This window comes from Notamacropus eugenii, chromosome 7, assembly GCF_028372415.1.
Source record: "Notamacropus eugenii isolate mMacEug1 chromosome 7, mMacEug1.pri_v2, whole genome shotgun sequence".
Lineage (NCBI taxonomy): Eukaryota > Metazoa > Chordata > Mammalia > Diprotodontia > Macropodidae > Notamacropus > Notamacropus eugenii.
The window spans coordinates 6,478,288-6,550,376 of record NC_092878.1 but is presented as its reverse complement, the minus strand read 5'-3'; the positions used below and the strand labels follow the sequence as shown (position 1 = coordinate 6,550,376).

The 72,089-nt window shown below is 40.1% G+C and overlaps 1 pseudogene; it reads right to left on the bottom strand.

Moving 5' to 3' along the window:
• Positions 1-32,606: 32,606 nt before the first annotated feature.
• LOC140513970 (molybdenum cofactor biosynthesis protein 1-like) lies at positions 32,607-53,559 on the bottom strand (annotated as a pseudogene).
• Positions 53,560-72,089: the final 18,530 nt, after the last annotated feature.

Genomic DNA, 72,089 nt, shown 5'->3' with positions numbered 1-72,089 from the left:
GATGCCACCATCACCACCCACCTACTCCACTCTCATGTGGTTCCTATCCACACACAGACCCATAGACCAGGGACCTTCTGGAAAGGCAGCATACTGTGATAGACAGAGAGCTGGAAATGCAGCCAGAAAAAAACTTAGTTTGACTCTTCCTTCAGATATTTACTAACCACATAACCCCAAACCTCTTAACTTTTCTGAGATTCATTTTTTTATCTGTAAAATGGGAATAAAAATTTCACCTACTTGTCAACTTTGGCATGTGGACCAAATGAGATAGTATGTTTAAGCTGTCTTGTAAACCTTAAGGCTTACTGTCAATGTGCACTGTTATTGTAGTCCTGTCAGAGAAGTCATGACCCATGCACATTGGGGAGAGGGAGGAGGAGGAAAAAAGGAATACAGGAAGAGAGGAACAGGATTAGGGAAAGAGGGAAAGGAAGAGGGAAGGGGAAATGAGAGGAGAGGAGGGAGAGGAAGAGGAGAGGAAGAGAGGTATTGTTGTGTTTGTCCTTCATTCTCAAAGAGGACCATGGCATCAAGATGATGACATAACTTGCAGTTGACTTTGATTTGAGTGAGGGAGGGCTGTGCAAGGTTACCAACCTCACTTTCTTCTCCCGAGCCATCAGGGTCCAGTGATCAGATATTCATCAGGATGACTGCAGATGGCCCAGGATGCAAAGTGAGACCCTGGCCCTTTCAGGCTAAGGTCTTATCACATTCTCACTTTGAGTGAGATACACTCATTCAATAAATAGACTTCCTTAAGTAGTTACATCTGGAAAGGTGGGTAGCAGGGGGTCAGATTATGAAGGGCTTTGAAAGCCGAGGAGGTGATAGGGAGCCACTAGAGCTTATTTAATAAGGGGTGTCATGAGTCAGACCTGTTTTAGAAAAATCACTTTGACAACTTAGTGAAATATGGATTGGAGTGGGGAGAGACGTGAGGCAAGCAAACCTACCGCTAGTATCCAGCAAGGTACTGCCATAGCAGGGTGGTGGCAGCATCAGAGCATCAGAGACCTCTTCTCATCAGGAGACAGGGGAAGGTAGAAAGGACAGAATTTGGAAGCTGATTGGATCGGAGGGGTGAGAGAGGGAAAGCGTTGGGGATGCCACGTAGGTTGGTAAACTCCACAGTAACAGGTAAATGAGAAGAGGGGAGAGTCTGTGGGGAATGATGCCCAAGGCACTCCACCACATTCTCCTCTCCTATGACACTGAATCTCTCCACATGCCTGGGGCCGAGTTCTCTCTGAGTGTCCGCTGATTCAGAGCCAAGCTTGATAAAAGAGGGAGACAGGAAGAGAGGACAGAGGGAGGAAGTGGGAGAGAGAAAGGAAAGAAGGAGAGAAGGGGAGAGAGAGATGGAGAAAGAGGAGGAAGAGGAGGGAAAGAGGGAAAGAAGAGGGACAGGATGGGGGAGAGTGGGAGGGACAGATGAAAGGAGGAGAGAGGAAGAGGAAATGGGAGGGAAAGAGAAAAAAAGACAGAGAGACTGGGGAGAACTGTTTTCTTGTACTGCATTTTCTTTCTGGTTTCCATCTTCTCTCCCTTTAGTTGTTCTGATATGTTCACTTTATGTAACATCTGCCTGTCTGTTCGGATTTCAAGGGAATGAAAGATGTCTCACGGGAAGAAGAGTGATTGTGAATGTGTCACCAGGGTGTGGAAGCCCAAGTTTGAGAAGAGCCCTTAATTTCCTGAAAGCCAGCAAAAGGTTCTTGCTTGCAAAGGTACAGCTTAAGTCAAGCATGAACATGGTACTTCCTAGTCCTAAAAACCTCAGCAGTGACTCCTCCCTTGGAATACTAGCAAGAGCAGGCGAAGGGCATGAGCTCCTTTCTGCTTCTCTCTTGTTAGGCCACCAGTTCACAGCATCCAGACCTCTGACCATCCCTACTGATGCTCATTTGCTAGGATCTTAGAATTTCGGTTTCTCCTCCAAAATGGACCCTAATCTATTCTGCCTTCCTCTCAGGGGCTACTGAGTGAGGTATTTGCAGAAGTGCTTTAGGAGCTCTAAAGTAATTCAGGAACATAAGGTGTTATAATAGAAAAGGAAATAGAAATTTGAGATAATTATCTGGAGGTCTCAAGTCATATACATATGTCAGTTCTTTGCCTGCTTTGTGCTTTATTTTTTCAAGTATAAAACTCGAGTTTTGTCTTCAAGCATCCTAATGAGATGAAGGAAAATGCAGGAGAACTAAGGCATATGCTTTTAACTCAGAACAATTTAATTTGGTAAGTATTTTTTGACTCCCTACTACAGTATCAGGCACCGTGCTAGGTGCTAAGAGACAAAGAAAACATGAAACAGGGCTGACTTCAAACCTAGTTTGCTTTTAATTGCCTGTGTATCCTTCCAATGTAATTAAGCATGAGTTCTACCCCATCAAGCACCAAGGCAAAGGCCAGTGCCACATCTGCCGTAGCTTCAGTTCTATTTGTGGGCTACCCTTAGTCTCAGCACTCGAGTCCTCAAAGCCTGCTCCTTTGGAATCAAGTATTAATATTCTGTTAGGTGGGAAAATCAGGGTGATGAAGTGGGAAAGAATCCTGGAGGGAGAGAACCTGTGTGGAGATCCTGTCTTTGCCCCTTACAAGTAATAAGTGTGTAGCCTTGACTAATTTAGCTGACCTATCTTTATGGCCCCAGCAAAATGGCATTTATAAATGTTATTTGTAAAAAAAGAAAAAAAAAAAGACAAAGGACCATATGACCTCTGAGGAAATCTCTGTGATCCTTGGTGATTGAAATCTCTAGGACTTCAGTGAAGCCATCGGTATCATTTTTAAAAAATTAAATTTACAAGATGGCACAAAATAGGAAGGTACTTCAAACTCAATATGTCCAAAATAGAACTCCTTTTCTTTCCCCCAAACCCTCTACTTTTTCTTGGTTTCCCTGCATCCTAGGCCATCTCCAGTTCTCCTGATCAATATCATGCCACTGGACCTAGATGGCTCAGGAGGAAAAAGTGAGGCTGGTGACTTTTCTCAGTCCTCCCTTACTCAAATCCAAGTCATGTCATCATCTCCCTGATGTCATGGTCCTCTTTGAGAATGAATGACAAACCATACCACAACACCTTTTTCCTATCACTATCACCACCATCCTCCCAGTCACCCAGACTGGAAATCTCAGAGTCTTCTGGAGTCTTCACTCACACTCTGTCCACAAATCTAGTTTGTCATTAGATCTTGTTTTTTTGATTTTCACAGTGTCTCTTGTATATATCCCTTTGTCCCTATTCATACAACCTACTTTTATAAAGGCTTTGTAAAGGCTCCCATTACCTCTCCCCTGGACAATTATCATAGTCTTCTAATTGTTTTCCCTGCCTTGTGTCTTTCTCAAATCCAATCTATCCTCCACCAAGATGTCAAAATACTTTCTTTTTCTGAAAAGTGGTCCAATGTCACCCTGATCCCCTCTACTCAATAAACTTTAGTCACTCGCTATTAACTTCTGGATCAAATATAAAATCCTCCGTTTGGCATTTAAAGAACTTCACAACCTTTCCTCCTCTTACCTTTCCAGTCTTACCCTTTACTTCCCTCCACATACTTTACACTCTGGCTTTTGTTGTTTGGTCATTTTTCAGTCATGTCTGACTCTTCATGACCCCATTTGGGGTTTTCTTGGAAAAGACATTGGAATGGTTTGCCATTTCCTTCTGCAGCTTATTTTACAGATGAGGAATTGGGGCAAACAGAGGTTGAGTGACTTGCCCAAGGTCCAGACCCAGCACTCTATCCTCTGTACCACATAGCTGCCCCTAAGCTCTAGCTACACTGGCCTATTTGCTATCCCCGATGCACTACTCTTATGACTTCTTGCATTTGCAGTGGTTGTCTTCCATGCTTGGAATGATCTCCCTCCTCATTTCCAGTTCCTGTCTTCCCTCCATCCCTTCAAGACTCAGTTCAACTCCCATACTCTGCAAGAGACATTTCCCAGTTCCTCCCACTCCCACTACTAAGGTCTGACCTCTGAGATGATGTTTACTTTTTACTTTATGTATGGTGTATGTCCATAGTTATTTACATCTTGTATCTCCATTAAAATACTAATTGGGGACTGTCTTTTCCCCTTTATTTGTATCCCCATGCTTAGCACATTGCTTGACATATAGTACATGCTTAATATAAAAGCCTGTTGACTGAAGATATCACAATGAATGACAAAATTAGCATCCAAAAATTGGAATCACCAGGCTAGAATGATGGATTAAATCTAAGATTAAATTTAATAGGGAGAAGTATAGTCTTACGTGGGGTTCAAAAAATTGACCACATGCACAAGTTGAGGGGATGCTGGGGGGAGCGATACTTACTTCAATAAACAGCAGTACTTCCAAGGATACAGAGTGATTTAGTGAACTCCAAGTAGAACATGTCAATAGTAAGACATGTTGGCTCTTGGATTCAAATCCAACTAGCTCTGGATTTTAAGAGGGCCACTGGCCAAGTGCAACTCTTAGAATGAGAAGTCCGGAATGGAACACAATTTGCTAAATGTGATCTGACCAGAAAGTCAGTCAACTGAGGTGCCTATTATATGCCAGACATTGTGCTAAACACTGGTGATGCAAGGAGAGGCAAAAAATAGTCCCTGTCTCCAAGGGGCATCCAGTCTAATGAGGGAGACAATGTGCAAACATCTATGTACCAGATACATCCAGGATAAATTGGAGATAACCAACAGTGCCCTTGGAATCACTGCCTCCCTTGATTTGGATATTATACAACTATTAATTATTAATGCAGTCTAAGATTAAAGTAGCTTTTATTCTTAAAAAGTAGCTATATCCTATAATCACTAGCAAATTTTGTTTGATTGCAGCCAATTAAAATCTCTTTGACTCCCCATTAAATGCTCTTAAGCCAGGTTTCCCCCATCTAGTACCTGTGCATTTGTTGGTTTGTCTGTTTCTGGAACCTTTTAAAAGGGCCAAGGCAAGATGCCAACTATTGAACTGCCTTAATTAGGATAAGATATAGAGGTCATCCGGTAATGGAATCCCAGCTTCTAGAGTTCACAAGAACTTCAGAGACAATCTGGGCATTTTACATTTGAGGAAACTGAGGCCAGGAGAGGTTAAATGACTTTCTGAAGGCCACATAGGTTGGAAAGAGCAGAGCTAAAGTTAAAACCCAAATCGGTGCTTTTAATTTGGGGGGTTTTTGGCATATATTAGAAGAAAGCTCAGACTATGGAGATAAAAGCGGTTGAGCTCCAGTTTGTAAACTGGCGACTTTTCTATTAAAAAAATGAATATTTGGTCATAGTGACAGTTCACTTTCATATAATACTTCTAAAGCGTATGAATTGTCCACCTAAATTATTTCAACTAACCTCCTCCTCAATACAATGACAGAAGTGCTATTATTATCCCCATTTCAGAACTGGATGTGAAGTAAGGAAAACCTGGGTTGGAATCCTGCCTGCGATGCTAGCTGTGTGACCCTGGGCAAGTCACTTGACCTCTGTCTGCCTCAGTTTTCTCGACTATAGATGAGGATAATAACAGCACCTACTTCCAGGGTTGCCATGAGGATCAAATGGGATATTATTCCTAAAGTTCTTAGCATAGTGCTGGAATATAGTATGTACTTAATAAACGTTTATTTCCTTCCTTCCTATTTACCTCAGTTTACTCATCTGTAAAATGGAGATAACAGTATCCATCTCCCAGGGTTGTGAGGATCAATTGGAATAACATATGTAAAGAGCTCTGTAAACCTTAAAGGACCATATGAATACTAATTCCTGTTGTGGTTGTTGTAGTGTCTGAGTTAGGATTTGAATGTAGGTCATCTTGAATGCTAGCCCTACACACTCCCCAATAGACAGGTTATGGGTTTTCTCAACTGTAAAATGGAGGGAATGTTAGGGCCAGATTAGATGACTTGAAGTGTCCCTTCTATCTTTCTCAGTAATTTTTGCTGTAAGGAAGGGCCATATCTGATACTATAAGTGGCTTCCTTATATCAAAAGCTATTGCGCAACCTGACTTTATTATAGAATTTAGAACTAGAGGGAGCCTTAGGGTCCAGTCAATGAACCGGCATGTCTATATTAAACATCTACTAAGTGCTAGGTACAGGAGATACACAGACAAAAATGAAATAATCTCTGCCCTCAGGGAGCTCACACTCTATCAGACCAATGAGTTCAAAATCCCATTTTGCAAATAATGAATTACCCGTGTAACTCTTCAGTGTTTCCCTTAACAACCTGAAGTCCGGAGAAGTGAAGTGATTTTCTTCAGATCACACACATAGTCCACAACAAAACTACTATTCAAATCATAAACTCAGAGATGAGAAGGATCCTAAAGACTTCACCTAACCATCAAATCCCACAAAGATCCAATCTACCAGTCTCTGAGGAACTGCTTCTCTGGTAGCAGAAATAGACCAACAGACTGCTGGATCAGGCCAACTGGATATAAGAGCTAGCCCATTTTCCCCCACCCTCATCCCTGCCAAAAAAAAAAAAAATTCATATGGGGAAACGGAGACCTCGAGAAATTAAATGATTTATCTAAGGCTATACAGGAAATGAGCAACAGAATCAGGATTTGAACCCAAGACTTTTAACTCCAAGTGCAGCACTCCCCACCCCCCTACATGACGCTGCTTTATTTCAGGACTCCCTATCCCTGATAGTCCAAGAGTCCATGTAACTGGTGCCGCAGGTCAGTTTCTAGTAAGGGTTCTGATCATAAGAGGAATGGCAGCTGCACAGTTCCAGATCACTGGAAAGAAAAAAGCTCTAATATTTAAAGTTTAAAAATTAAGATGAACGCACAGCCTCTGGTTACTTGTTGATCAAGTCCAGAGTTATTTTTAAAAAGCAAATCAGCCAGCTGTGTCCAACAGTAGCATATTCGTCTTCTCTCCTTCATCATGCTGTCACCCCACCATGATCTAGTGTGAACTAAAAGCAATAAATTAGGAGGCGTTACTGCTGTTATCGGTTCTGGTCTGTGTGCGTTTGTGTGTGTGCAAATGTGTGCATGCCCACAGTTTGCTTTGTCTGTTTCATATTGTACATAATGGTGTCTGTGGGGGGGGTTTTGTGGGTCACAGTTTACTACAAGAATGATTTTTTTACTTTGGGGATGTTGGAGTGAAGAAGGATAGCTAGTTTACCTTCCTGGTCTGGGAGACTACTCTCTCCTCCCAACCATCTTGCTCTGGTTAAGGCTGAGGTTCTAAGTTTGCCACCGACCTTACACTAAGATCCCACCTGGACTCGACATAGTTGGGAGGGGAAGAGGTAGATATGTGTAGCACCCTTATACATTGGTTTTGCCCGAGACATGCTGTTGGTCAGCCTCCCCTCAATGCCACCGTCTGAGAACTTAAACTCGGCGAGAATTGGGGTTATCTCACTTTTGTACTTGTAACCCTAGAAGGTGGCACATGGAAGGAAAATGAAAGGAAGAGAAGGGAAAGCAAGGGTAGGGAAGGCAATGGAAGGGAGAAGGAAGCACTGTGCTAAGTGCTTAACAAATGTTATCTTATCTGATCTCATTTAATAAGAGTGTTCATAGTAGACACCTAATAAGTGGATTCATAGCTAATGAGGTCCAACAGATGTGTATATACAGATGTATACACATATATTTCATTGAATAGCAAAACAAAATAAATGACAATTTGAGTACGTTTTCTCACAAGTGAATATACCTCTAGTGTGGAAGAAGAGGTATAAACAGAGAACAGATGTGGCCAGGGAACATGCATGGCCTGCAAAATTCATACCTGTGGTGCTTCTACTTGTTCTTCTGTAGAGGTGGTCGTGTTCTTTGGTGATGCCATTATTGGAGTTCTTTTGTTGGTTTGTGCTCTTTGCCATGCTGTTTTCAGTTGGTGTGTGTGTGTGTGTGTGTGTGTGTGTGTGTGTGTGTGTCTGTGTGTCTGTGTCTGTGTCTGTGTCTGTGTCTGTGTCTGTGTGTATGTCTGTGTCTGTGTGTATGTCTGTGTCTGTGTGTGTCTGTGTCTGTGTGTATGTCTGTGTGTGTTTGTGTGTGTGTGTCTGTGTCTGTGTCTGTGTCTGTGTGTATGTCTGTGTGTGTTTGTGTGTGTGTGTCTGTGTCTGTGTCTGTGTGTATGTCTGTGTGTGTTTGTGTGTGTGTGTCTGTGTCTGTGTCTATGTGTATGTCTGTGTGTGTTTGTGTGTGTGTGTCTGTGTGTGTGTCTGTGTCTGTGTGTATGTCTGTGTGTGTTTGTGTGTGTGTGTCTGTGTCTGTGTGTATGTCTGTGTGTGTTTGTGTGTCTGTGTGTCTGTGTCTGTGTCTGTGTCTGTGTGTATGTCTGTGTGTGTTTGTGTGTGTGTGTGTCTGTGTCTGTGTATATGTCTGTGTGTGTGTGTCTGTGTCTGTGTGTATGTCTGTGTGTGTTTGTGTGTGTGTCTGTGTCTGTGTGTAGGTCTGTGTGTAGGTCTGTGTGTGTGTGTGTGTGTGTGTGTGTGTATGTGTTGAGGGTTTTAGCTGAACTCTTCCCTGTTTCCTCTGGACATTTCAACTGAGCTTCTGCTGCTCTCTGTTGAGCATCTTTTGGTCTTTAGGTAATGAAGCTTTTTTCTCCTATAGAGGAAGGGGTCCATGAACTCTTTCTCTCATAGCCCTAGAGGCTGTATCAGTCCTTCTATGATATAGACCCCAACCACCTAGATGGAGAAATTCTAGGAATTTAAGTTTGTCTTTTTAGACCCTCTTGCTTTCATGCCATCTGGTATTCCTGAACCTGGTCTTGTACCTCATTTAATGTTGGAAAAAATTCCTTTCTGTTGTCATCATGCCAGTTGTGATCAATGTAAATCTAACCCTAAAGCTAAGACTGAAAGGGGTTAGGTGGAGCTGAAGATCTTAGTCTTATTTCCATGCTAGTAACAAAGTAATTCCTTCCCTCTTGACATAACAAAACACCACAACACACTGAAGTGTGAACAAATGTGTTTGTCAAGTAGCCCTCGGTGCTGGCTTTGCTGACTATCCCTAGGCTAGCCCAGAGAAACAGAGAAAGAACACTAGTGTTAGTGTCAGACAACAAGGTTGTAGTCCTGTGTACTTACTAGCTGGGTAATCCTTTCTGAGCTTCTGTTTCCTTAAATAGCAAGGACTTGCTGTGTTTCAGTCAACAGTCAGTAAGTACTTATTTAGCACCTGAATCCAATGACCAGATATTCATCAGGATGGCTGGAGATGACGCAGGATGAGGCAATTGGGGTTAAGTGACTTGCCCAAGGTCTCCAGCTAGTGAGTGTCAAGTGTCTGAGGTGAGATTTGAACTCAGATCCTCCTGACTTCTGTACTGGTGCTCTATCCACTGCACCACCTAGCTGCCCCAGGAAGGTACTAGAATAATTGGGAAAGGCTTCCTATTGAAGCTAGGACTTCAGCTGAGACTTGCAGGAGTCAGGGAAGCCAGGAGATGAGGCGGAAAAGAATTCTAGGCATTGGGGAAAGCCAGGGAAAATTCCTGAAGGAAAGAATATAAAGGAAATCAGAAGTACTGGATTGCAGGGTACATAGGGGGGACAGGGAGAGGGGGAAGTAAAGGAAGATTGGGAAAAAAACCATTTTTAAAAATGTGAAGTAATATGCAAATATTTGCTTTTTTTAGGAGTGCCAACTCAAAAAAGGGAGGTTTAGAAGTCTCCATACCCCAACGCCCAGCCATCTTTTTGCGATATGAATTCTGAGGTTATCACACTCGTTTAGGACATTATCACTTGGTTACTTAATAATGTTCTCGTAAGCCTTGTTTCCTTCATGTGGGGATACATACAAATACATGCAACCTCTTACAATGAAATTTGTTGAAATTTCCACCAGCAAAGAATTCTCCTGTGCTGAGCAACATTATAAATTACTGTCTCTAAACCGGAGACCAGTGTTCCTATAAAGTGGGCCGAAAGGAATCATGGATGTCATAAAGCTCTGTCACCACCAGAAACATGGCATCAGATGGCTTCACAGTTACAGCCTATGCAAGTCCAGACTCCTTCTGGACATTTTTAGCTGAATTAGCAAGGGGTGTTCTAAACTCCTAACATCTGTGAGTCAGTAGAGATGATTCACTTTACAACTGCTTCAGACTTCCTTGGCAAGGACAAAGAGGCGTAACTTAGGCCAGTGCTAAGTGGGACAGTTCCAGGTGCTGTCAGTCCTGGGACTGGCAGGGAAGCAGGGAACCTCCCAGTTTCTAGATAATCCATACCCGCAAGAGATGCATCCTGCAAGTTGAGAATAGGGGCTTTAGTGTTGCCCTTGTCCTTGCAGACCAGAGAGGTGGCTAAAAACACGCTCCTCCCTCCATCACCCAAAAGGACCTGGAAACAACCAGAATATTGCAAAAGACAGAAAGGACTGAAGAACTGGGAGTCCTGGCAGTAATGGAATTACCTGTTTGAATGATCTTTGGAAATTCTCTTGGAGCCTCAGTTTCTTTATCTATCAAATAAGCAAAATCCTAACAACTCTCACTGCCTCGAAGGATTGTTACAAAGATCTGAGGATTCTACTTTTCAATGTGAAATCCCATATAAGTGTGAGGATTTTCTTTTAAGAGGCTGTGTGGTGGTAGAAGATTAGAATGAGTTCTCCTGACTGACACTTTCCTTTGATGACCTAAGGCTGGAAAGATAACAGAAGTGAGGTTATGCATGAATGCCCAGCTGAGGAAACTAAACTTTGTTTTGTAGGTAATAGGGAGCCACTGGAGATTTTTGAGTGGAGGATTAATATAGTGACAGCTGTATATTAAGAATATTAACAAAAAGATGAAAATAATATAATGCAGTGGAAAAAGAACCAAAGCTAGAGCCCTGAGCTGTGTCACAGAACCTGATTTAACCTCTCTGCACTTCTGTAAAATGAGAAAAATGGAATAGATGCCCTCTGAGGTTTACATCTATGATCCTATAAGCTTCTACCATCCTCAAGGCCAACATCAGCACCAACACTATTGTACTGATAATATTGAGGAAACTTATGTGGGTCCTAGAATTCTCTTGAGACACCATTTCAAGGATGCCTTTTAGGCTGGCAAAATAGGCCTGATCGATTTCTGGTACTCAGTATTATCAACAATCAGTAAATGTCTCAAACCATTGTTAATGTCTATAAGGTGGTGCAGATAAGGAACTGAGGCTAATAGGGCTAAATGACTTGCCCAGGTTCATACAACACCTGAATTCAAATCCAGCCTCAGACGCTTACTGGCTGTACGAACCTGGGCAAGTCACTTAACCCTGTTTGCCTCAGTTCCTAGTCTGTAAAATGAGCTGAAGAAGGAAATACCCAGTATCTTTGACAAGAAAACCCCAAATGGGGTCACGAAGAGTTGGACGCAACTGAAACCACTCAACAATACAAATAAATTAGACAGTGAGGGTAGTCAAGTACAGTTATTCCCTGGCCTACTACAATTCCCAAAGGGGAATATGCAAAGCCAGAGGAGAGAAGTTCCAGTACCAGAAATTAACACTTGCTGATTCTAAAATGGCATTGAGGTATCACCTGGTGCTCACAGGGTTTAAGCACCTAGCCATTTGCTCTCCTTTCTAACATTTCCTCTGAATAATCCTGGACTTCAAATGGCAAGGAGTCTGGGTACAAGGGTTTAAAAAAAAAATAACCTCCATACTGAATGGTTTGTAAGTTCTCAAAGTAGATAAAGTTGCTAAGAAGCTAGAGTTTGTTTTCAGTGCCCTATACTCACCTCCTTTGGAATACCTGGCCCCTCTCCTGTTTTCCTTCTCCTGGAATAAACTGTCCCATGCTCCCAAACTAGGCCTTTTTCTTCCCTCACCCTCATTGGCTTAGTGCCCTGTTTTCTGCTAACCATCCAACTACTTGACATTCAAAGATCGTTTTAACCAAATGCAATTTAAGCTTTAATGGTAGAATTTCAAGAACTGTTAGAAATGTATGCGGAAGACATGTGGGAGCAGGAAGGTCATTCTAGCACCCCTTAAATCAGACCTTAAAATCAGACCTCTTTGTGAAGTCAGCTTTATCCATAACGTGCTAGAAATTCTGATATATACACACACCCCCTAACCAAATCCGTATTCATCCTCATTCAGTAAATGTTGTTACACAGGAATGGTCTGAACTCCTTAAAGATGGCTTTAAAGCATGTGTGTGACAGCAGATTAAAATTTAGCACTTCTTTTTGGAAGTGTCATCTTTCCTTCCATTCAGTCAGTCTTTGGTCTGGGAAATAATGTTGGCAGTTAGCTAAGTTTTATAACTATGCCTGTGGGAGAAGATGTCCTCTTCCTCTCTCATTGACTCCTTGGCTCACTCCCCGTGTCTTTGCTTGAAACATTCTCCCCTCTCCACGTTTCCAACTCCTCTTACCAATCCCCCCCACCTCATTTGCAGCAGATGACCTCATGTCTGTTTTCACTTAGCTCCCCACTTCCACCTCTCTGTGCCTCTATATTTAACCTTTCTTTTTTTGCCTAAATCTGAGACAACCTATCCTTGCCCCACTTCAAATATCCTATTTGGATGACTCATAATATAATAACAGTAATAATTGTCATTTAGATCATACTTCAAGGTTTGCAAAGCACTGTGCAGGTGTCATCTCATCTGATCTTCCCAATAGTCCTATAAGTTATCTACTATTATTATGCCTATTTTATAGATAGGGAAACCGAGATACAGAGAGATTAAGTGACTTGGTCAGAGTCACACAGCTCTTAAGTGTCTAGGGCAAGATTTGAGCTCAGCTTCCTAGCTTTAAGTCTACCATTCTCTCCACTGTACCCCCTAGCTGCTTCAAAGGAGGTTAAATTTTATGCGTATCCTTCTCCCAATACTTTTACTCTCCTCCAACCGGCTCCTTTCTTTCTACCTTTCCATATGAGGCAGACATGAATACTGGTGACTGCCCTTCATTCTCAAAGACCAAAATGACATTGCTGCGTAGGGGATCAAGGTACAATATGTTGACTGCCTCTGATCAGACCAACATGAGCTAGGAAGGCTACAAATAGTCCATATGAACATTTGGAATGGAGATGTCTCTAAATCTGCATATGTCAGGTTTCTTTTGAGCTGCTTCAATTGTGCTTCCCTCACAGAGCACAGCACCTTCTGTGATGCAGATACACCAAGTTGGGCAGTCCTGAACCAGTGTCCCCCATGTCTCACAGTGGATTCCAAAGTTATTCAGAGAGACCTTGAGAGTGCCCTTTTATGGCTTCTTCTGATCTCTATGTGAGCACTTGCCTTTGGTGAGTTCTCCATAAAATAGTCTTTCAGGCAAATGTATATTTGGCATTCAAACAATGTGGCCAGCCGTAGACTCCTTTCCTTTTATTTTTTGATATAAGGAAGACAAGAATATACATATAAGTAGAAGACAGAATTATGCAACTCTTTTTATACTTGTTTTCTCTAACAAGGAAAGGGTCATCAGTCTGGAAAGGATCCAATGGAAGTGGTTAATAGAGAACTGCAAACTAAGATGGGGAAGAGGCAAGAGAGACCTTACTTGCCCTAAGTGGATTCATGTGACCCGTCCTGGAGGAGCTAAAACCAAAGATGCCACAAAAACGTGTAAATGTGATATATAAATATATAAATGTGGTAGCTAAGCCATTGTTACTAATCTTTGAGCAGTGAGGATGAGCAGGAGAGATGCCTCGATACTGAAGATGAGCAATTGTCTTAATTTTAAAAAAAAATAAAAGGAAGAAAATTGGTGCTAAAACTGATGAGCTTGGCATACATTTCTGGCAAAATTTTAAAATAGATTATTAAAGGAATAGCTTCTGAACCTTGTAAGGGGGAAAAAAGAGGTGATAATTAAAAGCCGACATAGGTTCCTTCAGAACAAATCCAGTCCAAACCAATCTCCTTCCTTTTTGGCAATGTAATACTGTGGACAGTCTAGTTAGGTATCAGCAAGGAATCTGACAAATCCTCTCAAGCTATCATTGTGGACAACATGAGGGAAATACAGGATGGATGAAATGGTTTGGTTGGTTCAGAATTGGCTCAATCAATCAGCATTTTTTAAGTACCTACTTTGGTAGTAGGTCCCAAACAAACCTATGCTCCAAATTAATGAAGCAACCTGAAGGGAAGTCTCCTGTGCAGTGCTATTAGAGCTCTCTCCTTGGTACTATTCAACTCAACATTTTTGTCAACAAATCATGACCTGCACAGTCCTCCCTCACTCAAAACAAAGTCAAGTGCAAGTCATGTCATTATTTCTCCAATGGCATGGTCTTCTTCAGCAATGAAGGACGAACACACACACACACACACACACACACACACACACACACACACACACACTGACTCTACAAAGACAAAGATGGCATGCTTATCCAATCTGTGCATGACATGAAGCTAAGAGGAATACCTAAAGCAGCTGATGGGAGAAATAGAATCTAAAAAGAGGCTACCAAGTCGAAACGTAATATGAGTAAATATAGAATCCTGCACATAAATTTTTTTCAAAAATCAACTGTTTAAGTTCAAGATAAGAAAGAATATTTCTAGGTGGCAGTTTATGTGAAAAAATGCAAGGTGTTCTCATGGATATAAAAATCAATACGAATCAGCAGTATTATTTGGCAATAAGAAGAGCTAACGGGAATGAGTTACTCGTGGGCATAATAAGTTCCCCTTCTCTAGAAGTCTAAGCAGAGGATGAACAAAATCTCAAGCAAAGGGTCAATAGTAAGAACATCATGGACAAGATTTAGAGAGTTAGACTCATTGAACTTTCAGGATTCTTGAAATTCTGAGATTAGATGATTCTATAATCCTATGGGGAGAAAGGTTAGACTCATGATTTCACTGCTAGAGGGAACTCCCAAGTGAGGAAACCCATTCACCAAAGTATGCTGGCACCTTTTTTGCAACTCTTACTTTAAGAAGTTGCCTAGAACACTAAGAATTTAAATGACTTGCCTAGGGTCACACAGAAAATATGTGTCAGAGGTAGGATTAGAACTCAGATCGGAAGGCCAGCTCTTTTTACTATGGCACTCTGCCTTATAATTCTCTATGTCTCTTAATTCAATAAAAAATTATGTTAGTAGACTTCTTTAAAAACCATTGACAGATGCTGAGTTTTTTAATAACTAGAACTCCTAAATACAAACATTTTCCTTAAAAACATATCATGTTTGGAGCAGTAAGAAGTAGAAACCACTAAACATTTGAGCAGAAGAATGACATGATAAGTATGAATGACACATAAGGAAAAATAATTTCCAGAGTTATTCAGAATGAATTGAGGGAAAGAGAGATTGGTGTCAGGGAACTGAGTTACTAGACTGTTATAGTAATCCAAAGTAAGATGATGAAGGTCTGAACCAAGTTGCCAATAGAGGGAAAAGAGAGGAAGGACTGAATGAGTTAGATGTCAAGGAAGCATCAACAGGACCTCGTTACTTGGCTGTCTGAATATAGCGGATGAAGGAAAGGGATGAGTCAGAAATAACTCCAAGGTTTAATGCTTGGGTTATTGGTAGAAAATCAGTTCCATTGACAGAGCCAATGAAGTTTAGAAGGGTAACTCATTTTAATGGAAAATATTCAATGTGGTTTTGAACGTGTTGAGTTTGAGATGACAGTGGGACATCTGAGTGGAAATAGCTGACATGCAATTCTACTCTGTAACCAGAGGGTGGTTGAGAAAATAGAGCTGAATATATAGATTTAGGAACTGTGAGAATATTAATGATAGTTGAAGCCATGAACAGCCAGAAGGTGAGTTCAAGTAACTACAGATCAGTCAATATAACAATATTGCTTCGGAAAATACTAAAAGAAATCTCCCATATCCACTGTCCCAATCATACCTATTCTTCAAGACTCTTTATAATGAAACCTCCTTTACAAAGATTTCTCCTCATCATTCCCCTTTGGATATAATTTTTCTCTAAATCACCACGCTCGCAGTCACCTCCTCTTATGAAATTTATCATACTCTGCCTTGTACTTCTTTATTTTTGCATATACTTTTATCCTCATCTCTACCTCCAAGCTTTCCTGTCTTCCAGCTGCTACAAGAAACATCAACCTGTCTTCCTTAATCTTATCATATCAAGTTAGATATTCATAAACACAGTGCCTGCAAATAGTAGGCACTATATAAATGTTTATTCCCCTCCCTTCTCCCTTCCTTAATCTTAGTGCCTTCCCTCAGAGATTATCTCCTATTTACCATTCCCACCATTAGACTATGAGTTTCTTAAGAGCAGGGGTTGTTATCTCCCTTTCTGGAGAGGATCCCTAATGCTTAGGATAGTGCTTAATAAATGATTGTTAATTGATTGATTGATTGAATCACTGGTAGGTTGTAAGTTTTTTTAAAACATAATGACCATGCTTTATTTAATTATGTATCCCTTGCAGTAGGAACTATAGTGTCTTGCACATAGCAAGCAGATTGCAAATTTTTTTTTAACTGACTATTGGTTAAAATCTATAGCTAACTAGCAGCCATCTAAAAGAATTTAGATATATGTACTAGAGGACATCTAAATGGGCTTTATGATGAGTTTTTTGTCCAGATCAATTGAATTTCCTTGTTTAATAGCACAATCATTTTTGTAAATAAACTAAAAAAAAAAAAAGCTGTAGATGTGATTTCAGCAAGCCACTCAGTCGTCTTTGTCATTGGCAAGCTAGAATAGTAAACTTCATTGATGTACGTTACTAACTTGTCAGGTGGAAGGGCAGCCACTTCAAGGTTTACATCCAAAAGTTAGGTATCAATGACAGGCATCGATCTAGGGCATTGTATTGAGTAGTATGTAGTAGAGATTAGGCTGAAGATTTATTCCATTCAGTGTTCTTGCTGATAATCTGGGTAAAGTAATCAAGGAGAAACATCCTTATCAAACTGGCAGGTGATTTAAAAACATAGAGGTTGTAGGGTACAGTAGATAGAGTACTGGGTTTAGAATCAGAAAGATCTAAGTTCAGATCCTGTCTCTGAACACTTACTAGCTATGGCATTCCAACTAGCATTTATTAAATATCTACTGGAATGCCAATCACTATACTAAGGGCTGTAAAGTCACTTAACCTCTATGTTCCTCGGGTAGCTCTGTGTAGGGCGTATGTGTGTGTGTGCATGTATGTGCGTATATGTATATTTATAGATATGTGAAAATTGTAGATGGGTTAAGATTTTCACTGGTAGAGGAAGTTTCCACACAAGGAGCTCCCCCCACCAACAGATTGGAAATATTCAAGATCTGGAAATTTTGTGATTCTCTGCTTAAAAAAAAAAAAGAGTCCCTTAGAAGATCCTCAATCTTTACATTTCATTCTTTGTTTCTATTAGGAATCTCTTTTGGGGCTACTAGGAAGCTATATGTCATTTTACATATGTTAATATTTAGAGAACATATAGTGCTGTTTTCCACTCTTACAAGATTTAAGAAATCTAACTGATCGCTTATGGACTTAAAAAAAAGGTGAGAATGGGAAAGTGGGGTGAAGGAAGATCCTATGAGTTATGTATGCCAGATGAAAGAAATTTCTCAAACATTTCCTCTCTCATCTGTCCAAGAAAAGTTCAATTATTCTGAACTTTTGGCTCATGCAATATGCATAAGCCTTGATGTTTTGGTGGAAGGAGATCCCACTGCACCTGGAGATCCCCAGCTGAGGAAATTGCAGCTCCTTCCTGGGTATTAAATTGGGTGGGGGTTCTTATAATCTGAAGGTAGGGATAAAATCCAAAAAGGTCTGGATAAGTTGAAAAAATGTTTCTGTGAAAAACAGTATGAAATTCAGAAAAGATAGGTCCCTGATTATAAAGAGAGTTGGAGTGGCAGAGGGAATTTACCCCTCTCAGATCCAGGAAGGATGGACTCAATCAGGACAAATAAAAAGGAGGGGGAGAGGGTCAAAACAAAATAAAAAACACTAGTCATATCTGACCAAAAACTGAATGAATCAGCAATGAGATCCCCATGGTGAAACAAAAATGATCCTCAGATTTATTAAAAGCAGTAGTATGACATAGAAAAGTGGAGAAGAAATCATTGTAAGGATTCTGAATAAAGAAGTGTTATATATAGTTTTGTCATCATGCTTAAAAAAAGAATATGAAAAAATGGAAAATACCCCACAAAGATAATTATAATTATCAAATATGGATCCTAGGAATTATTTTGCCTAAAGCACAGAAGAGTAAGGAGATTCAATAATGTCTTCAAGTTTAAAAAGTTGAGTTGAACATGCCAGCAATGAGGTGCCATTATGGAAAAATAATGAAGAATCCTTATATTTACTAAAAGGAAAACCATGCTAGTCATGAAAGAAGCTGCCATCGAAGATTATAGGGTTTCTATCTGTCAATATTCAAGAAGAAAATAGGCAAAGATTTGGTTGAGATGGGTTAGCCACCAAGGGTGGGGAACTTGCAGCCTCAAGGCCACATGTAACCTTCTAGATCCTTGGGTACAGCCTTTTGACTGAGTTCAAGTCTTACAGAACAAGTCCTTTTATTAAGGGGACTTGTTCTGTGAAGTTTGAATTCAAAGAGTCACACTTGAAAACCTAGAGGACTACATGTGGCCTCGCAGGTTCCCCACCCCTAGAACTTTAGCTATTCAATGGCAAAGAATTCCCCAAAATTTTTTGAGATGAGAAAACACAGAGAACAAGAGCTAGATGAAACATAGATACAGAAAGATGGATATAAAAGCGGAAGTCCAGACTGGTTTTTGTCCTGAGGCAATGTTCAGTGGTATTATTTGTATGAGGATAACCCTTCATAATAGTAGTTTCACCCCTGCTCATGGACCCTACGTAAAAAAGTGAAAGCAAATAAAGATAGAGCCTCGATCTGTAATTTTATAAATGTAAGGAACTCTCAAGTGAGGAAATCCCTCCTACCAAGACAGATTGTCACCTTCCCTGAAAGTTATAGTGTTAAAGAATTGCCAAAAGCCCTGAGAGATTAAATGACTTGCCTGGGGGGGTCATACAGTCAGTATGTGCCAAAGGAATGATGGGAACCTAGTCTTCCTAGTGCAAGGCAGTTCTCCATCCACTCCATCATGTTTTCTTTCTATGCAACTAAATGTAGCATTTTAACTACCCTTCGGTTCATTCACATTCCATGTACGGTGATGAAATTGAACAATCCCTTGGAATAAATCATAATGGCAGGAGTGATCTGGTGGAGAGAATTCCCACTATATTTGGGGTCCCCAGCTGAGGAGATCATAGATCCTTGCCTGGCTATTAAATTAGGTGAAGTTGTTTATATTCCAGAAGGCTGTAGTAGAATCTAAAATGATCCGGATAAATTGGAAAATGCTTCCATAAGGACAAAATGAAATTATGCTTTGAAAAGGGACAATGAACATGAGACGGGTTTCCATCTAACTTATTTTAGGGTGGTGTGATACCACACCTTTCCCTCCAAAAAGAAAGTACCACTTAGCTGTACCATGCTCCTTCACTTTCTCTCCCAGGGAAACAAGGTACTAATCAAACTAGTTCCCTTTCTTCTCTCCTTTCAAATTTGGGACAATAAGGGGGAGAGGCATGGCTAACCTTAGAGAAATGACATCCCTGAGTCACGTAAAAAGAGTACAATTAGAAAGAGCTATAAACGTATCCTATATTCTTCTTGTGTCTAAACTAGAGATGTAAAATTTTGATTACATGAAAAATTTTGTGTTTCAGGGGGATATTTTGGGAGGCGGGGAAAGGAGATGAGGAGTAAAGGAGAAATTTAGAGGTAAAATCACAATACATAGAATATTTTTTTTTGCATACTTTACAGAGCTAAAGCTTCCTTGTTGGTTTAAAAGAATAAAAATTGTCATGCTAATTTGATTTCCTCAAATCATCGTATTAAGTTTATTAAATTTAAAAGGATAATTTTTACACACTAATTACTGATTTGCCAACTGAATTTATTCTTAATGTTAATTTTTAAAGTTTTATGGTAGCTTAATGTATTCCATGAATTATTCAATCAGCAGTATAAAAACATAGTTATGAACTGCCGGACTTTAAGAAATCTGGCACCTCTTCATTTTTGCTGGTTTGTGAAAAGATAGGCCAGACCTTGAGAACAGAGGGTATCAGCAAAGTGCTAGTAAAATGCCAAGAGGGATCCACCATTCCCTAAGTGTACCTGCTCCCTACATCCTTGAAGAATGCAGCCCTACCTTGACTTTTTGTATTAGACTATTCAGAGCAGAAACAGACTTTAGAGGTCATGTATTCCAAACTTATTTTACAGACAAGGTAACTGAAGCTAAAGAGACTTACTGACTTGTTCCCAAGGTCAAAGAGGTAAGAAATGGCAGGGATGGGAACTGAACTGGATTACCCATAAATCCTTCAGAGAAGATCCAACCAATATGTGTTGGGTACCTTCCTCTGTCTCAATGTTTCCTGGGTACCAGTGAAGCCCCTAGGCTATGTGTTATCATTCAGTCTTGTCAAATGAGTAGGCTATCTGCTCTTTCAGGAAAATAATTTTGATCATCCCCTAGTGTACAGTGGGCAAGAAGGAGATGTAGAGTCAGAGAATCTGAGTTCTAATCCTGGATCTCCTACTTCCCGTGTGTATGTAAGTTCTAAGCATCTAAACATCTAAGCATCTCTTGCCCTAATATGAAATGGAGGGAGAATAGGCAGGGGACCAGGTGATACTGAGTCTCTGGTGAATATCATCACTTGAGGCCATGATAAATTATTAAGTAGTATGGTCTCCATGGTGCCAAGTAGTCCAGAAAAAAAGATTTTCAGAAAAGGAGGTATGGGGTACAGGCAATGAGAGTGGAGAGGAGAAATTCCCCAAACTCCTTGAAAATACATTCTCCTGTGTCTAATAAAGGCCTCATTTCTAAACTATATCGAGAACTGAGTCAAATTTATAAGAATACAAGTCATTCCCCAATCGATAAATGGTCAAAAGATCTGAATAGGCAGTTTCCAGATGAAGAAATCTATATCAGATGAAGAAAGCTATCTACAGTCATATAAAACATAAAAATACTCAATCACTATTAATTAGAGAAATGCAAATTAAAATAACTCTGAATCATCACCTCACACCTATCAGAATGGCTAACATGACAAAATAATATGACAAAAAATGATAAATGTTGGAGAAGATGTGGGAAAACTAGAATATTTAATGCATTGTTGGTAGAGCTATGAACTGATCCAACCATTCTGGAGGGCAATTTGGAACTATTCCCAAAAGGCTGTAAAACTGTGCATGCCCTTTGGTCCAGCAATACCACTACTAGGTCTATATTCCAAAGACATCATAAAAAAGGGGGAAAGGACCCACATGTACAAGACTATTTATAGCAGCTCTTGCTGTAGTGGCAAAGAATGGGAAATTGAGGGGATGCCCATCAATTGGGGAATGACTGTACAGGTGATGGTATATGAATGTGATGAAATACTGTTGTTCTATAAGAAATGATGAGCAGGTAGATTTCAGAAAGACTTACATGAACTGATGCTGAGAGAAGTGAGCAGAACCAGGTGAACACCATACACAGTAAAAGCAACATTGTTCTATGACCAACTTTGACAGACTTAGCTCTTCTCAGCAATGCAGTGATTTAAGACAATTCCAAAAGACTCACGATGGAAAATGCTATCCACCTCCAAAGAAAGAACTAGGGAGTCTGAATGCAGATTGAAATATTTTCTCTTCTTTTTCTTTCTCATGGTTTTTCCCTTTTGCTCTGATTCTTTCTTCTGTCACAACATGACTAATGTAGAAATATGTTTAATAAGATTGTACATGTATAGCCAATACCAGATTGAATGCCATCTGGGTTGGGGGGGAGTGAAGGGAGAGAGAAAAATTTGGAACTCAAAATCCTATGAAAGTGAATATTGAAAACTATCTTTACATGTAATTTTAAAAAATACTATTAAGTGGGGAAAAAAAACCACCTTCTCCCACGTTGAACTTTGTCTAATCTGGTTCATTTTCTGAGCTAGCGCTATCCACAGTTTCCATTGCTTCTGAGGCTTCTCACCTGCTTTGGATTCCTCTGTCTTCAGCATGTGAGAGTTATTAGTCTATATTTGGAAATGCTCGTGCCAAGTCAAGAAATAAACTATCATGCGAAAGGGTAGGGGAGCTTGTGCAACTGAGGCAAGTGTAGGTTTTCAGAAGTCTGTGAAGAGGTTAAAAATGGAGCAAGGGGAGTGAGAGTCTGTGACCTACAAAGGTCTTTCCTCCATGTTTCAGGGGGGACGTGCTCGGCAAAATCCCAGCCTGCATTTCTCGACAAAATGCCTGAGAATTTTGTCTGCTCTAAAAGACTGGAAATCACCTTTCTAACATTTAGCAAATGTTTGTTATTAAACACCTACTATGTGTAGGGCAGAAGCAGCCAGATGGCCCAAGCCTGGAGTCAGGATGCCCTGAGTGCGAATGCAGCTTCAGACACTAATTAGCAGTGTGACTGTAGGTGAATCATTTGACCTCTGCTTGCCTTACTCCACCGGAGAAGAAAATGGCAACACACTCTAGCAATTTTGTCAAGAAAACCCCATGGACAATATGGTCCACGGGGTTATGAAGACCCGGGCAGGACTGAACGACCAAACAACAGATTCATAAGACTCTTTGCCAGGCAAAGAGTGAGGCAGATAGAAGAGTGAAAAACGAACAGCTAACATTTATACATTTCTTTAAGATTTACAATGGCTTTACATATTTAACATTTGAAAGGGAAGAGGAGTGGTAGCCACTTTTAGGGAATCGTAGGGCATTTTATGGTCCATATATGTCATATTTGCCTCCCTCACGTGAAGAAAACCCAGTTCTGGAATCTTGTGAGTAGCAGACTAAGTTCTGTACTATGTCAAGTAATGGTTCCCACATATATAATGAATGTATCAACTTCTTCCTGGCCCGGGTTCACTTTTACCTCAAGGGATTATCTTTGCCAGATTCGAGAACAGAGATATTTATATTATTCTCTCTCTACTTATAGACTCCCTTGTTTACGAAAACTTGTGCTTGTCCAGAGTTCTGATTTCCATATGCCTCCACTGTGTCACACCTCACACTCTATCTAAATAGGATTATATCTTTGATCCCTCTGAAGAAACCCAAACGTTCCCTTAATCTCTACCTGTACAATGATCAATCACTCCAGGCAAGGATTTAGCAGTGGCTGACTTTTCTTTTACATAAATGGGAATAAAATGATAGGATAGTAAGCAGTGGCAGGGGTCGGGGAGGAGGAAGAAGGACAGTTCATTGGAAAGGAATCATCTGGAGGCTCACACTTTTGCTATAGAGAAAAAATCAGCTTCTCCTCATTGTAATTCCTCTTCATTTCTGGAAAGGAGGAGAGTCAAAACTTAGATAAGTTTAACAGTTAATGAGGAGATTCCGTCACCAAGAATGGAAATTTAGGGATAGGAAGATGTCCTAAAGTGGTGCTTGCATTGTCTCAGCAACCATCACTCTCAAGTCTCAGGAGACTCTCTGGCACCTCATTACTCTGGTTGCTTTATCCAGCAACAGCAGCCCATCAAAAATCTCAGGAGCAGGAGATGGGACAAGGCATCTGGAGATCGGATCAGAATCAGTGTTTGACCCTGGCTCCCTATATTGTATAAGATGAAGAGTAAATTATCTTCTTCAGACTTTTCTCTCCCACAATTCTCCAACACACACAGTCGGCAAAAGCCAAGTTCAAAAAGCATCACCAACTGGTGAGCTCCAGAATTATATCAATTTGAGCCTCTTGTTTCCATAGCAATGCTATCTGGGATGGAAGACGGGAGTCTTACTACAACTCTGTGAGACTGGTGTTGTTATTATCCTATTTTATAAGTGAGACATTAAGTGACTTCCTTGGGGCCACATAACTCAATTGTACCTGAGGCAAAATTTGAATTCAAGTCTTCCTGGCTAGAAGTGTTCTCTCAATAGCAGGATTCCTGTCCTTAAGCAGCTTAAAATCTAACGTGAACAAATATATGCAAATAAATAAAATGCCAGGTGACCTGTGATAAGAGCTAAGGAGAAGTCTCGGCAAAACACTATATCCAAATTATTTTTTGTTTTTGTTTTTTGGGGCAGGAGGAATGATTGTAGGGGTTTGGGAGAGGAGGCTCATGAGCTGGACCTTAAGGAAAGAGAAAGAGTCCAACAGGAAAGATATGGAGACTGTGTCCTGGCATGGCATGATGTCCATAGCAGATGTACAAAGGAAGGGGCAGTAAGATGAGATCAAGGAAAAGCCAATTTGGCTGGATGTAGAGTGTGGGAAGAGAGAGGGAAACTGAGGGTGGAATGGGAGCCAGGTCAGTCAAATTGTAGATGCCTTTAAGTGCTGCCTTAAAGAGGTGATATTTTATTCTGGAGGCAGATATTTTATTCTGAGGGACCGCTGAAGTTTTTGACCACATAAGTGACTTGGAAATCAGGAAAAATTCTTTTAGCAGCTATGTGGGAGAGACAAAAGACGGAGGGATCTGAACAACTCTCTTAGGTGAGGGGAAATGAAGGTTTGGACTAGGCGAGGGTATTGGAACTGAGTACAGAGAAGGCAGTAGATAAAAGGCAATGGAATACAGTAGAATGAAGAAGATGTCTGGAAATCAACTGATTCCCTCTGTTGAGGTCTAGGGGTGTTGGGAACCCCAAAATTCAAGAGCAAAAGACACGGCTCCTGCCTCTAATGAATTTCTTTCATACAAAGACAGGATTTATTAGAACACCAGTCAAGGTGAGTGAGATTTTAATAATCTGCCATACTGGCCTTATTTTAAGAATTTGAGCATTTATAATGCTTGTATTGACAAGCAGGTCAGATTGAATCTGAGCCTTGCCCAGACACTTAAGGAATCGGAGCAATTTAGTGGGGGATAAAAAATATATATGCAGAAAGACTGTTGGAAGCATCCAGGAGTAGCCAGGTTGTCTGAGGTGACTAGGAGGTAACAGAGAAAGGCTGGGAAGGGCCAGGTGACCTAGGCCATGTGGGAAAGTCCAGGGCTTTTCCATTTAGGGGTTCAGATCCCATCCCCATCACTTCCAATGCAAGAGTGAAGAAGGTAAAACAGTCTTTCTTAAACCTGAGGCTTCCAAAGGCAAAGCCAGTCGTCTTGAAAGAGAATTGTCCCTAATTTACACTTATCTGGGATGGTAATCAAGATAGGGCAGCACGGTGGTGCAGTGGGTGGAGATCTGGGCTTTGGAGTCAGGAAGACCTAAGTTCAAATCTGACCTCAGACACTTACTAGCTGTGTGACCCTGGACAAGTCACTTAGCCCTGTTTGCCTCAGTTTTCTCATCTGTAAAACAAGCTGGAGAAGAAAACAGCAAACTCAAATGGTGTCATGAAGAGTCAGACACTGCTGAACAACATTAATCAAGACAGATTACGAAGACATACCAAGAATTCATGAAAGTCAGTGGACCTAGGTTCGAATTCTGCCATTGTGAGACCTTGTGTAGGACTCACTTAATTTCTCTGGGCCTCAGTTTCTTTATCTGTAAAATGAGATGACTGGTCTATAAAACCTCTGAAGGTGCCCACCAGCTCTGAGTCTTAGAGATCAGAGATGTTATACAGGTAGAATGAACAGGGCTTCCATTAAGGCCGATATGAGCTCCACATTTTATGGATTGAATTTTATATCTGAAAATACATAGACTATGAGAAAACTGATGAACTGATGTAGAATAAAGTAAAAGAACAGGGGAAACAGTATGCACAAGGGTGGCAATAAGGCACTGGAACAGAGCCCTAAAACCAAGTCCAAGGCTACATCATTGACGGGCTTTCTTGGCCCTAAGAGGAAATGAGAAGATGAATCTTCTTCCTTTCCCTGAAGAGGTCGGACCTATGAGTGCAAAATGTTATGTAAAATGTCAGACTTGGTCATTGTTTCTCTTGCTTTTATTTAATTGTTTTTCTGTTATAAAGGAAGACAACTGAGGGGAGTATACCTGGAAATGTTGGTTTGCTTGTTTGTTTTAAGTCAACTAGAGATCTTTAATTTCAAATTTTAAATCAATATGTAGAAAAATCTCAAAATAATTGACTTTACCTAGGCCATTGGGCAAGGGAAAGGAGGGAAGTCCATCCCCATTCAAGCTTTAGGGTCATCCTCATCATCCTCACTGTTTTATAAATATTCTCTTATCCTTGCTTCAACCCTGTGAAATAGATACTATTATCATTCTCATTTTACAAATAGGGAAACTAAGTCAGAGGCTAAATGTCTTGTCCAGTGCCATACAGCTAGTAAATATCTGAGACTAGGCTTGACTTAGGTTTTCCTGAGTTCAGGTCCAAGGTTTAGCCACTGGGCCACGTCTTCAGAGAGCTCCGTGAACACCCCCAGAGGAAGTCTTTCTCCAGTACAGTAGTCTTTATCCTTGTGAATATTCTAAGGTCCTTTTTTTACTGCTTCTTGAAGGACTTCTTTGTTTTACAATAAACTCTCAAACAACAATGCTCCCTTTGCCATTATTTTAATGAAGAGTCTCCCTGTCACTGTTCTTTCTTTGTTTTCTTTCTAGTTCTTTCTGAAGACAATAGCCTGGACTTGAACAGCTCTTCCATAATAACAACTTATACATCGCACTTTACAAAGGGCTCTGCTTCTGTTATCTCATTTAACAACAAGGAGTATCATTCAAAGGAGTATCATTATCTCCATTATATAGCTGGGAGACTTGAGCTTGGAGAAGTTACCTGACTTAGCCAAAGTCCAACCTAAAATCCAAGTCTGCTGACTCTAAATCTAAACCTCTTTCCGCATATTTATTTTTTATGTTCTCCTATGGAGTTTTTGGAATTAAACCACAGTATTATTTAAAAGCAAATTTAGGCCCTTGGATGTATGCCCAATTAGAATAATATTTGGATAGTTAACCATTATTCAAAATTCAGCAAATATGCATAAAGATTCTTCTATGTGCAGTGCCCTATGCTAAGTTCTGTGAGAAAAACAAAGATAAATACAACATGGTTCCTGTAATGGGATCACAGTTTTAGAACTGAAAGGGACCTTAGAGGTCATAGAAAGTATAAGTGACTTGCCCAGGAACACATAGTTAATAAGTAACTGAGGTTAGATTTGAACCCAAGTCTATTCTGACTCCAAATCTAGTTCTATATTCACTGTACTACCTGGCTGTCCTTAGGGAACTTAAAATTTAATGAGGAAGAAGATAAGACATAGATAGATAGTAGATAGTTTGTTTTCAGTTGTGTTCAATTCTCTGTGACCCCTTTTGGGGTTTTCTTAGCAAAGATACTGAAGTGTTTTGTCATTTCCTTCTCCAACTCATTTCACACATAAGGAAACTGAGGCAAATAGGATTAAGTTGATGAGGTTTAGGGGCTCTGGGGACCCCAAAATACCAACACACTGGGTCCTGCTCGAATGAATTCGACTCAAGACTTCTTAAAGCCAAAGAAAACAAAGTTTATTAAAGATTCGCCATCTTGGGTTGGCTCTTAAGGAGTCCAAGCATTTGTAATGCTTGTATTCACAAGTGGGTCAGATAGAATCTCAAGCTAGACAGAGTCTGAGCTGGATTGAATCTGAGCACCTTCATAGAGACAAGATGGAACTTAAATACAGAAAAGACTATAGGAGGGATCTGGGGGTGGCCTGGTAATCTAGGGTGATGGGAGGGGGGATTTAGGGAGGGTCTTGAGGAAAAGTCCAAGGAAGGGATGACTGGTCAAGGGTTGGAAACAGCTGGAGGCAATCAGAAGGTATCAGGCAATGGAGGGCTTGGGTGGGAAGCAAGTGGGGCAATCCAGAGGTCTAGATAGGGGCGGTATGAGAATGACTGGTACCCTGTGGTGAATACAGATAGACTCTAGGGAAGCATCTTGATGGGAGTAGTCAGCAACCTGGGGAATGGGGTTTTGATGGGATCAAGGGTGGGGAATGCAACAGAGACCAGAGCACAGTAATAATGAAAAGCCCATGGGCTTCCTGAGACTGCCAGAACAAATGGGAAGATTAGATTTGAGTAAGAAAGGCCAGATTAAATGGGAAGAGTCAAGGGGAGCTCAAGGAGACTCCCAGAGTCTGAACCCCATGAAAGTGACTTGCTCAGAATCACAGAGCTGGTAAGTATCTGAGACTATATTTGAACTCAGGTCTTCCTGACTCCAGCTCTATCCACTGTGCTACCCAGATGCCCAAATAGATAGTAGGTAGGTAGATGGATATATGGATGGCTATAATGAACTTTACAATTCTATAAGGGTAAGTGAAAGCAGGTGATACTTCTATCTGAGGCAATCAGAGAAGGTTTCATGGAGGAGGCAGCATGAGGTTAGGTATGATACCAACAGCTAAAACTGGGGGAGGGAAAGAGATGTTGTCCCAAGGACAAGGAATCAGGAAGCTTTCATGGTAAGTGTTGGTCAGCAAAGCAAATATTTCCCAGAATGAAATTAGGAGAGGTGATTAGATCACAGTTCATTAGGAAAATTGCATGATATTTTTACTGCTGTTTCTTTTACCAGATGCTTGTCTTTTAAATATTATTCTTCTTGGTAGAAACAGCATGCTATAGTATAAAGGATAGAGTGCTGGGTTTGGAGTAAGAATTCTTGGATTCAACTTCCATTTCTAACATCATTGTATGGTCATGGGCAAATCATTTAACATGCATTAACCTCAATTTGTCTATGAACCTCAAGCTTCTCAGCTGTCCAATAGGGATAATAATATTTGTGTGATCTATTTCATACATTATAATACTTGCATGACCTACTTCTGAAGATTACTCAAGTTAGAAATACTCTTTGTGTAAGCAGACCAACCTTCCATTCCTGGGGTTCTTCTCAGTATTCCAGATGAGTCTATGTGGCAGCTGGTTAAGGAACAACCACGATATCAGAAGAATTAAAATTCTAGGTGACCCAAAGGGTCATAGAAAAATGCATGATGCATGTAAGTAGTATCAACAATATATTTTATGACTCTTAGAGTTAGACATGCTGTAAATTAAATGGGATCACAGGAGTTAGATCTGGAAAGGACTTCAGGGATCTTCTAGTTCAACTCCTTTTATCACCGAAAAGATCTGGTGCTAGGTAAGAAACAGAGTGGTAAATCAGTAGAATAGATTAGGTATACAATACACACTAGGAAATGGCCAAAATAATCTACTGTTTGATAAACCCAGAGATTAAAGCTTCAGGGGCAAGAACTCAATATTTGTCAAAATTTGCTGAGAAAACTGCACTTTGGCAGAAACTAGGCATAGATCAACATCTCACACCATGTGCCATATGTGATTTAGACATAAAGGGTGATACCATAAGTAAATTAGGGAAACATAGAAAAATGTACCTGTCATACCTATGGATAAGAGAAGAGTTTATGACCAAACAAGAGATTGAGAAATAAAAGAGATAATTTTGATTATATGAAATTTAAAAAAACTTTTGCACAAACAAAACGAATACAAACAAAATTGGAGGAAAAACAGGAAATGAGTAAAAATTTACAGCAAATTTCTCTGTAAAAGGACACCCTTTTCAAATATATAGGGAACTGAGCCATATTTATAAAAATAAGAACAATTTCTCAGTTGATAAGCAGTCAAAAGATAAAAAAGGCAGTTTTCAGAAGTCAAAAGTATTAATAATCACATGAAAAAACTGCTCTAAATCACTACTGCTTGGAGAAATAAAAATTAAAACAACTCTGAGACACCACCTTATGCCTCTCAGATTAGCTGATATGATGGGAAAAAAATGACAAATGTTGGAGGGAATGTGGAAAATTGGGACACTAAGGCACTGTTGGTGGAGTTGTGAACTAATTCAAACATCCTGGAGAGCAATTTGGAACTACTCTCAAAGGACTGTAAAACTGTACATACCCTTTCACCCAGCAATACCATTACTTGGTCTATAACCAAAAGAGAGCAAAGAAGAGGGGAAAGGACCAATTTGTGCAAAAATATTTAAACAGATCTTTTTGTGGTGGCAAAGAATTAGAAATTGAGGAAATGCCCATCAATTGAGAAATGACTGAACAAGTTGTGATATATGACTGTGATGGAATACTGTTATGCTATAAAAAATTATGAGCAGAAAAACCTGGGAAGATTTATGTGAACTGAAGGAAAATAAAGTGAGTCAAACCAGGAGAACATTGTACATAGTGACAGCAGTATTGTGAGGATGATCAACTGGGAAAGATGTAGCGACTCTGATCAAGACAATTCCAAAGGACCCATGATGAAAAATGTTATCCATCTCCAGAGATATAACTGATGAACTCTGAATGCAGATTGAAGAATATTTCTTTTTACTATCTTTATTTTCATTGTTTTATTTTGTTTGTGTTTTCTTTTGCAACATGGCTAGTATGGAAATGTTTTACATGACCTCATATGTATAATTGAAATTAAATTTCTTGCCTTCTCAAGGATGAGGGAGGGGTGTGAGAGGAGAGAATTTGGAACTCAAAATTTTTAAAAATGATTGCTAATTCTTTACATGTAATTGGAAAATATCAAACCAAATAAATAAAAATAATTTTTAAAAAGACATACATAGAAACTGAGACCCTACGGATATTGTCCAAGGTTGCCTAATAGCAAAGCCAGATTTTAAGCCTTAGTCTTCTGATTCCAGTTCCAGTGTACGTCATGTAGGTATATTACTGGAAGAGGAGATAGTTAATTCATGTCATGAAGGAGAGGATAACCAATGGGTAGTCTGAGTTCTTCACTGGCATCTACAAAATCTTGAAACACCCAGAGGAGGATCTCTTGTTTATTGAGTAGAGCATCTATGGAGGAATTATAGGGAGACATGCACAAGAATTCTACAGGATAAGATATGGAATAGATGTATTCTGTGCCAGTAAAGGAAGTAGCCATAAGGATGAAATCCACTAAAGAAATGGAAGTATTTTCTACAGGGTTTCAAATATTTGACAACCACTCTGCTCTGCCAAGAGTATATTCTTCCTGGTTTCCAAGATCTTGTTAACTACTGATCTTGTTATCCTGAAGTTTATGATTCCTTTTCCCCGAGTATTTGTTCTTTCATCTATAAACACTGCAATACGCAGGGCTTCATCGATTCTTCCTCGCAGATTCCATTACTTGGTCCTAATCAGAGTCTGCAATAGACTTGCTTAAAGGATGTCTGCCACAACGACAACTTGATGGGCTTAGTCATTTTAAACTTCCTGTCATGATGCATTTTGAATTATTAGCAATAACATTCCAGAAGATTGTACTGCTCTTACAGTAGGCTCAGTCATATTTTTCCCCAATCTTCAGATATTCCTGTAAACGTAGCCATTGATATTTTCTTTAGTTTTTTGTATACCATTGCTTATTATCTTCAGTGACGTAAGCATTTTAAGTGGGCAGTCCTCTCTGATGCTACTGACGTAACAAATGCAATAGAATGAATCTAGAATAGACTCTAGATCTTGGAGGTCAGGTCGGTCATCTACTCCAAAACTCTTCTTTGTGTGGAAGAGGAAACTGGGGTCCAGAGAGGTGAAATGATTTGCCCCAAATTATGTAGGTATTATGATTATTATATGCCATGTAACACAGGTAGTTTCATAACCAGGGTTACCTACATGGTTCACAATCAAGTCTTCAAGTCCAAATTCAGTGTTCTTTCTTTTCCTTCACTCTGAGAACTTCCTGATGGAGAATCTGAGAATGACATAGGTACTGTTGCTGCAGCTGCTTCTCCTCCTCCTCCTCCTCCTCCTCCTCCTCCATCTTCTTCATCTTCTTCTCTTTTTCTTTTTCTCCTTTCCCTTCTTCTTTTTCTTTTCCTTCTCCTTTTTCTTCTTCTCCTCCTCCTTCTCCTTCTTCTCCTTTTCCTTCTCCTCCTCCTCCTCCTCTTCCTTCTTCTTCTTCTTCCTCTTCCCCTTCTCCTGCTTCTGCTTCTCCTTCTCCTTCTCCTTCTTCTTCTTCCTCTTCTTCCTCTTCTTCTTCTTCTTCTTCTTCTTCTTCTTCTTCTTCTTCTTCTTCTTCTTCTTCTTCTTCTTCTTCTGTCAATAGCATTAATAAACTCTTTTATCCAGGGCCACTGCTTTAATTTGTATATGATTCAGACGTTTGGCTCCCCACTGGGGCCTCAGAGCATTATTTCAAGGTCAAATGATACATATCATTATGTAAAATATGTGAAAGTATTTTGAAAAGTGTTGAATGTTCTACAAAGGTAAAGCATTGTTATTATGGAATCTCAGCATCCCCAGTTATAACACATGAGTTCTAAGCCCATTTCTGCCTCTTACTAGCTGTGTTGGCCCCCCACCTCCCCATCCCAGCTGGTTACTCTCCCTCTCTTGGGCCTCAGTTTTCTCATCTGTAAAATGAAGGTTTTGGACTAGATGGTCCCTGATACCCCTTCTGGCTTTGAGTCCCTGACTAGATATTTTTTGGTTCTGGATAATGTGAATGATGAAAAGGAACAGTGATACAGACAAGGATGAAATGCCCTCTCACCTAAACTCTGATACAAAGTCTGATAAAGACTTAAAAAGGGAAGGGACATTATTCGTCTGTCAGAGCTAGGGCTTAGATTGTTTGGAATATTAACTTCAGTTGAAGTCCCCCTGCCAGGCCCCTGTTTTGATAAGCAATTTGATGTCTCCCAAGACAGTGTCCCTGATGACTGCTTTGTACATGTCATAGAGGGTGAGGGCAGCTATCGTAGCAGAAGTAAGAGTCTCTGTTTCCATACCTATGGGATCCCAGACCTGACATGATGCCTGGATCGCTACAGCATGGTGGACAGCATCCACCTGTAGCTTTAGTTGGATATGGATCAGAGCCACGTGATGGAACAGTGGGATCAGCTGGCTGGTCAATTTGAGTGCCAACTGGGCCATAGCCAAGGTATCACCTTTCCATAGCTGGTTCTGGTGAAAAAGGTTGAAGGCCTCAGGCCCCAGGAAGATCACATCTGAGGCCACAGACACCTACTCTGTGGTTGACTTTCTACCCACATCAACCATGGTGGCCTGCCCCCTGAGTCCAGGTGGGTCAGCTGGTCTGAATGGGGAGAGATCCTGGGAAGCTGGGGGAAGTGGTGTCTCTATGTTAAGGCACTTAACGCTGGAGTAAGGATCTTGTGGGTGAGAGTTGTAGAATCTCCAGGGAGAACCTGCCTCTAGCCTCAGTTCGTTAGAAGAAGGACCTGTGGAACTTGAATGACATAGTTTCCTAATGCTTCTCCTCCCACCTATGAAAAATTTTTAATATCTGCAGACCATTTCTTTCATCATCATTGTCATCATCACTCACACTTATATAGCACTTTAAAAGCACTTTGCTCACCTTGCAACATAAATAGTGCATATATTATTATTTCCCTTATACAGATGAAGAAACTAAGGCACAGAGCTGAGAGTGTCAGAGCTAGAATTCAAACTCAGATCTTTCCACAGACATGGATATGTTTAGTATTCCTAGTAGTATTTGGAACTGCATGTTTAATATGATCTTGTTTGGGAATTACAGTTGTGGGGTCTTCTTTTATTTCCCCCTCATAATAACTTGGAAATAATTCTGTAATGTAGGAAGATGGTCTCACAATTTTTATAAGGGAAAAGGAAAAAAATTAAAATTTAGCTTATATAGACAAATTAGTTATAATATGTAAAAAGTAACATCCCGTTAGAGGTGACTGTAAGCAATTTCCTTGCCTGGTAGTCCTTACTTCCCTGCTAAAGTTGGGTGAGTGGTTTTGCCATCATCGTCATCACAGTAATTGTAATAAGCAATTACATAGCACTTTGAGGTTTGCAAAGTACTTTATAAATGTTATTTCATTTTATCTTTATAATATTCCTGGGAGGTAGATACTATATTATACCCAATTTTTTTTTCATTTTTTTTTTTTATTTAGCTTTTAACATTCATTTTCACAAAATTTTGGGTTCCAAATTTTCTCCCCTTTTATCCCCCCCCCCTCCCCAAACACCAAGCATTCTAATTGCCCCTATGACCAATCTGCTCTCTCTTCTATCATCCCTCTCTGCCCTTGTCTCCGTCTTCTCTTTTGTCCTGTAGGGCCAGATAGCTTTCTATACCCCTTTACCTGTATTTCTTATTTCCTAGTGGTAAGAACATTACAGTTGATCCTAAAACTTTGAGTTCCAACTTCTTTAGCTCCCTCCCTCTCCACCCCTTCCCTTTGGAAGGCAAGCAATTCAATATAGGCCAAATCTGTGTAGTTTTGCAAATGACTTCCATAATAGTTGTGTTGTATAGGACTAACTATATTTCCCTCCATCCTATCCTGTCCCCCATTACTTCTATTCTCTTTTGATCCTATCCCTCCCCATGAGTGTTGACCTCAAATTGCACTCTCCTCCCCATGCCCTCCCTTCTATCATCCCCCCCACCCTGCTTGTCCCCTTATCCCCCACTTTCCTGTATTGTAAGATAGGTTTTCATACCAAAATGAGTAGGCATTTTATTCTTTCCTTTAGTGGAATGTGATGAGAGTAGACTTCATGTTTTTCTCTCACTTCCCCTCTTTATCCCTCCACTAATGAGTCTTTTGCTTGCCTCTTTTATGAGAGATAATTTGCCCCATTCAATTCTCCCTTTCTCCTCCCAATATCTTTCTCTCTCACTGCTTGATTTCATTTTTTTTTAAGATATGATCCCATCCTCTTCAATTCACTCTGTGCACTCTGTCTCTATGTGTGTGTGCGTGTGTGCATGTGTGTGTGTGTAATCCCACCCAGTACCCAGATACTGAAATGTTTCAAGAGTTACAAATATTGTCTTTCCATGTAGGAATGTAAACAGTTCAACTTTAGTAAGTCCCTTATGACTTCTCTTTGCTGTTCACCTTTTCATGGTTCTCTTCATTCTTGTGTTTGGAAGTCAAATTTTCTTTTCAGCTCTGGTCTTTTCATCAAGAATGCTTGAAAATCCTCTATTTCATTGAAAGACCAATTTTTTCCCCTGAAGTATTATACTCAGTTTTGCTGGGTAGGTGATTCTTGGTTTTAGTCCTAGTTCCTTTGACTTCTGGAATATCCTATTCCATGCCCTTCGATCCCTTAATGTAGAAGCTGCTAGATCTTGTGTTATCCTGATTGTATTTCCACAATACTTGAATTGTTTCTTTCTAGCTGCTTGCAATATTTTCTCTTTCACCTGGGAGTTCTGGAATTTGGCCACAATGTTCCTAGGAGTTTCTCTTTTTGGATCTCTTTCATGCGGTGTTCTGTGGATTCCTTGAATATTTATTTTGCCCTCTGGTTCTAGAATCTCAGGGCAGTTTTCATTGATAATTTCATGAAAGATGATGTCTAGGCTCTTCTTTTGATCATGGCTTTCAGGTAGTCCCATCATTTTTAAATTGTCTCTCCTGGATCTATTTTCAAGGTCAGTTATTTTTCCAATGAGATATTTCACATTATCTTCCATTTTTCCATTCCTCTGGCTTTGTTCTGTGATTTCTTGCTTTCTCATAAAGTCCTTAGCCTCCATCTGTGCCATTCTAATTTTGAAAGAACTATTTTCTTCAGTGAGCTTTTGAATCTCCTTTTCCATTTGGCTAATTCTGCTTTTGAAAGCATTCTTCTCCTCATTGGCTTTTTGAACCTCTTTTGCCAATTGAGTTAGGCTAGTTTTCAAGGTGTTATTTTCTTCAACATTTTTTTGGGTCTCCTTTAGCAGGGAGCTGATTTGCTGTTCATGCTTTGACTTCATGTCTCTCATTTCTCTTCCCAGCTTTTCCTCCACCTCTCTAACTTGATTTTCAAAATTCTTTTTGAGCTTTTCCATGGCCGGAGCCCATTGAGTGGGCTGGGACACAGAAGCCTTGATTTCTGTGTCTTTGCCTGATGGTAAGCATTGTTCTTCCTCATCAGAAAGGAAGGGAGGAAATGCCTGTTCACCAAGAAAGTAACCTTCTATAGTCTTATTTCTTTTCCCTTTTCTGGGCATTTTCCCAGCCAGTGACTTGACCTCTGAATATTTTCCTCACACCCATCTCACCTCCTGATCCTCCCAGCCAGTGTTTGGGGTCTGAGATTCAAATGCTGCTTCCAGCCTCAGGGCTTTGGGCGGGGGCAGGGCTGCTATTCAGTGTGAGATTAAATTCAGATGCTCAGGTGAGGGCAGGGCTGCCTCTCAGGCTCAGTTCCCTCAGGGAGTTTATGCACAGACCTTCAACAATGGATCCAGGCTCCTGCCTGCTTGGAGAGCCCTGGTCTGCCGCTGCCCCTCAGCTTCTGTCTCCTGAGGGGGCCCGAGCCATGGGGGCACCCCACTCCCCCCTCGACCCGCCAAAGGGACTCTCTCACCGACCCCCGTCACCTGTGGGTGGAGGTACTTGTGCGGCCGCTGGAGATCCCGTCCCTGAAGCCCGCTCGGATCTGTTCCTCTCGGTGCCGCGGCCACGGCAGGGCTGTACTCAGCTCCCAGTCCCGGCGCCCAGTCCGCAGCATGAAGGACCTTTTATGAGAGGTTTGCAGGTCTCTCCGGAACAGAAATCTCCCTCGCTCCAAGGTTCTGTGGCCTCTGGGTGCAGAATTCGCCGTGAGTTACTTCTTTGTAGTTGTTCTATGGGTTGTGGGTTCGGAGCTATGTCTTATACCCAATTTACATATAAGAAAACTGAGGCTGAGAAGGTCAGTGACTTGCCCAGGGTCACACAGCTAGTAAGTGTCTGATGCTGAATTTGAATTCAGGCCTTCCTTTCTCCGAGTCCAGCATTCTACCCATTATGCTACCAAGCGGCCTATACCACAAAATGTTGACTTAATAGGAGATCAATTAAGTTCAATGTTTTTGTTTATTTAGACCTGCAGTTTCATCAGTGTAAGAAGCCATATAGGTGCCTACTTTTACCAATACAGATTGGCAGCTGTTTGGCTACTTATATAATCTTAGAGAGCTGCTTGGTGTACTTAGGGGGCATCCAATCACAGACAAAGAGTTGTAAAGTGATCAAAGGTTGAAGCTCATCTGATTCAACTCATTCATTTTACACATGAGGAAACTGAGACGTTGTACGATCTTCCTAATGTCACACAAGGTGGGAGATTTGGGCTTTGTCCAGGGTCAAGTAACTAAAATATGTCAGAAGCAAAACTTGAATCCAATCCATCTTGACTGGGGGGCTGACTCACCATTTTTTCTGCACTATTTCTCTATGACCTATACAAATGATTCAATTACAGCACTATATTTCTTTTTAAAAAATAAGATTTCTGTTCTGAACTTAACTATGTAAGATGTATTTGTCACGTTATGCAACACAGAGCAAAAAAATTAGATTGCCCATGTAGCCACAAATATGTGCCCACGTTGGGTTCATTTTTTCTCTCCAAGCTTGCAACAAATCCAGTGTGCATTTTCAACACTATCCTCTTTGCCTATTTCCTACTGACCTTCCTTCTGTTCTCTTTCTACTATTTTAATGTGTTTCAATGACCCTATTTTCTCACTTTTACCTTTATTTTATTTTTTGATTTTGGTAACCCTACCAAATTCTCTTCTCCTTCCTTCCCAAATCCTTATATTAAATATGCATGGTCATATGCCAGGAGTTGGACCCATAATGCATCACTGGTCAGATTGCTTAAATCTTTAGTAATCATTTTTCATTATAATGTCGTTATTGTAAATAACAATGTTTCCTGGGTTCTGCTCACTTCACTCTGTATCAGTTAACACGAGTCTTCCCAACTTTCACTTTCGTAATTTCTTAAAGCCCAATTAAATTCCATTTACTACGTAGTCCAAATGTATTCAATTGTTCCCCAGTGGTGCTACTACACTTCAATGATTTTATAGTTTGAATGAAGAGAAATGGAAGTGCTCACCTTGCCATGCAGAAATAGTTCTTCCTTCAATTTCCTTGTGAATCTTAGGATCTCGATACAAGGGGAAGTCAGGTTCCATCTTCCTTCCCACCCCAAAGCCCTTACGTGTGTTCTGACTCCTTTCTGTCTCAAACAATTTAAATAAGTAAGGTGTCCAAAGAATGACTGTAATATCAGCACTCCTGTTGAACGTGTAACACAAGGTGGTTGACTTTGCCCTAGCACAGCAAGGACATGCAAAAATGTATACAGTGGTGTTTATATTTCACATGCACACACACTCATCCTTTTGTTTCCAAATGGAAATGTGCCTGGTTAGCAGGGCAGGATAAGGTTGATTAACTGCATTTCAGGTTGGAAGAGGCATCGATTTTGTATGGCTGGGATTTTTTACAGCCTTAAACTACCAGGACACTGAGTTTAAAAAGAGAAAGTCCATCAAGTCACTGGGCAGGGATATGCTGGTGTCAGTTTGAGCCGATTGTTAAGTTTTTAGTGTGAGTATTTATACCTTGCCAAATCAGGCTCAGATTTTTTGCTTTCCTTATTGTCTAGACCTAAGAAAGTGGTAAAAATATTAATAATGCATATAAATCCTAAAAGCCTGTCATGTGTACATATTTCTCCCCCCAGAGGAGTGTTGTTAAACATTTACCAGCACATCCTTGGGCCTAGCCCATGTCAGCTAGGAAACTGACACCAATTATATAGGGCAATCAGGGTCCAGGGCCAGCCTGCTTTTAGGTAAAGCCTCTCCATTTGGTGGGTAAGAGGAAAAAATTGTATAGGAAAGTGCTGGCCCTTCTATCAGAAAATGTGATAAGCTCCATGGGCCTAATCCCTATAGAGCTGAATGTATATTACTGTCAATGTCCATTCTATTCACAGTTCTTTGAGAAAGATAGAAACATATTGGTCAGGCTCTAAATCAAAGTCAACCAGAGGAAGCCTAGAAGCCAAGAAGGCCCAGAATCCTTTTTTCCTCTTTTTTTGAAACTGATGATGTGTGTTCCCTATAGGCATTTTACATTTGAGTTACGCTGGACTGCTCAGCCTTTCTGTGTACAAGAATTGTAACAATAGATACCATAACAGAAATCTCAACTAGATCTTAATCTATAAAGGGGTCTTAGAGGGGATCCCAGCTCGAAAGTACAAATAACCTTTACAATATCCCTGAAAAGTGGTCACCTGGAAACTACTGGTGACAGGTGACTCACCATCTCCTGAGGTGACCTGTTCTACTTTGGCACAGACCTACTTATTTGGATGTTTCTTGAGCCTGCATCTATTATTTCTTCCCACTGTTCCTTATTCTTTATCTGAAGCCAAGTAGAGTAAAACAGTTCTCTTTTTTCCACATAACAACCCTTCAAGTAGAGGAGATCAGCTAGATCAGACCCGTAAAACAGGGAGCAGCTTAATGAAGGAATTCCCTCTACCAATGCAGGTGAGCATCTTTTCTGCATCTTATAGTCTTTTTAAAAAAATTATTTATTTAGTGTTTTATTTTTCCCCAATTAGATGTAAAAGTTTTGAACATGCTTTTTAAGGTTTTGAGTTCTAAATTCTCTCCCTCTCTTCCCTCCCACATTGAGAAAGCAACTTGATATAAGTTCTACATGTATAGTCATGAAAAACATATTTCCATATTAGCCATGTTGTAAATGAAAACATAGACCCCCCCAAAAAAAGAACCCCAAGAAAAAGAAAGAAAGTTCCAAAAGAATGCTTCAATCTGTATTTGGTTACCATCCATTCTTTCTTTGAGGATGGATAGCATTTTTCATCAGGAGTACTTCAGGGTTGTCTTGGATTGTTGTGTTTCTGAGAAGAACTAAGTCATTCCTGGTTGATCATCTGACAGCATTGCTGTTACCATGTACAACAGAAGTTCCCAAACTTATGCAGTCTATCATCCCCTTTTCAAAAAAAAAAAAAAATTACTCAGTATCCCCCTGGAAATCTACTTTCTTTAAATTTGCATCAATTCAAAAAATATATACTTTTTAATGACATCTTAAATTTAATAGTTTATTGTAAATGTGGGGAGGTTTTCTGCACTGAAAGTTTGATGAGGCAATATTGTGTCATGTAACCATATAGTATCATATGGTAAACAAGTCATTCCATGTACATGTTCCTGCTGGACTCCCCTACAATGCATGACACATGCTTGCCTTCCAACTGTGGTTTGCTAAAACCTGTCAGTGGACTTGACCATTGATCAAGTATAACGTGTATTTTGTGTGTTTATTTGGGAAATAATTTTAACACTGACTTTAACTCTGTGACACAGCAGATGAAACATATGTGAATGGTCCTTCAAAATTTTCTTCTCTTCTTTCCTTATTCTTCCACAACTCCCTTATTTTTATTCAATGCCCCCAATTGTGCCTGAGGCTACTACCACATCACTGGATCATTACAGAGCCCCTCCAAGGGGCAGTATCACACACTTTGGGAACTTATGGTATACAATGCTCTCCTGGGTCTGCTCATTTCATTTTGCATCAGTTCATGTAAGTCTTTGCTTGTTTTTCTGAGAGCAATCTGCTTACCAGTTCTTATAGCACAATAGTAAGTAGTCCATCACAATCATATACCACAACTTGTTCAGGCATCCTCCAGTTGATGGGTATCCCCTCAGTTTCAACTCTTTGCACTCAGAGAAGAAGTGCTATAAATATTTTTGTACATATGGGTCCTTTTCCTTTTTGGTTTTTTATCTCTTTTGGGATAGAGATTGCTAAGTCAAAGGGTATGCAGAGTGTTTGTAGCACTTTGGGCTTAGTTCAAAATTTGCTCCATATAATGGTTGAATCAGTTCACAACTCCGCTAACTGTGTATTAGTGTCTTAATTTTCCCACATCCCCTTCAACATTTGTCATTTTCCTTTTTTGCTCTATGAGCCAATCTATGAATTTTATAGTTTTAAGAGAGTTGAAGCACAAAGAGATTAAGTAATTAACCCAAGGTCATACAGCCAATATGTGTCTCAGGAAGAATTTGGACTTAATTCTTCTGGGCTCCAAGGCTGACTCTCCATCCATTATGTTACACTTCAAATATCTGAATTACTCAATTAAAAAATATTTATTAAATGCCTGATATATGCCAGGAACTCTGCTGGACAATGGATATAAAAATACAAATAATACAATACCTACTTGTACAGAAAGCATATGGAGAAGATTTCTTTAAGTCTTTGTTTTTCAGAATAAATATGCCTACTGCCTTCCATTGAACAGTTTTTAGAAATCATTTTGGCAGATGCCAGAAATAAATACATAATATGCCTTAGCATTTTACTCACCATTAAAAAAATCAGTCTAAAAGTTTATAATTATCCCAGTTTTAGAGGGGTTAAGAAAAGTTCCCTGAGGAAAACATTCATAGAGAACACGCTCAAAAACAGGGGCACAAACATACCTTGTTTTCCCTGAATTTTAATTCTCCCATCCCCCAGGTTTTCACATGTCAGTCTGGCACATTAACCATCATTTAAACATTCAAGCCTCCTCAGGGGTTAAACAAATCAGAAGTCAGTTTCTCATTATCTACCACCAAAAAAAAAAATTGCTTTTCATGATGGAGACCTTCCAAAGCGCACATACTTTTTTTTTGTTTTGTTTTGTTTGAGGGATGTACAGAATTTAATTTCCTGACACTTAAAATCATTTGACTGAGAACAGCAGGCTAGAAAGAACAGGAACAGGGGTAACATAATATGAAACAAGGGAGTGAAAGAGTTTCTCACTGAAAAGGTTTAATTCTGAAAAAGTAACTTGTGGGAGGGGGATGTTAGTTACATAAAGGCAGAATTATTACCGTGTCCAAGCTTTCACTATTTGGCACAAAGAGGGCGATTTGTAGCTGGGTGCCTGTCTTGCATTCGGAGGTGAAGGCACTTGACTTGCTTAGCAATTACTAAGTCATCCCTCCTCCCAAGAGTTGGGGCGGGGGGAGCATGTGAGCGCATGGAAAATAAATTCACCTTTGTCTTAGTCATGATTACTTTTTGATCCCATTAAACTAAAAGCTGCCTTGAGACCAATCTAGTTTTTTAAAGGAATGTCATTGACGGTGTTGAAATGCATTGAATGAGCAAAGTTTGTGCTGACATGCAATAAGGGAAGGAAAACAAACCCCTGATTATACTGACAAGTGACCCTGTTTTTGATATGAAGGACCGTGACAATCCTGCCTGAGCCTGGATAAACCACCCAGTTGTTTTAGAGAAAGGTTTATAGGGGACTCCTCAATTCATTTGCTGAAATGGCATTTTGTTTCTTTATTTTCACTTGGGAATCTCACTTGGGTCTTCCTTTGGAAGACAGGGATATCTTAATCCAAATCGGAAGTGAAATTCTTTCATTCTTTCTACATAATAATGTGATGGGTTTAACTATTGGATTTGGAGACTACTTTGGCTAGGAGGACTTCCCATAGCTATGAATTAGCATCACAAAGGCAACTAATAGAAAAAAAGGAGTAGATTTTATGTCTCTTTAGAAGGGAGAATAACCCAATCTTGATTCCTGGAAAGTGAGCGCTGAACCAGGAACTCTGTACAAATGAAAAGATATAACTGGGAAAGGGCAACTGGCTTTAATTCTGGGTGCCAAAAGCTAGAGGCCAACTTTCACTGTCCCAGAGCTCTCTTCCTTTAGCAGTTGAAAGTCTACACCTTCATCCCCTCCCTCCACCCCACATTAATGATCAGTCCTTCAGAACTATAGAAGGATCACGGTGTCTTGGGGCATCCCAGAGTCAAACTCCAGGTGATCTCTTTCTCCACCAGCCTCATTCCTCTCTCTACTTATCATTCATCCCTCTACACCTCAGGTACAAAAGTTCCTAGTTATAACTCAGGAGACACACAGCCTGTCTGAAGCTCTTTGCTTGCTGACAGACTCTGCTCCCATCATACTTATTCATCTAACAGATGAACAGTATTGTGGCATGTAATACAACATGTGGAGTGCATTTGCACTACTAAGTCTCATGATTGAGGGCAGATGTTACATGCCCTTAGCTTCCTCTTTGGGGAATTCTTATGCCATCCAATGGCATGTCTAGTAGCATGCTTCACAACATAAAGTTGGTCGGAGAAGGATCTTCGGGGAATTCCTACATCCTCTCTGTTTATAAGACATGAGCAGCCCAGCCAAATGGTGCTGACAGCAGGATACATTTTATCCTATGGTTATTCTGGGGTGTTGCCCTCATCTGGCTTTTTATGTGAGTTATTTTGGGGTGGTAGTATCTATTAAATCAGTCCGAGTGCACATGGGTGCAAAGTATATATTTCATAAAGCAAAGTAAGTACCACCATAACACCATATTTCTGTTGGGGGGGGAAGGAGGGAGCTTCTGGACTTCAAGTGCCTCTCAAAGTTTTCAAATAAGCCAAACATGTCAAAGCAACACTAAGATGATCAAATGGGATAACATATATTTAATGTGCTTTGCAAACATTAGTATTTGAAAAAATAACTTTTTTAAAATTATCATAGGTTTTTCCTCCATGGAACAATTGTTTATTGCATAAAATAATTTTTTTTAAAAAAAGACTATAAAATGATTGAGGAGGCAGCATAATATACTAGAAAGACCACTGAACTGGGAATCAGGAGACTGTGTTCCCAACCTGACTACCATTATTCATTATGTCAGCTTAGGAAAATTTCCATATCTGTCAAAGAGGGAGTTGTAGATTAAAAAGTCATTTAAACCCTTGCAAGTTCTAAGATGTTCCTATGTGAATTATTTCACTTCTTTGGACCTCAATTTATTTATCTGTAAAAGATCACTAGGTGATCTCTAAGCACCTTATAAACCCATTCATTCAATGGGCATTTAGTGAAAAGCTATTACAGGCAAAGCACTGGGGAAAAGACTACAGTAAAGCAATGACTGATTCAAACACAGGTTGGCCTAATCCAACCCTAGCATTGCTACCCAAGACACAGGTTATGCCGGTATCCCTATGGGCAGAACGGAGGCTGTCTTTTTCATGCTGACAGCATTACCAAAGCAAGGTCCAGCCTTGGAAAACCAGTCTCACGACGATGATGCAGAATTGGGCTTATGAGCGACCATTGAGCAAACTGGCATCTTTGTTGCATCTTCAAGTCCCAGCTGAAATTGAAAGTCTTTCCCCACTACCCTTAACGCCAGCGTCTTCCCTCTGAGATGACTTCCATTTTACATTGTCTATATAGTGTAGACACAAAGTTGTTTGCGTGTTTTTGTCTTTCTTTGTATCCCCAGAACTTAATACGGTGCCTGGCACATACCAAGTACTTAATCATTGCTTGTTGACTGACTGATGGCATTTTCATAGTGGGAATTTGGCAGCTGCAATAGAATCAGGGTAGAATCTTGGCTCTACCACAGACTATCTATGTGACTTTGGACAAATGCTTAACCAAATGAGGCCTCGGTTTTGTCAACTATAAAATGAGAGCACTGAACTAGAATGTGTCTAAAGTCCCTTTAAGCTCTAGATCTATGATACTATGATCTTATATTGTTACTGTTTAGTCATTTTCAGTCCAACTCTTCATGATCCCATTTGGGATTTTCTCGGCAAAGATACTGGAGTGGTTTGCCATTTCTTTCTCCAGCTCATTTTATAGTGAGGAAACTGAGGTAAACAGGGATAAAAGACTTGCCCAAGGTCAAACAGTTAGTAAGTGCCTGAGGCCAGATTTAAACTCAGGCATGTGTGCCACCTAGTAACTGGGTTCAAATCCTAACTATGCCTTACTATCTGGGAGACTTCTGGTAAGTCTCACTACTCTGGGCTACCATTTCCTTATTTATTGTTTTTGTTGTGTTTGTCCTTCACTCTCAAAGAGGACCATGACATCAAGATGTTGACATGACTTGCAGTTGACTTTGACTTGAGTGAGAGAGAGCTGTGCAAGGTCACCAGCCTCACTTTCTTCTCTAGAGCCATCTGGGTCCAGTGGCCTGATATTCAGCAGGATGACTGGAGATGACTCAGGATACAAATTCCCTTATTTATAAACCAAGAGGGATGAACTAGACAATTTCTAAGGTTCCTTTTAGCTTGGAATCTGTGATCTTAGGAGCTTAAGAATAGGTAGAAGAATAGTAGGATGTTCTGGCAGACTAGTAGGTAGATATTTTGGGAGAGGCAGGGCCTTTTGGCATTTTAAATCACACTGATCAAGCAGCTGTCCCCTCCACCAACATACAGTCCCAGCCTTGTCTCCTCTATGTCTGTAACACTTGCTCTTATCCCCTTAGGGACTGAACACATGATGTCGACCAACCACTCTAGGCAGCTCCTCTTCATTGGGTTTCCTATATAGTAACAACCAGCAGAATCATATGCCTTCTTTAATCCACAAACATTCCACACCAGAGACAAACATCTCCTGCAGCTACCTAAAAGAGAATGTTATGGCTGCCATCCAACCCACATGGACTTGCAGTCTTCAGGCAATGTGGTCCAAATGGCAATGTGGATACTAGAGTCAGAGGCCAGGGACACCTGTGTTCAAATCCTATTTCAAATGATAATTAAGTAACCTTGGACAAGTCATTTGAGGTTTAAGTTTCTTCATCTATAAACCAGGAATGATTTTAGTTCCCTATATTTTCCCCTCCTCCGCACTGGATTGTAACAAATGAAATAATAGGTGTGGTGGACTTTTTTTTTTTTATAAAGGAATATTTACTTTGAAAGTATAATAAGAACAAACATATACACATTTTCCCCACACCTGAAAGGGGAGGGGCATAATTCCCCCATACCACGTTAGTCTCTGTGGAGGGGAAGTGGATTAGGTTCATAATTCCTACAGAGATTGCAAAGTCCGCAGTTCATTTCTCAGAGCCATAGGACCTAGGGAAGGAGAAGATGAGGCCCTTCCTTTCCCGTGGTGTCTCTCCTACGAATAGAATCTTTTGCCCCTGGACACTGCCGGAAATTAACATAATGTGTTTTGAAAACTATCACTGCATACACAAGGGTTTATTATCATTGCAGATAAAACATCTCTGTCACCAGCAGTGAGTATGTATGCTAGGCATTGGTGATTTCATTCCAAGTGGAGAAGAGGAGAAGATTCTTGTTAGCAGGAGAAAGTACAGACTCTTTTATGTTTGGGTTATTTGGAGTGACTGACACCTGTTGATTTTTTAAATTTATTCTTCATAAGATCATAGATTTAAAGCTAGAAGGGACCTTGGAGGTACCTGAGTCCAGTTCCCTCTTTTTTGCAGATAAGGAAGTAGAGACCTAGAGAGATTTATTTCCTTCTCAGGGTTACTCAGCTTAGTGCCAGGTCTTTCTGACTTCAAGTCTAGAATTCTCTCCATAATGCCAACATAGATATCTGACAACTAGGAATGAAATCAATGTTCCTTGTTGAGCCTAGAAACATCCCCATTTTACAGAAGAAACTGATTTGTCAATATTCACACTGGTAGTAGATGTTAAAGGTGGAATTAGAATCTAGGCATCTACTTCCCCGCCCCCATTCTATCTATTACCGCACCATTCCTCTCCAGTGGGAGGATAGCTATGTTTTCCCACTATGCATAGAGCTGGTAATGGCATTCTGTAACAAAACAGTGGGGTCCACGGAGTACATTGGGATTCATAAATGAGAAGGGATGCTGAGAAAAAGATCATCACAATACATTCCTTTGCTTCTGTGGCCTTCAGTAGACTTGATTTTTGTTTTAAAAAAGTCCTATTAGATTTACTCAAGATACTCCAATCATAAACAGACTTACACTTCCCCTTAACAACATAACTAATGTGTATGAATCTTTTATACAATTTTCCTTGTCAAATGATGTTTGACAATAATCAGATGATAATGAAATGTATAATTAATAACAAAAATGCCAACATCTGTTAGCTTGTTAATACAAGCTGATTTCAGTGTACTATTTTGAATGTGTCATCATTAAACTTAATTTATATTAAAATCCGTTAAATACAATCTGCTTTCATTAGCTGTTAATTAAGGCTGGCACATGACACCAAGGAGGAAGTTTTTTCTCTTTCCCCTCTCTCTCCTCCTCCCTTATTTCCCTCCATCCCCCCAAAACTAACGTTTTCCCCCCAAATGTCTTTAAAACCTGCTTCTGCAGCTCAAATGTTCCATCAGCAGATGGATCAGGTTTGCTGAATGGTCTGCTTGCTCTCAGCTGTGAGCAATTAGCCTGTTGAGCCTGAAGAAGTCTAACTGTGTGTCTGGAATGGGCCCCAGCCCCCTGGCACCATCCTCTGTCCAGTGGTCTTGTTACTAGCTACTTCCTCCTGCACTGTCCCGCCATGATGCCATCAGGAGCCAGTGAGGCCCTCCCAGTAACAATGGATGTGAAGAAGCATTGGAGTTCATTTTCCAAGCAATACAGATGCAACTTTTAAACCCACCAGACTACTTTCCAGCTCAGTCCAAGGTCAGAGGCAGATTTCCTTAAAGGGATGATTGACTAGTGACCAGATGTCCTCCCCAAACGAGAAATATTTGTAATTTTCCCCCACATACATTCTAAGTGGAGAAGTATTGGTCACAGGGGATAAGTTATTGTGTAGTGAAAAACAAGCCAGGAACTGAGATGAGATTCCCATGCAAAAGTCATCACACCATCTGCAGGGAAAGACCTACATATGGGTCTAACTCTTAAGACTTCCTAGAAAGGGAAACCTATAAAGGAAAGCCTTTGGGCTTTTAAGATGCAAATTACAGTTATTCTGTAGAAGTCTGAAATCCTCTGGGGATTGCCAATGGCCAACTGAAAGCAGCTAATTCCCACCATGACCCTTTGAAATCATTTGGCTTCCTGTGAAGATCTCAAAGAAATCTCATCCTAGTCTGTCCTCCCTGATGAAATCAGGCAGGTGGAGTCCACTGGTGGTCTCTCTCCTGATAGCTCTCCTGTGGACAGGAGTGCAAGGCCATCAGCAAAGACTGGAGGGAAATGGCTCATGATGCAAGCCACCACGCGGCTAATATGGCAAACACTAAGAATATTGCGATAATAATTATTTCATCAGTTGGGACAGGGGCTCTGATTAATTTCCCCTCCCCTACTCAAGCATTAAGCAAAAGGGCCTACTATGTGCTAGATGCTGTGCTGGATGCTGGTGATAGAAAGAGACTGGAGGAGACAACCTATGTATAGAAGTGTCGCAAAATGTGTCTCTTTTAATAATTAAATCTCTTCCTGTTTGGTATCCAGTGAGGGGGCATTCATCACCAAATCAGCCATAATCAAAAACAGGAAGAGTAGCTTTGCTCGTAGTCTCTTCAATATAGTGTGTGTGTGTGTTTTTCAAAAATTTGGAAGGAAAGCACTAGAAATTGGGGGTGGGGAATCATAAAAGGTTCCATGTAAAGCATAATGCTTCAGCTGTCTTGGAGGACACTAGGGGTTCCAAGAAGCAGAGATGAAAGGGAGTGCATTTCAGTCATGAGGCCTCATCACACCAGTTTGGCACTGGACTTGAGTATGGTAATAAGGTTGAAAAGGCGAATGAGAGACAGACTGTAAGGAATCTCAAATGCCAAACAAAGGAATTTAATTTGGTCCTTGGGAGAATAGGGAGGTTTAGGTTAAAGCCCATAAGGTGTGTGTTTTCAATATACTTTTGTATCAGCAGGCCCGATGCATCATTCTTTTCCCCTCCTTTTTCTGTTATGAGCTGAAGGTTGGCACATTGGATCGTCTGACTCCCACTTATTGTAGTCAATTGTAGAAGTGCTGATAGAGCATGTATGTTATTAAATAATGCACTTCACAAGTCAGATTTCACTAGTCACAAAAACATCCTAATTATCTGCTCCCAGGGGAACATGATATTAACATTAAATATGGCCACAAGCTGGTCAGGAAGAAAACCTGAAAATTATGTCTTCCTCTTTTTTTAATTAATGGAAAGATGACTTTAAAAACTAGCACACACTTACACAATGCTTTAGATCCAGAGGCCTCACAGTGGCTTATAACTTGTTCTTCTTAGCCGTAGAGCTCAAATTTCATGAAGAGGTTGGCACCAGAAATACTTTTGGGTTCTTTTTGGAGGAAAGTCAAAGGGTTCAGGTCTCGGACGACTTCCACTTTCCTGTATGGCAGTCTCTGGCCCAGAGAGGTCCCCGTAGCTACCTCTTTCTTCTCTGTTCCCTTCTCATGGGACTAGACTTAATTTCTGGATCAACAAAAAGTAACTTTAGAGGCAGCAGAGTGTTGTCCCTGGAAGTAGGGAGATATATAAGTCATCAGCTCTGGTTTAAGCCCTCAACACCCATCCCTTGAACAGATTATTAGACTCTGCTAACTCCCTGCCTCAAGTCTTTCCCTGCTCCAGTCCATTTTCCACTCAGCTGCCAAAGTGCCAAAGTATTCATAAAATACAGACCTGTGTTCAGTCATTTTTCAATCCTGTCCAGCTCTTTGGTTCCATGCCTCTGCTCCCTCCTTAGTAAGCTGCAGTGGATCCCTATTATCTCTGGGATCAAAGGTAAAATCTTCTCTTTGGTTTTCAAAGTCCTTAGCCATGTTGCTCCTCACACGCTACCTTTCAGGTCTTCTTACACTTTCTTCCCTCCAGATGCTCTTCTGTAAAGCGACACTGGCTGCCTTGCCATCTCTCCCATGACATGCCATCTCCTACTTCTGCATTGTCACTCTCCGCCCCATATTGGTAATTCTCTCCCTCCCCATTTCTGCCTTCTGGCTTCTCTGGATTCCTCCAAGACTTAGCTCCAATTCCACCTCTGTCAGAGGCCTTTCCTGATCCCCAGCCCTTTCCTCCAAGTCCCTTTCTTATGAGATCACTTTCTATTACTCTGTAGAGATAGATCTTCTCTCTACATAGTTACTTACATGTTCTGTACTCTAGTACAGAACCGCCTTTTAGGGTGGAGACTACGTTTGGGCCTTTGTGTCCCCAGTGCTAAGCACTGTGCCCTGCACACAGGAAGAGCTTAATAAATGCTTGCCAACTGGCTGACCTAGGTTCTACCCCCACTCCTTAGCCCATACTGGTAAGACCTTGGCTAAGTTGCTTCTGATTGCCTTAGGCAACTCTCTAGGACTGAGATATTGTCCTAGGTGGTTAGGATCCGCTTCAATGGAGGAAGTTCCCCCAAAACAACAAAATCTTAGAAACTTTCTATCTTTGCATATGAAGGATGCAGGACCATAGGCAATATCTTGTATATCATTGTTTACATGTCTCCTCCATTATGATGGAAATTCCTTTCGTACAGAGACTCTTTTGGCTATTTTTCTATCCTAAGTACTTAATAGAGGGCCTGGCATATAGTAAGCGTTTTATATATGTATGCATATGTATGTATATATGTACACACACACACATATATATGTATATACATTTGTGTCCTAAGTACTTAACAGAAGATCTGGCATATGGTAAGCATTTATACATGTGTGTATATATGTATATGTGCATGTATGTAGATATACACATATATACCTACACACACAAACATATACACACACACACACAGTAAGCAACAAATGCTTGTTGACTACCAGACAGTGAGAAATATGAGTCATTTACAGAGAGGCATCTGGCTCTAAGCATTTTTCACAAACACTGGCTTATGGGTCAGGGGACCTGGCTCCAATTCCTCACTCTTCCACTCACTATTCACTGTGGGACTTTGAACAGAGGGATTAGGAATATTATTGTGCTGTAAGGGACAAAGTCAGAGAAGTCTAGGAGGAGCTCTGTGACCTGAAGCAGTGAAATGAACTGCACCAGGATGTTGGTATGATGATAGCTGGATGGTGCCTTAAATCAGCACCACCTGAGTTCAAATCCAACCTCAAATACTTCCTAGCTGTATGACCCTGGGCAAGTCACTTCACGTCTACCTGCCTCAGTTTCCTCAATTAAAATAATAATGGTATGTACCTCACAACATTGCTGAGAGGATCAGCACTTAGCACAGAGCCTGGCACATAGCAGGTGGTTAATAAATGGAGAAATAGGTATAGGTATAAATGATATAGATATAAATAGGGATGGATATGGATATAGATGTACGTATAGGTATCAGTATCAATGTAGATATAGATGACGTACCTACAGTAGCTAGGTGGCACAGTGGATAGAGTGAGAGACGTGGAGTCAGGAAAACCTGAGTTCAAATCTGGCCTCAGACACTTGCCAGCTGTGCAAAACTGATCAAGTCATCTAACTCTGGTTTGCCTCAGTTTCCTTATCCATAAAATGAGCTTTAGAGGGAAATGGCAAACTACTTAGGTATCTTTGCCCCTAGATGGGGTCATAAAGAGCCGGACATGACTTGTTACAACAAGGTACAAGAAAAGCAGCTTAGAGTAGTGGGGCGGGGGGAGTTGGCAATATGCTTATCTAAGCCCAGCACTCTATCTCCTGTGCTATGTGGTATCCCTTCAAAGCCCCAAAGAAACAAATAAAAACCTTCAGAGATATACCAGCTGGATTGTGTTTCCTTGTTTCTTTAGAGACTGTTGGCCAGCTTTAGTGTCTGAGAACAGTGTGTAAATGTGAAAGAATAAGACTATGTGTCTTTGAGGTCTGCCTTCTTAATAACTGAAATGAAATGAATGGATATTGTCATGTCTCTATCTATATCCATATTGTTTAGTCGTGTCCAACTCTGTGATCCCATTTGGAGTTTCCTTGGCAAAGATACTAGAATGGTTTCCTATTTCCTACTCCAGCTTATTTTTCAGATGAGGAAACTGAGGCAAACAGGGTAAAGCGATTTGCCCAGGGCCAAGCGGTTACTGTCTGAGGTCAAATTTGAACTAAGGTCTTCCTTACTCCAGTCACAGCAATCTATACACTTAAGTCACCTAGGTGCCTCTACTATATTGATACTAATATATAGTGGTGGAGGCACCTAGGTGGACCTTGGGCAAGTCACTTAACCCCAGTTGTCTCATCCTGGCTCATCTCCAGTCATCCTGATGAATATCTGGTCTCTGAATTCAGGTGGCTCTGGAGGAGAAGTGAGGCTGGTGCCCTGCACAGCCCTCCCTCACTCAAAACAAAGTCAAGTGCAAGTCATGTCATTATTTCTCTGAAGGCATGGTCTTCTTCAGCAACAAAGGACAAACACATACTAATATCTATTTCATTATCCATGTTCACATCTACCTCATCTACATTGAGATTGTCACATGAAATTTAACAAATAGGTTCTTTGAGGCTCTGTTCTAGTTTTCTGGGTAACTTCAGGCAAGTCATTTTGTTTCTCATACGTGTATTTGTACATGCTGGATCTATGGCAGTCAGTAAGAAATAGATTTGTTTGAGACCACAATACCCACCTAAAAATGAAAGCTGATTGATGCACCATTGAAAGATAATTCCATTTTTAATTAAGCCATGAAGACCCATTTTCACACACGGAACAAATCAGAAATGAAAGCACCATGAGGAATGAAAAATTCTTCCCTTACATGCTTTTTCTTGGGTTTTCACACTGGTAAAGAAGAAAATCAGACTTCCTCAGCAAAGTCTGAAATATTCCATGGGAGTAAAATAGTTTGAAATATCTGTGAGAAACCTATCTCAGCTTTGGCATTCGATTCCATTCTAAATCTCAGGAGCTGTGTGTACACCGATCCATATTCATACCTCAGACCATTACAAACATTTGTCTGGATGTGATTTCAAAGGCAGCTAGGAGGTCAAACTTTAGAAAAGGAGCTGAAGGAAATGACTGCCTGTGTGCGTCAGACTGGATTTACGTAGCCATTCACCAAGCAAACATGCCCCCTTTGGCGAAACATGTCACTAGCTGAAAAATTTATCACTGTCTCCCATCTTCCACACAAGAAGACCGTGATAAACAAACTGCTTTAAAAAGAGCGATTTGGGGAGATTAAAAAAAAAAGATCTGTCTTTGATTTTCATCAAGATTGCAGCTGTAACCAAAAATAATCACGCAGAATGTAGTTAATTGCACAGTAACTGACACAACACTCTAAGCCCCTAAATTCCCAGGTGAGAGCTTGTCTCATCACTGCTGATTCAATGACAAGCTCATCTTCAGCTTGTGATGGGTTATACGAAGACCAGACAAAGCAACATTTGGTTGGCGTGTCCTCTGTCACAGAAATCTTGCAATTGCAATTTCCTAGGAGAGCAATATTTTGAACATATTGTATACTTTACCATGTATTGGATTTTTAACAACCAAGATATACACCTTTATAAGTAGTGGCTATTAACACAATTTAATAGTGTGTCGACAAGTACCAATGTGTACATAAAAGCAGAATGGTTCAGTTTGTTTTAATACAGCAAACCAATGCTGCCATGGTCCTGTCAAGTGCTATTGAGAAGTAACAGGATTACATGATTGGAATAGTATTCAGTGAAGGTCTTCATTCTCTGGGCTAACACTGAGATAAAATGCTCCATGGTTCCTGGACAGCAAACCTACGAAATGTGTAGTGTGTATATGCTAATACATGAAAGATCTGGAATTTTGTCACTGTTGATAATTTCTGGTGACATATTTCTCTACCTACATAGATTGCAGCCCTTTCTGGGTGTCAGAAGAGTTGCTTAAAATTTCAGGAGGATTAGTGGCTTGCACAGGCTCACAAACTAACATATATAAATGGCAGGATTTGAAACTGTCTTTCTGATTATGTACTCACCTCTCTATCCACCATGTCACACTGGTTTTTACCAATAAACAGACACATGTACATATTTAGATATTCAAAGACAAGCACATATCCATTCATATGTGTTTAATCCAGCAACAGATTTTTACAATAACTAACAGATATACTGTGCAGATTTTATCTACAGCCAGACTGGCTAATTACAGATGGAATTTCATCCAAACATTTGGATATCTTGAAATCTCCTCAATGGAATTTTCTGAAATCAGAATTACGCTTAAGTATGCCCCAGTGTGTGTAAAGAGAATTAGCATTGACAGATATCCTAGCACTGAAACTAATTGCACATCAGACACACGTACTCTAAACTATACTACACATTGCAAGACCGTAGCAGTTTATCCTATGGAATAACTCAGAAAATGCAGCACTGAAAATGGAGTCTAAAGGTAGAGAGATTCAGTTTTCCAATCCAGGCTAATTCCTTTGTCACCAAACTAATAGTTTGCAAAATATTAGTAGTTGGCACTAAACAGATACCCTAAGTTAATGAGATTTTTGATAGGGTTTTAGAGATTATCTATTTCAATTCCTTCATTTGATGGGTAAGGGAAAAGGGCTAGAGAGGTTTAGTAATCTGTACAAGATCATATAATTAGAAGTTCTAGTTGCTAATTGGTGAAACATATCTTAGCAGAACCAGAATTAGAACCCAGTTCTTTTGAATTCAGATGCTCGGCTCTTTCTACTAAATCACACAGCCTGTATTTTTTTAGATGTCAAACATTTTAAAAGTGAGACTGTATACTACAGATGACATAATGCGGAAACCAGTTTTAATAAAATAAATCAAATGGTCAATTATATATCTCCATATGATAATTATATGGTATTAAAAAGAAAGATAAAATGGGAAGATTTGCATGAATGGATGCCAAATGAAGTAAGTAGAATCAAGAATACAGCATATACAGTGACTACAATGAAAATATGAATAAGAAAAATAAGGGATGACAGAATGCTATATCATTATAACAGGTTGTTGTGTGTGTCCTTCATTCTTGAAGAAGACCAGGACACCAGGGAGATGATGACATGACTTGCAGTTGACTTTGATTCGAATGAGGGAGGGCTGTGCAAGGTCCCCAGCCTCACTTTCTTCTCCTGAGCCATGTGGGTCCAGTGGCCGGTATTCTTCAGGACTACTGGAGATTGCCCAGGATGCAATGGGCTACCCTGGCCCTTTCAGGCTAAGGTCCTATAACACTCTCACTTTGAGTGAGATACACCCAGTCAATGAATAGGCTTCTTTAAGTAGTTGCTCAAGGGGTGGCCCTTTTAATAAAAAAAGAAAAAAAATCAAATTGGGAGGGGAAGACCCTCAGGGTTCCTGGGTAAAAGAGAAACAATTAACTACTTAGTATTTAAATCCACTCTGTGCTAGGTGGGTGGAGACTTGTTGTTCAGTCTATGAGCTCCAGAGTGAAATTGGGTTTGAGGCTTGATCTTTGAACAAGAAATGTAGACAATAAACCCAAAGGAAAAAAGGCAGCTTTTGGGAGTGGAATGGAGGAGGACGAAGAAAGCTGCTACTCACTCACAGGCTGTGTTTGTCCTTCATTCAGGAAGAGGACGATGACATCAAGATGACTTGCAGTTTAGGGAAAGAGAAAAAACTGAGATAATGTACTTCCCTCCCTATGTTGTAGAGGTAGAAGACTATTAATATAAAATATTGTTTATATGGGAGACTGGGTCATTGTGTGATTGGTTTGGTCAACTTTTTTTATTGTTTTTTTAGTCTTTGTTATTGTTATAAGGGAAAACTTGTTGGGTATGACACAGCACAGGATATAGTTGGAAATGCACCTGATTTTCAAAAAAAAATTGGATTGTTGAATATAGAAATATACTATTCAGAGACAAAGGGAAAGAGGAAGAGGAGGGCATCTGTGAAGTAAAATGCACCCAAAATAAGGCCCAGTTGTGAATGAGTCATTCAAAACCCAACTTCATAATACTTGAAGTATAAGGGTATGAGGGCTCCACTGATTATCCTGCCTCACTTAAAAGAAGTCATTTTTGTTAAGAAAGAACACTGCTTGTCTGAATCAATCGGAGCTGAATGCAAACAGGGCCTGTACACCTCCTTGAATCAATCAAAGCTACTGTATAAGGAACTTCATCATGTCCTAAGGAACTTGTTTAAAAAGGAAGATATAGGAAAATAACCAGAATATAGATTTCTAAAGTCTGAATGAAGTGAGGAGGGAATGGTATCATCGAAAACTGTGCTGGAAAGAGCTATAAGCCCATAGTGGAAGGAGAATGAAAAAGTCAAACTTAGCTATGTCAGGCAAAGGGGATGTTGAGGAGGGCAACTGACTCTTCTAGCATCAGAGCAAAACACTTGGGCTTATGTCATACACTGTATTCACAGACACTGCTGCTTTACTCCCCAAACATTTCCAGCAACGTAAATTGTGCCTCAGTCTACAAAGAGATAATGTGTTAAATAGAGATAAATATAAAAATAAATTAAGGCAAAGAGTCAAATTTGTGGCTCAGTGTTAGAAATGTTCTTAAATGGAGGTTTAGTGTAATTGTAATGTACCTGTAACTTTTCAACTAAAATAAACTCCCTAAAAGCATAAAAAAGGGAAGTATGTACACTGTAGGGGCCATTATATTGCCTCAAGGCTTAGGATAAATTAAGTAGTATTGCAAGGTGTTAAGGGAACAATCTCAGTGAACAGGCATTCATCCATATTGTACCAGCTAGACAGGAAGGAACATTGTTCAAATATTTTGTTCAGAGAAGCAGAAAGGATAATTCTTAGCCAGGCTCAAGTCATTGGACCAAAAGGTTGTACTCTTGTAGTCATACAATGGAAGGAACACTGGACAAGAATTCAAAATACCTGAGTTGGCCACCTTCACTCTTTCAGCTCATTCCTCTCATGTGGCCAATCCACATGACCCCCAGGAAAGTCCTTTCACCTCTTGAGGTCTCAGTTTTACCATTTTTGTAATGAAGGGATTGAACTAGATGAACCTTAAGGTCCTTTCCATGTCTCCTAGTCTATAACTCTTGCCCAGATACCTACAGAATCAGTAGATGCTCATTATCTTTCATAGGAAGATACAACTTTTTATCTACAGCTTTTTAAATAGTTTATGGGAAGATGTTGCATATCACTGTATGTTCTTAATGAATGATTTGAGGCCACTGATGGTTCTTTAAAACTCATACCAAATTTAATCCATAATTAAAGAAACATTTAAATGAAATGAAATTGTCCAGTATTATAAATTCCTTGAGGACAAGGATTGTTTCATTTGTCATATTCTATCCCCAGTACCCATCACACAGTCTGGCATACAGTAGGAATTTTATTAATTTTTGTTTAACTGAAATATACATTTCCTAAGTATCTATTGTATGCTAGGCAATTGTGCTCTAGGTGGTAAGGAAGTGGAGACAAAAAGGAAATAGATTATGTCCTCAAGGCACTTACAGGCTATCAAGTGAGACAACACCTATACACACAAATTATATGTATATGAAATATATTCAAAATGAATAAATACAAGACATTTGAGGAGAGGCATGGGAGGAAATTATGCCCATTAGGAAAAGTCTCATTGACTTGAATGAAAAGTAACTTCCTCTGAATACTGTTCCTTTCCATCTAAAAGAAAACAAACTTAAAAATTCACCAAATAATTTTAAAGTACTGAGCACCTACTATATGTAACACGCTGGGAAAGGCAGAATCAGTTCTACTAGTCAGTACTGCTGAACTGTTTTCTTTTTCCTTTTTCATTCTTGGTTACAAGGAATGTTTTTCTGGATAGAGGATAGGAACAGGATTTATTCAGAAATGAAGATGGTGCATTATAAAAACAAAAGATAGCTCAATATCTGCAAAGTGATATTTGACAAATATGTTACATCATTTGATCCTCACCACAACTCCGTGAGACAGGTGCTACTCTAACCCTATTTTACAGATTAGGAAAGTAAGGCTAAAAAGGGTTAAATGACTTGTTCCACGGTCACACAGGGAGTGAGTGCCTGATGTAGAATTTGAACTCAGGTCTTTTTGACTCCAGTTCCAGAACCCTGTCCACTTCACCACCTAGCTATCTCCTAGGAAAATTTAGCAGCAGAGTAGTGGAAAAGAGCTTGAGGATAGCGAGACTGGTTAGGAGACTTGCAGATTTTATCCACTAGATAAAAATAATGAAGGCCTGAACAAGAATAATAAGAATAAGAATGGAAATGAGGAACTGAAGTAAAAAACAGTGTAGAGAGGCAGCTAGGTGGTGCAGTGGGTAGAGCACCAGCCCTGGAGTCAGGAGGACCTGAGTTCAAATTTGGCTTCAGATACTTGACGCTTACTAACTGTGTGACCTTGGGCAAGTCACTTATCCCCAAATGCCTCAATCCCTCCCCACCCCCCCAAAAAAAACCCAAGAAAATAGTATAGAAATAGAATTGATAAACTTGACAACTGATTGGAAATGGGGCAGGGATGCAACAAAGGAAGAAAAGTTTAAAATGACCCTAATGTTTCCAGTGTGAATAAATGGAAAAATGGTGGTGCCATACAAAGAAAGAGATGAATCAGGAAATTTGAGAAGGCAAGAGTGGGGGCATGATAAATTTGATTTTTGACCTGTCCATCTTGAAGTGGGACATCCAAGCATAATATCCAATAAGCAGTTGAAAATGTGTCTAAGCCCAGGTGAGAAGTTGAGAGACTAGAGGGATAGATCTGAAAGCCATTCATATAAAAGAAACAGGTGATGTCTTCAGAAATAATGAGATCATTAAAGGAGGAAATACAGATTAAGTAAAAGTTGAGAACTTCTTTATCCCAGTTCTAGTGTAGTGAAAATAGCAGTGGGAATTTGGAGTCTAGTGGACCTAAGTTCAAATCCTGGGTCTGTTATTGCTACCTGCATAACCATTTAACCTCTCAAAGTGTCAGCATTCAGTCTTTAAATAAGGGAGTTGGGTGAGATGATTTTGCTTCCAGTTCTAAATTCTGTGATGGGGTTCCTTCCTTCCTGAGAGAGATTTAGAACTTAGATAGTACAGATTGAGAAACATCTTTTTATTTTTGGACATGGCCAATGTGAAAATTGATTTTGCTTTACATGTTTGTAGCAAGGGATTTCTTTGTCTTGCTTTTTAAACTTTGGGAGGTAGAGAATATGTATCCTTCAATAAAATAAAATTTAATTTAAAAAATAAATCTTATGAAAGCAGCTAGGTAGTATGAGATAGAGGGCCCTGAATACAGAGTCAGCGAGATCTGAGCTCAGATCCTTGCCAATGGTCTTACAGTAGTAAGTGTCAGGTGTAGAATTTGAACTCAGGTCCTCCTGACTAATCCTAGCACTCTATCTATTATGATAGCTGTAAGGTAGTAATCCCCAAGGTGTACAGGGTATTCAGAGAGGATTAGCATCTCTGGTGTGAGGGTCTGTCAAGCCTTTAGCAGGACTGCTCATCCACTTTTGGTGTCCACCTGTCACCCAGCTCTCCAAGAAGCTGATGCATGGACAGCAGCCACATCTCAGCAAAATTCTTTCAGAGATGGTCTAAATCAGGTACAGGGTAATCAACAGGCCTCAAATCAACAGTGAGGTAGAGGGATGTTTGTAACCCAAGCATGTGAAGGTGTCCCACAGTGGAATGGGTAGATGAGAACAATCTGTTCCAATGGTCATGAAGGCAGCTGAGGTGGCCACAGTGGAAGACTTAGAGCTTGGTCAGACCTAGAAGATGCCAGGTCATACACTGCATCCTGGGCCATGGCCAGGCATCCTGACTCTTGTCTTATCACTGGACTGTGATGACTCTAGAAGAGAGACTCTGGGAGAGACAGTGAGGCTGATAATTTTGTGCAACTCTTCCTCACTTAAATCCAATTCATGTGCAAGTCAAGACATCAGTCTCCATCAAAAATGAAGGATGAACAGTAATCCCCACTCTCTTCAGGTTTGTTTGTTTTTGCCAATTTCTTCATCCCTTCCTTGCTTATGACTTAGTACCAAATAATTATGGTTCATAATTCCTAGATATCTTAGTTTCTAATTTTTGATCATTTACCAAATTCTAGGCCAATTATATTTTAATGAGCTAGAGCAAAATCAGCTTCAAACAAAAAAAACTATGGCTTCCTAAATTTCCCCCAAGATAGAAAAACAATTCTCAATAACCAGCGTTTCCAAGACAGATTACTGAGTGGTGTTAATGGTTGAGTGGGCTGGGTCTTATCCCTTCTCTCCTTATGTTCTAGGAAAACACTGCCTGTCAGTGGTTTTACTCAACTCCCTGTCAATCAGTGTCATTCTCTGTACTCAATATGAACCTCCCAAGCCCAAACATATCATTCCAAATCATTGCCCAGAGAAGTCCACTCTCAGGTGTTAAGTACACAGTTAGAACCAATGAATAGAAATTTTAATGAGCATTGGCTAAAAGCAACATGATAGGACATAGACAGAGGGTTAAACTGGTAGTCATAGGACATGAGTTTGAATTCCGGATCTGCTACCTACTATGTCCTTAGGTAAATCACTTACCATCCTTGAGCCTCAGTTTCCCCATGTGCAAAATGAGACTAGATTTCCTCTGAGCTCCCTTTGTGCTCTAGACCTGAGTGTATGATCCTACAGTCCTGTATCACTGGTGTTCTAATGAATTTGTAGGTATCATCTTTCTCTTTCTGGCTTTGCTTAAGATAGAAAAAGGGAAAATAGTTATACGCTTTTCTGGTGGCCCCCACCTTTGGAGTGTGGGCATTTCTGGCCAGGACCAGCCATACCTTTTATCCTCCCACAGGGTAGTACTTCCTTCCCAAGTACCACCCATCTCTGTGTATGGGGAAAGCAGGGAAGGGGGGAAGGAATGGGAGAGAGGCGAGACCACATCTGGACAATCCAGCCTTGAATCAGACAGCCAAAATGACACTGTGACTCATTTTTAGCCTATGATAAAAGAAGGAAAACCCCAGATCTACCTCTTTGGAAGTATATGAAAAATGATCAGTATTATAAAATTCTCTTATTTTTAGCTCATAGCCTCCAGACAGGAGAATCCTGGCACTAGTAGGGAGCAGGGCTCAAACCTGGGTCCTCCCTGAATCTCTCCACCAACCTTTGAATCTTGTTTCTCTACCACAGCCCTGCCTTTCACAAGTAAGACAACACAGAGATCAACAGAAATTAAATTGATCGCATTTATCTAGTGGGCAAAAGAAATCCAAACTGCTCAAAAAGACATTAGAAAAGTAACTTTGAAGAAATAAATGAACTTTGGAGTCAGCTTCTGTTCTTCTTAAGCAGAGGGGGAAAGAAAGGGAGGTCCCACTTCACCATCTCCTGCCTATTCTCCCCAATGGAAAGTTAGCATCCACCATTATTGCGATCCCCTGATTGCTGCCTCAGGGGGCTCTAGCAGAGACCTCAGAGGCTTTTGTTGCACCTTCATGCTCAGGCATGTTTCTCCTCCATGTTTGGCTCTCCAATCTCTAGTCTCTGCCAAGTGCTCGTCTATTTGTTCACAGTAGCAGCCATTTCTGGTGGTATTCCTGCTGGCCCACCCCCCACTCTTGTCTGTACTGCATGCTTTGTTCAGAAACTCCCAGGAAACTCCTTTAAACCACTCAAGCTCACACTCCCCAGCTAAAGATTCTTCTAGCTCCAAGTTGGATTCCTTCCGATACTTTTTTTTTATTGGCTATACAAGGGCTCCTGGATCCCCCTAGCTTTACAGTGATTATCAATAGTAACTGTTGCTGTTTCCTTCCCAGCCTGATGACTTTGTTTTCTTGACCTCATTAAAGGGGTCATGCCCTGGCTACTTCTTAAACAGGCCTATTCAATGAATGGGTGTAGCTTCAACCTAAGTGAGTACCTACAAACACCTTGATCTAAAGGGCCCAAGGTCTCCCAGTGCATCCTGGGCCATCTCCAGTCATCCTGAGGAATATTTGGTCACTGGATCCAGATGGCTCTGGAGGAGAAGTGAGGTTGGTGACCTGCACAGCCCTCCCTCTCTCAAAACAAAGTCAAGTGCAAGGCATGTCATCATTTCTCTGATGGCATGGTCTTCTTTGGCAATGAAGGACGAACACTATTGTCTATAACCCGTAGAATGTATACCACATACTAACAAACATTATAGTTATTTCTGCATGTCTCATCTCCTCAACAAGATTATATGTTCTTGGAGGGAAAGGACTATATCTTATATATTCTTATACAGAAGTATCAAAAATGCAACAGCCAGATGGCATTATAAACACTTTGGAGTACAACCCCAACCAAACTAAAATGCAATTGGGAAATATGTAATAAAATAAATTAAAATACAATAGAGTATCGATAATGTTAATATGTAGTTTTCTAAGTCCATATGGGGCTTACAGGGATCCTTATACACAGTTTGACCCCACTGCTCTTGTGTACCCTCTGTATGCCTACATAAGAATACTCGTTATTTTTGATTGAGTTAATTAAAGGACAAAGAAAGGGGGGAAGAGGAAGTAGGGAGGGAAGGATTTAAAATTGACGTATTCTGGGTGTGTTAGGCACTAGTCATACAAAGATAAAAATTAAATAGGCCCTGCCCTCAAGGAATCTATATCCTACTACACAAAAAAAGTAAATGTGAAATATCTTCAATGTAAATGCACAATATTTAGAAAAATACATACACTTATTCTTTTCCTTGGCCAGAGAAGGGGATTTTATGAATATCTTTGCTTTCTTATGAGATAAATATCCCTGTGCACCTGGCAAAGTATGATTGAGGATAGATCAGTTTACAAGAAAAATGCAAGATAATAATAAATTCTCATGAATCATGGCTGAATCACTCTAGAAAGGGAACATTTCCAATGGAACTTGAACCTAAAGCAGTAAGTATGCGTGTTTTGAAAGTGCAGTGGAATCCAATCTCTCTGCATATAATAGGAAACTTGAAGCCACAGCAAATAAGAGGCACCTTCTCCCACACTTGAAAAGGAAAGTCCCAAAAGCCAAATGCAGAGAATCTTCCATCAGGTACCCCCTTCTTTGGTACTCGTTAAATCAGTCAAATTTCCACAGCTGGTGAAAGTGACCATATCATTTCTCATAAGGTCAGCAGACAACAGTCTTGGCACTACTGGGTTTTCCTTTTATCATTTCATGGATTGTTCTATGCCTTTCTCCATCCACCTCTTCTTATTCACACTTGACTCTTCTTTCGTGGTTCAGCCCAGGATCCATCTCCTCAATGAAGACTTCCCTGAGGACTCCCACCACAATGAACTCTCCTTCTTCTGTTGCATTTACTACTTTACCAATTAATATTGCCATCTGATTGCTTCATGCCTGCATTTTGTCTCCTTCAAATAGTATATAAGCTCACTGAGGGCAGGGACCATTTCTTATCCTTCCCTTATAACAGTGCTTCCCCCCACTAAAATGTCTCAACGAATAATTGATGAATTAACAATAACAGAGATTCTATACCCTTTGACCCAGAGGTTTCACTGTTAGGTATCCACCCTCAAAGAGGTTACATCCAGAAAGAAAGTCTCCAAATACACCGAAATATATAAATATTTCATATACAAATATATAGTTAATACATAGATGTAAATATACGTTATATATTAGATACACAAATAACAGCATTTTTGTGGTGACAAAGAACTGGAAACAAAGTGGAGACCCGTCAGTTGAGGAACGGCTAAACAAACGATGGTACATTAGCAATCTGGTTGTTCTGTAAGAAATGCCGAGCATGGCAAGACTTCCATGAACTGATCAAAAATGAAATAAATAGATCCCAGAAAATGATATACATAATGACTGCAACGATGGAAGTCAGAGGTTCTTCACCTTTTTTGTGTCATGGACCCTTTTAACAATACGGCGAAACCTACAGATCCCTTCTAAGAACAATATTTTTAAGTGTAGAAAATAAAATGCACACTTTATATTGATGTGCAATTATCAAAATATTTCTATAACAAGTTCATGGACTGCAGGTTAAGAACCCCTGATAAAGGGAAAGAACAATTACCATCAAACAATCAAAGATAAATGTTCCAAAATTACGACCAAGCGTAGTGCTAAGAAGAGATCTGAGACATCTCCCCTTTCCCCTCTGTCCCCATCTCTAGATGCTGCTACATATAATGTCAGAATTTTTTCTATATAGTGATCATTCCTGCTGATTTTTTTTCTTCTTGAAAAATTCTTATAAGGAATAGCTCTCCAGAACAGAAAAGGGTATAAGTAGAAACAGAGACAATGTAAAAAATAAAATATGTATCAATAAATATCTATTTAAAAAAAAATAATGAAGGTTCATGTAGCACTTTAAAGTCTGCACAGAGTTTACATTAAATGATCTCACTTGAGAGTCACATTAACCGCATGAAGTAAACTAGGTGGTTGTTCTGTCACGTCCAACTCTTTGTGACCCCATCCATATCAGTGATTTTCCATTTCCTTCTCCAGTGGATTAAGGCAAACAAAATGAATTACCCAGGGTCACACGGCTAGTGAGTGTCTGAGGCTGGATTTGAACTCAGGTCTTCCTCCAGGACCAGTGCTCTATCCATTGAGCCATCTAGCTGCCTCAAGATAGATTCTACAAGTATTATTACTATCCTCATTTTATAGATGAAGAAATTGAGACTCAAAGATGAAGAAATTGTCTTTAGTTATACAATGGATAAGCATCAAAGCAAGGATGTGAATCCAAGTCTTTTTGACTCCAAATCCAATACTATGTCCATCATCCCATGGCGCCTCTCTGGTCTTCACTAATTCATTCAACCAAAAAGAGGCAAGGAGACCTCTTCATTAATTCTGCTATATAGTGATTGATAGGTTGTTTTATCTTCCTCAAGGAAAGCTCTAAACATTTGTACAACCTGAGTTAAGTGAACATGAATCTCTAGGGCCTTTCTTATCCTAACAATTGGAGCTAGAAAATCCAGAACTCCATTGAAGCACCTGCTGTGTGTAAGAGCTATGCTAAGATACAAAATCCATTCAATTTAACAATCATTTATTAAAGGATGGCTGCTTGGAGGAAAATTTGAAAGAAGAAAACTCAGAGTCCCCTTTTCCACCTACCTCTCCTTGGAGCATAGGCTCTTAGAACCACAGTTCTCAACCATTTTTGTTTTATGGATCCCTCTGGCAGTCTGGTGAAGAATATAGACCCTTTCTCAGTATAATGTTTTTACAGGCATAAAATAAACTACTTGGGACCACAACAGAAATCAAATGTTAATAGGGAAAAAAAAGCTGTATTTTTTTCCTCTCCAAGTTTATGGACCCTCTAAAATCTATTCATAGACCAACGGGTCCTTTTCTTGAACACTCGATTAAACCTTCTTGGTTTAGAGCAAGTCCTGAGATGCCAGTTCCAAGCTTACTCCTCTGGTCTTCTCCCTAGTTCTAGAAGGTTCTGCCAAGCCAAACACTCCTCCCAAACAAAAATCTCAGCAACCTTTACACTAACAGCAAATATATCATCCATGCCCAAAAACCTGTATAGTCAGTCCAGTCTACTTTGTTCCTTCCCACCCTAAGATCATAGATACAGAACTAGAAGGAATCTTAGAGGTTATTTACACGTCACTTTACAGATAAAGAACCAAAGCCCAAAGAATTTGAATGACTTTCCCAGGTATACGTCTTGCTCCTAATAATAATAGCTAATATTTATAAAGTACCTTGCTTCATAAAGCATGTTTCCTGTTATCTTTTTTGAGCATCAAAGCAGCCCCGCATTACAGGAACAATCATCCCCATTTTACTGATGAGGAAACAGGCCAAAAGAGGTTACTCACAACTATCCGACTTATTAGGAAGGTACTTATTTTGATACCATTTTATAAATCAGAAATGGAGGCTGTAGGAGATTAAGTGACTTGCCCAGGGTCACATAGCTGGTAAGCAGGATTTCAGGTCTTCTTTCTCCAAATTCGGAATTCTTTGCAGATGCCACATCGATGCTTAGGTTTGCTTGTTTGATATGCACTCATAAGGTACAAAGAGGTAGTGGGAGATGCAGCAAATAGAGTTCTGGACTTGACCGTCTTCCTGAGTTCAAATCTAGCCTCAGACACTTACTAGCTGTGTGACCCTGGGCAAATCATTTAACCCTGTTTTCCTCAGTTTCCTCATCTGTAAAATAAGCTGGAGAAGGAAATGGCAAACTACTCCTATATCTGCCAAGAAAACTCCAAATGGGATCATGATGAGCTGGACACAACTAAAAAATGACTAACCAATGACAATAAGGTAAGAAGGTGGGAAAGTGATATCTGCCCATAACTCTTCTGGGTGGAAAATTAGTCCATTCCTTCCCAATCTTTTCTTGATTCTAATGAGGTTATGCATTGACACTATCATATAACCTATTTTGCCTTACCATGAAGGCTTACTCTACCATAGGACCAGTTAGAGTTGGAAAGGATTTTACAGAGCAGATACTTAGGGGCCAGAAAGGTTTGACCCTTGGGATCAAACAGCTGGGAAGTGCTTTAGGGTAAGGGATAGTTATCCAGCTCCTTAAGTGCGGCCTTTTGACTGGATCCAATTTGAATTGGGTCAAAAGGCTACCCTTAAGGATCTAGAAGGCTACATGTGGCCTCAAGACCTCAGGTTCCCCATCCCTGGTTAGGATTTAAATAGGCCTTTTTAACTCCAAGTCCAGTCTTCTATTCACTTACACCATGCTGCCTCTCTGACTCTCTCTCTCTCTGTCTGTGTCCCCCTCCCCTTCCTCTCTCTCTCTCTTCTCCACCTTGTCCATTATATGATTATGTGTCCCAGGTGTTTTCTTCTACCCCTCCTTAAAGAGATTTTAAGTGGGTGAGGTAAGATATGGGACTGCAGTGATTAATTTTACCATATGCCTTCTTCTCTGATGCTAAATTTCTTAAGCAATAAAGTCTTTATCTTAATCATTGTCCCTTCATACATGCCTCCTAAGAGGGAGGTAATGCACATATAACAGTGTTATTAGTAATAGCAGACTACTTGGAAGAGGTTTGATTTAATCTAATGAGTATTTATTAAGCTCTTATGGTGCCTTGCCCTGTTGATATGAAGATAGATATGATATGGAAACTTTTAACACCTTAATAACAACAATAACAGTATTTTTAAAAATAATGTTAGCTGATATTTTTGCAACTCAAGTTTGCAAAAGTGTTTTCTTTTAATTATCTCATCTCAATAATCTCATCGATTAGGTGGGAAGCACTACCTACTACTATATACTAGTATTCTTACATATTTCTTCTTTCTGGGTATTCTGCATTCCAGCCATACTCCCCTACTTCCTGTCCACATGAATAATGCTCCATCTTCTGTCTGTATACCTTTACCTTGGCTGTTCTTGGGTTTCTCTCCTTCCTCCCTTCCACCTCTTAAAGTCTTCTTCCTTCAAGGTGTAATTTACTAATATCTGCAGGAAACTTTTCAAGGTTCTTCCCAGCTGCTCATGCCTTGCCCACCAAGGTTCCCTTTTTATCTACTCCTTGTGCCATTGGTGTACATAAATATATATATATATATATATACTGTCTTCCCCATTACAATGTAAGCTTTTTGAAAGTTGGGACCATTTTCATTTGTTTGTTCATTTGTTTTCCCAGTGTTTAATTCAGTGCATGGCATATAGTAAGCACCAAATAAATGGTTGTTGATTGACTGATTGATTGATTAAAGCAGAACATGAGAAGGGCAAAGGTAAGATGCTATGAGGAACTTGAGAAAGAGATCATTTTCTGCAGAGATAAGAGCCAAGGAGCATTTTGTGAAGGAGGCATCTGAAAGAGATGGAGAGAAGTCCATTCTAGCAATAAAGGAAGGTCAGTGAATAAGCATTTATTAAGTGGTCTTACCAGTCACCTTTGGGTACTTTGTAACTTGACTCTAACTAATATAGTGGTGTCATTTTGGTCCTCCTCCAGATCAAAGGACAGCAACCAACCAAGTTCCTTATATGCTTATGCTACGAGCTGGGGACACAAAGCAAGACAAAAGGTCCTTGAGGTGGTCACGATCTTATGGAATGAGCAAAGGCACAGAGATGAAAAGATCAAGACTAGCAGATGGGCAGAGACTAGACTACTTTGACCATCATTCAGAATACATAGAAGAGATATTGCATTTGATAGAGTTGCAGGTGTGGATAAATTGGAGCTAGACCATGGAGGTTACAGAATGCCAGATACAGGACTTTATACTTTATCTGGAGGCAAAAGAGAGTCACTGAAAGTTTTTGAGTAGAAAACTGATGTGACCCGGGTGGTACATGACAACGTGGCATAGTGAAAGAATTGAAAGTAAACCAGGCTAGAAGCAAGGACTCCAGTTAGGGAGCTCACACTATTAACAGCTTGAGAGAACATGAGGGTCTGAACTAGGGTGACTGGAGAGGGAATGAAAAGGAAGGAATGGGTGTGAAAGCTAAAATAGAATCAGTAGGACTTTGTAACCGATTTGACTTAATGACTCAAAGACAGTAAAGACGTCACCAAAAACACAAAAGTTAAGGGAAAGACTTGCTTTCATAGGGAAGATAAAGAGAACAGTCTGGGATATGTTGAGTTTGAAACGTCAGCAGGCTATCCAGATGGAAATATCCAAGACAGTTGGAAATGCAGAACTGGGACTCTGGGGATAGGAAATATAGTTTGAAGAGCCATTAAATCATCTGCATGGAAATGAGAATCGAAGCCATGGGAATGGATGACATCACCAAGAGAGAGGGACTGGCCAAGGACAAAGCTTTAGGGAACACTCAGCTTGAAAAAGATCAGAGGAAGATAAGGAGCTAGCCAAGGAGATCGAATAAAAATAGTGAATATAAAAAGGAGGGACAGGAAAATGGATTGTCATGAAAGCCAAGGGAAGACAGAATATCAAGGAAAAAGGAGTGAACAGGATCAAATGCTGCAGCAAGTCCCAGGAGAATAAGGACAGAGGAAAATCCTTAGATATGGTAATGAAGAGATCTTTGGTGATCTCAGAGGAAGCAGTTTAAGGCAGATGGTTGGAGTGGATATCAGATTGTGAAGACCTGAAGGAGGAATGGTGGTGAGGAAATTCTACATTCTTTCCATATGTAAAGAATAGAGGAATTTAAAAAAAGAATAAATAACATTAAAAGCATATATGAAGCATCTACTATGTTCCAAGCGTGGTATGAATTGCTAGAGATACAAATAGAAAAGGTGAGAAAGTCTCTGATCTCAAGGAGGTCACATTCTATCTTACCAGAAGAAATGGTTGATTTCCACATTATTCAAACCCAGAGAGAAGTAAAGCAGCCCAGACAAGAGAATAGGATTTCCCCAATGGCATTGTCTCTTCTTGCTACCCAGCCCATCTTGGGTAGGTTCTGGGAAACAGGGTCAGGGAAACAAGAAAAGTGAAACAAGACAATGGGGAAGAACATCGAATTTGGATTTAGGAGAACTGGGCTTGAATTCCTTCTCCAACATTTACTGTGTAACTACAGGCAAGTCAATTAACCTCTGTCAAACTCAATTTTCTCATTTATCTAGTACCAATGGTCAAAGGGCTTACTTCTGGACTCACATATGCAGGATTTAGCCCTGGGGAAGGCTGAACCCCAAAAAGGGGTGAATCAAGCTTTCTCACAATCTCTGGTTTATTATGCAATCACCCCACAGAACAACTCTGAGAAAAATCTAAAACAGAATTTAGGTATGGTTTTTTGTCTAGGATCTACCTAAAGAGGATAAATAGAGTTCATCTAGAAAAGTATTCACATTACAAAGTACTAAATATCAGGTAGAGGACAGCTATTTATTTTTCTGTACTATAAAACAATACTTAAAACATAAAAGATTCATCAATTACAGGTAACACCTTGTTATAATAATTAGCATATATTAAGCCTAGGATTAGTGTAATAGCCCCTCAGGTCCACAGAGTTCCCTTTTTTTGTTGTTGCTTTAGGGAGTTTATATTAAATGAAAGATTAAGAATATTTTCAGTCCCCATTTAGAAAGAAATTGAAAAATTTCAATAAATTGAATAACTTCAATCCTCTATTAGGAAAATTCCTAACATTTAGGAAGAGGTTTGACTCTTTGCTGTAATTTATATTTATAATCTGTTACTAATCCCTAATGTCTTTGTAACTGAGGCAGAATTCAAGTTACTGGAAATACTTGGGTAAAGAGACAACAATGTCCGTTAATAGACAGGCACCAGAAGGGGAAGTTAGGGAAAGAGTAGACATATTCTTGGAACTTCTCCCCATCCTTGAGGAGCTGAGTGGCATTAGCCCTGGTTTTCTGCTCTGAGAAACCTCTTGACTCTTTCCTTTTCTACCACAGTTCAGTCCTATTTTCACTCTCTCCTTTCAATGGTTGTCCCAATGCTGCCAATTCTTTACAGCTCTGAATTTGACATCTCTGGTGCTTCTCTACCCCTCCACTGCCAAGTCCCTCAAAAATCTCTTGTTCTAAACTAGCATCACCTTTTATAGAATCCCGTCAGAGAGTCACCAAGTTCCTTACTCCAAGTTACTCTCTCCCCTTGTATCTAATTGAAAGGTCTTTCATAGGAGATGCCCAGGCCTTATTCACACCTGGTAAACAATTTGGATGTGATCTCACCCTGGTAAGTGTATCAGGGCTAAGTGGCTAAGATACATTACCTGAGAAATGTATCCAAACATACTGATTATTCTTTTATATGCGGGGGGGGAAGAGGGGGGTGATTGGATCAATTCATTCAATCTCTCTCTTTATACACTGACATCAAATACTTATTTTCTTCAATGCTTAAATACATTCATACTTACACATTTAACTTATAACATTAAGCAATAATCCATCCTTTCTATCATACTGTCCTGGAAGGTAAAGACCTCCAGGAGATTTATGGAATTACGGAAGAGTTAAGTCACTTTCATCTCAGTGTTGTTTGTTGTTTTTCAGTCCAACTCTTCATGACCCCATTTGGGGTTTTCTTGGCAAAGATACTTGAATGGTTTGCCATTTCCTTCTCTAGCTCATGTTAAGAGATGAGGAAACTGAGGCAAATAGGGTTAAGTGACTTGCTGGGGGTTACACAGATGATAAGTGTCTGAGACTAGATTTGAAGTTGGGAAGGTAAGTCTTCCCGACTTCAAGCCTGGCACCCTATCCTCTGCACCTTTATCTACTAGCCAACCAGGCATGGCTGAGCCTTTCTTGGTCTTTTCAATTGTAACATCCTCCTAGTGGTGGTCATCTGTTCTGGGAAGAGTATGTCTATAGGATGTACCTCTCACTGGGCTAAAAGCCCCAACTAAAGGACTCTGAGACCTCTAAAGCTGACAACATAGCCTACAAGGATGGAAATGTCTATCTCTCAGAATCATACATGAAGGAAAGAATGTCCAGGAAAAGAAATATAAAGCAGAAGAGGCATCCAGGCACTTGAAGTCCAGTCTGAGACTCACCCAAGCATGCCCATGTTCTTGTCACCATGTGCTCATAGCTACCATGGCTTCTGGAGGAGAAAGAAGATGAGAGACATTTCTCCTCCCCTTGGCTGGAAGTCCAAAGGAGAAGCTGACAGAGTCCTAAGCACATTCTCAAGAGAGAAAGAGAAAGAAGTTGTTTTTCCTAAGTTCCTCTTATTTACTGAATGGGTGATTCTTCCAGGCCCATTTGCCAGCCATCTTCAACACAATACCCAGTCATGGGGATGTACCAGAGACCAACCAGTAGCTGCTACATGCACATATCTTTTAGAAAGGGCCCAAAGCATGTGGTCCACCAGGAGGGGCCAGGGTTTAAACTCAACTCCATCACTCCTTCACATGTAGGATAACAGTCAGGATAATGACACTTTCCTTATCTGTGTAAAGGAAATTTCTTTAGAAAATGTGGAGTGATAAACAATGTAAACGGTGATGATGATGATGCTGATGCTGATTTTGGCGTTATAGGGCACCAAAAACAGGAACACTATGCAGAAAGCATGGTCTAGTGTAGTTTAATTAAATGTGTGCCAGGCTAGGGGAAGATCATAAGATCATTGCTTTAGCTCTGGAAGGCATGTTAAAGGTCAGCAAGTTCAGCACCTTTATTTTGCCAGTGGGAAAACTTAGTAAGTTGGTCACAAAGCTAATAGGAACCAGAGGTGGGATATGAGACCAGGTCTTCATGACTCCAAGTTCTGTGCCCTATCCACTCTGTCATCCTGCCTCCATGTAAATAAAGATAGATGGACAGACAGACAGACAGAGACAGACAGACAGAGAGAGAGAGAGAGAGAGAAAGAGTAGTTATGTAAATATATAGATTACAGGTAGAGGTATGTGCTGTTTGTCTCAAAATACTCTGTGCAGTTTTAAGCTTTAACAACTTCAGATGTATAAATGCTACAAATGGACAAAAAACATTTAAAAGGTCAATTATTTAATGTTAAAATATTAGTAAGTTTGTGCTATATACACAACTCTAGTATATTTTAGAACTTTATAAAAACTTTCATCAGCTGCTGCT